General features: G+C 37.5%; 2 protein-coding genes across 2 annotated transcripts; one reads left to right on the forward strand and one right to left on the reverse strand.

The window, feature by feature from the left end:
* Positions 1 to 7625: 7625 nt before the first annotated feature.
* Positions 7626 to 10179, reverse strand: LOC126368286 (uncharacterized). The gene is made up of 3 exons (XM_050012182.1): positions 10092 to 10179; positions 8977 to 9086; positions 7626 to 7865 (listed from the first exon to the last, which is right to left on the reverse strand). The coding sequence occupies exons 1-3, from the start codon at positions 10177 to 10179 to the stop codon at positions 7626 to 7628; spliced, it is 438 nt and encodes a 145-aa protein (XP_049868139.1).
* An 11058-nt stretch (positions 10180 to 21237) lies between these two features.
* Positions 21238 to 47825, forward strand: LOC126368287 (thyrostimulin beta-5 subunit-like). Its single transcript, XM_050012183.1, has 4 exons — positions 21238 to 21318; positions 22329 to 22516; positions 26540 to 26698; positions 47736 to 47825. The coding sequence occupies exons 2-4, from the start codon at positions 22337 to 22339 to the stop codon at positions 47823 to 47825; spliced, it is 429 nt and encodes a 142-aa protein (XP_049868140.1). The 5' UTR covers positions 21238 to 21318; positions 22329 to 22336.
* The last annotated feature ends 13123 nt before the right edge of the window (positions 47826 to 60948 follow it).

Raw genomic sequence — 60948 nt, forward strand, 5'->3', positions numbered from 1 at the left:
CTTTCGGATAACCGGGTGATCAGTCTGCAATGTTCTAGCCACCATGTTCTGTCCCCCCTGGATTCGAACCCGGTACGCTGAACCACTGGACCGCGGAGGCCGTTCCTTTCTCTGCTACATTGGACGTTGGTTTCACGCCATTTACGTCTGCAGCCCATCTTAAAATAAGTCAAAGGGAAATTTGGTTGTTTACAAGTTAGTTAATTTAATCTCAATTACGCATAATAATAAATTTTACCCTTATATTATACCCTTTGAAAACAATTCTTGTTTTGTTCACAAGAACTTACTTTTCCATTGTTTTTCACCCTTACGTGCCTTTCGAAGCATGGTTCATCTTAACAAAGGACAGTCTCACAAAGTGGTTTCGCCAATGTCTCCATCGGGAATCGATCCCGGACCTCCAGATTGTGAGCCTTCCGCCTGTAATGTCCTAGCCAAACTATCACAAAGTGATTTTTGTGATTTGTCCCAACCGGGATTTGAATCCGGGCCCTCCGGATCGTGAGCCCAACGCTCAAACCACTGGACCACGGAGGCCCAATAAATAGATGGATATTTATTACAACTTTTGTTTATTCTTCTTCTTCTGTTTACCAGATAGACAATTATCAGCTAGATCATTTTCTTTTTACCAGAATCAGAGAGCATATGAAGCATACTCCACGCTGATGGCCTGTGGGTTGGTGGAGAAACATCTGCACTGACCTACTTCGTTTTCTGAAGTGAATCGAACCCGGGACCTCTGGTTGGTAATCAAGGTCTCTAGCCACTACACTACTGATTCTGTTCAACCTTAAAATGACACACTTTACTTCTGTTGGTTTCAGATTTTGTAAAATTCGGATCAGCAAGTTTACATTCGCGCTTATCTCATATTTGTCTGATTAAGTCTACCGGCAAGGCAGCGTATATAGGTGATATTGGCATACACTTTATGTCAATATCGTTCAGAGATCGTCTTGATATACTCCCAGCTCCGAGCAGACGCCACCAGCAAACTCATATGTAGCACATACGATTCTAGATCGTAATGCACAGCGGATATTAGACCTTGCATGTCATGCATAATATGCAATTTTATTTGAAGTAGCATAAGAGGTCTTATCTCTCTACGGTTTACTTACATTATGAATTATTATGGCACTAGTAACTCGGCCGGGCTTCGTTTGTTCACAGTAAAATGAATAACAATGACACTTTATAATCCCATACATTTTTCTCACTGTCACCTTATGTAAATCCCATACATTTTTCTCACTGTCACCTTATGTTAACCACATACATTTTTCTCACTGTCACCTTATGTCAATCACATACATTTTTCTCACTGTCACGTTATGTCAACCACATACATTTTTCTCACTGTCATATTATGAAAATTCCATACATTTTTCATATACTGTGACTGTCACCACATAGTACATAATGATTTGCAACTTGACTAAGCCTTATACATTAATTTTTGCAGGTTCAGACATAATGATTGTAATTAGCATGTCAGAAAGTAAGGATTTCCCCTGAGAACACTTAGAAAGTTTAATAAGGTTACTTCGATGATCAAAGGTAAGTTACCAACCTCAGCATTGAATAATAATTTAATAGTTTACAGGAAAGCTGCTTTGAAGGTTTTCGGATTAAAATAATAATCATTACAGCGGCTTTTAGGTACTTTGTAAATACCCCTCAGTTATTTGTTATAAGTAATTATCATCATTATTATGGACTGATCAACTGATTTCGTATTAAAAGTTGCCGCAAGTTGTCTTTGGTTATACAGATGAAAAAAAAAAATACAAGTACATTTACAATTCTCAAGTGGGAAGTAAGTCTTCGTTGCATGATTTATATTCCTCAATTAACAGATATAAGAACTCACTGTATTCAAGTAGTCGCATTAGATAGATTATTTTATATACTTACTCTTAATTAAATCTTGATTAGGGTTGATGAGGTTGGTACCTCATAACCCACACGATAGAAGTAGAAACTTAATTAAAAAAAAACTAGATTAGACACACTTCAAAATAACTAAGGCGTCCATTTAAGAATAATATTTTTTTTGCACACAACACTACATACCCATAGGACAGTTACAAAAAAAAAATGTTTTTCAAACTTTATCGGGTTGAATCACAAATTACTACCGAATGTCACAAACGAATGGTCACAAGTTACTAAATAAAGTCACGAATTAATAAGTTTACTAGTCCATTGATTATAATTATAGACTTAGTCCATCGTGTTAGAGATTGTAATCCGTTAGTTGACGCTGCGTTTGTTGCGTTTCATTCACTCCCAAGTCCAGCAGTTATGAATAAAAGAATTGTAAGAGAATATTTAGGCAGTAGACAATACAGCTTGTTGACTAACTTACGAAATTCAGCGAGACATGGATCTTGGGAAACTTTGCGAGCTATACGGGCGGATCCGAATCAATTAAGAATTGTAAGAAGTTTCTCGAATACAGAATGTTTGAGTTTGATGAACTTGTAGCTTAGTTCAACAAAAGCTTGTATCTTGCTGGAGAAACGTACGGCAGAGTGATTTTTACATGTTAATACTTACTTATTTTTGTAATGTTATTTTAAGAAATACTTACTTAATGTTTAATAAGTTTGGAAAAATTAAAGTATGAATAATTTGGTTTGACTTATTCTAGTTATCCCGGTTGGCATTGTAGCCACTATTTAGATGAGATAAATGAGGGTTTGAGGCAGGGTCTTCATCCTTTAAACCCTTATTTTTGATAGTTTAAATGTCTTATTTTTTTATACTTAATTAAGACAAAGTATACTTGCTTTCTCAAGACATAAAAATTTAATGAAAGAAGATTATCATCAAGTAGGTAGGAACGTAATAAAAGCAAAGTCATTTTGGACCAGATCATTTTATTATGCTAGTAATTTATTATAACGACCTTTGTAAAGAAGAAAAGTTTAATTTAGTCCAGCCAGGAGAAAGAAGTACCGAAATAAAAACAAGGTTAAAGCCAATTTGCTTTGGCAATTATCTTAAAGGACGTCTGTTGCCCTCGGCCGAATATAGGAGGAAAGTATGTAATTAAAATGTTTTTACACATGACTGTATCAGGAAGTTACAGAGAGAGGTAGGGGGAAAAATAATTTTAGTAAAGCTTGGTTTTGGTAAAAATTTAAACGAAGATAAATAAGTAAAAGTGTTTTTTGTCAAGCTTATATCGGTAGGGGCGAAGACTATCCCTTCCATACCTACGTAGTTAGTCTTTATGCTATGCCAATGTTCGGATCTTGTTTTTTGGACTGTAAGGTGTAATAGATGGTGAGAAGTCGAGGGTTCTACTTCCAAATGCAAATACCAGCTTGTTCCTTGTCACTATTTATTTATACATTTTATACAATTGTTACACTTTCGCGGGAGGCGTCGGCCATTTAATTCGGTATAATATTGCCATATAAAAATATTCTTAATTATAGGTATAATGGATTCTGGTAGGGCTCTAGCTAGAACATCACCGATTGAGAAATTGGTCGGTGTACGGAACGGAAGTCGATTGGGGCAACCACCGTTCTACACGCCCTATCTATGGAGTAGTGAAAATGGAGGCGATTACTCCACCGACAAGAACACAGCTCTTTTATTATAAAAATTGTCATTCTATGTGTGTGAGAACATATAACGCCATTCCGTCCTATATTAAAGAGCTACCCCATCTAAAGTTTAAAACCCAACCCAAAAAGTGGTTAAAGGGGAAGCAGTTTTATAGCATAAGTGAGTTTTTCAGTTTATAAATAGGTATTTTTTCTTTTCTTTCTTTTTTTTTATATAGATAAGTGTTTTTGTAATATTTTTTAGTAGTTATTATTGTATGTCACAACATGACTAAATGTGCTGAGAGCACTTCCATCGATATATTTACCACATTTATGACAATAAATTTCATTTCATTTCATTTCGAGAGAGAGAGATAGGTATAATATTTTCATAAGTACTTGTGTTGCCAGCAACAGCTAGAAGGTCAGTATTATCCGAATTAAAATAAACCCATTAAAGTATTTCGTTAAAAACCTGTGTATTGAGTGAAACGCGGCTAATTGCCGGTGGCTATCGCTTTAGCCCGACACTACTCGGTCGAGCACGCGATCTAGTGATCATTCTCCACTTACATTACTACACGCAACGCGCTGTTTTGCTTACTCTTTATTTATATTAGTAAGTAGTTTACAAGAAGGGAAGTGTTTGTTTGAATGACTTTAGACGAAGGCATAGCTTTGCGTTTGCATCCCTGGGGGCAGGCAGAGGTGTAGGTATAGTACAGTCATGAGCAATATAATGTAACCACTTTAGGACTCTGTCGCACAAACATATTTGACATTTAGTGAGACTTAGGTACAGTTCAAGTTGTCAAAAAAGTTACTGTGACATGGTACTAAAGTGTATACATATTAATTCTCGTGACCGTCCTTATTATGGTACTGTAAATGCCTAAAGTACGGTAAAGTCGATAAATCAATTAAGGCAAATCTTAAAATTTCCCGGTGATTAATGAATGAGTTTACGCTAAATAGTTTTGAGAATACTTGACATGGTTTTCAGTAATTCCTTCTTACGTTGAATTGCAAAAGCAAAAAGAAAACGCGTCGGGGCTGAGAACGTTAGTGCAAAGTGCTGCTAAATGATTTCGTATATTCTTTCTGGGTAAAGTACCTAAGTAGCTGGGAAAAAAAAACATTCAGTTATGGAAACTATAACATGCAAAAAAATAATTAAAATGTCATTTTATCATTTCGGCAGCTAAGTCTAATAAAATAAAGCAAAATAAAAAATTTTGAAAAAACCCACGACGGTAAAAATTTCATCGAAAAAGAATAAATAAACTCAAAACCCCCGACTTAACCCAATTATTATGTAACGAAATATTATATTAGACTTAAAAATACTTTCTAAAAAAGAGTTGATATCTCGAGACATCGGTAATAGATATACTTAAGTACCTAAACAATGAATATGGATGTTTACAGTTTTTTCCTAACGTGTCTGTTTCTCGAAGATATACTTAAATGTAGCGATAATAATTTTACCATAATACATAACCGAGGAATATCCGTCGGGGGCTCACCTCAAGATCATGTCAATGTGACAGTTCTCATATAAAAACAGACTAGAGCATGATCTTGAGGGCAGTCTCAGCTGAGATTCGTTTATTAATACCACCCTAAGACTTAATGGCAATTCTTGTTTGCTACTTGGGTATAGCTTCTTGTATTAAATTCGTGACCAGTACCATGTTTATCACGTGTTTATTACGTTATTAAAAAAAATAGAGGGATTGTAAAATATACTTGTGAAATAAATATACACACACACTACACACATATGTATAGTGTGTGTGTGTGTGTGTGTGTACAGTGTGTATATATACACATTTGTAACACGTAAATGAAAATTTTTACAAGAAATTTTCTTGTAAACAGGGCTTGTAAGTTTTGATAAACAGGACATTGCACTCAAACTACGCTGCTTCTGACTTGCTTTTCGCGTCGTCAAATCCGATTGGTCGCCTCTATACCGATACAAAAGTAAAAATATACAGACAGATTTACAGCATCGTAATATACATACATGCGTGCATGAAATTGGTACATTCAAACACGACTAATGGAGTCCCGTAATGGATTGTGCTAAGAGCGTTTATGTCGGTTGATAGCATCTACACTTGAACTAAGGAACGCCATACCGATTACATCAAACCTTCATTGCAGGTGCTAAATTATTGTTAAAATACCCAACTTTATGTTTACAAGGTACTAATTATGAGAGTCATGAAAATAACTGGTATTAAAGTTGGACTATTGCTAATTTAACAGCCTCGATGGTCTAGTGGTTAGAGCGTTAGGCTTACGATTTGGAGGTCCGGGTTCGATTTCCGATGGGGACATTGTCGAAATCACTTTGTGATACTTTTTTTGGTAAGGACATTGCCGCCTTAAATTACCAGATTTTCCGAAAAACTAAACTGATTCCGTGCTTCGGAGGGCACGTCAAGTCATTGGTCCCGGCTATTAGCCGTAAAACACCTCTACCGACCCGCAGTGGAGCAGCGTGGTAGAGTATGCTTCATACCCCCTCTGGTTGATTGACGGGAGGCCTGTGCCCAGCAATGGGACGTATATAGGATGTTTATGTTATGTTATTGCTAATTAGGAAGTATATATTTTCTTCATGAGTGCGCTAAACGCGAATACTATGTATTCAAACGACCATTGCTAAGTTTGCGTGTTAAAGTAGGTAATTGTTTCAATTTAATATTATTTTGCGACTTTCCTTTTGTAGAGGTGAAATGTAAAACGCTATTTTGAATTTTATTTGAATTGTACTACAAATAATTTACTTTTGTTTACATTATACTTCCGGGCTCGATACCCTTTAATAATTAAAGTCTTTTTTTTTTGAGTGTTGGAGGGGAAAATTTTAATAACGAGTTCTTGATAGGCATAGGCGATAGTTGACTCGGCTGTCACATCCTTGATAACTTCGAAACATAAATAATGATAGGTCGTCAAAGAATAAATAAGTAGAATTCGTGTTCACCCTATTTGGGAAACGCATGACACTAAAAGCCTAACACTAAAAGCCTTTAACCTGTAACACCAAGATTGGGAGCACAGGTTGAGCAAGTTGCTCGATTTGACAGCTGTCAGACACATCACAAACGAAGGCATGATGGAAAATTGAACCCTATATCTATGAGGTTAAACACGTCGAATCAGGCTTCTTTTGGAGGCTTTATTACGTATAAAGAAGCATTGTAATAGAATCCTGGCTGCATTTTCAAGTACATATGACAGTCCTTTCATCTTTGACCTAATAAAGCCCTCTACGTTATAACAAATTGTAAGTTAGGTGAATTGTACACTATTAAATAATAAATGGATTTGAGTTGACTTTATTTACTTACAAATAAAGATTATTGTTATGATGCTATTGTGGCTTTGTATCGATTACTAATGTAACTGTGACCAACCAACCGACTAAATAAAGATATCTTTAAGTTAATATTTACAGTTTGAGTTATGACGAAATGAAAAAAAACCCTGATTTTTAACATTTTTATGGGGTGAAATTTTATACATCTTTGTTCCAAATTCAAACCCGCATTTATAACTGAACTGTGTGTGTGTCTTATTGGATGCAAGTACTTCCATTTAGGCCATCATCAGACAGACTGTACCAAAGCAACTCCGCGCAGTTGGATAAAAAAAATGTTTTATTGGCAACAAACAAAATACAATCAGCTAGAGGCTGACTTCTTTTAAGCTTATAGGGCCTGTGTTAGAAGGCACCGCTCTTCCAAAGTAGGTAAGAATAACATTTTATGCTTTTTTATTTTTATTGTTTCTACCGTGCTTACACATTATTACTTAAAATGTAATTTACATACATGCAAAGGAGAAATGTGCCAGTGTGTGTGTGTGTGTGTGTGTGTCTGTGTGTGGGTGGGCAACAACATCTCTCTGAGAAATTGCCGGATGCACCGCGTTTACGTCCCCAAACTTATCACAGTGCTTATATCTAACTGTACATAAGAATAATGCACATCTATACAAATAATAAATACATACAATATAATCTACCTGTATATAACATTACATATAATATAGCTTTTCAGGTCCAAAGAAGAATATGTCCCAATTCATACCGCCTTCCATAAACTCAGGGATGTACCATTCATAATAATAGAAAGCAAACTTTATCTGTTGATGACAATATGTGATGCGGGGTACGCACATTTGGAAGGGATAGGCGGTGGATCGAAATGTATCCTCCTCATATGCCAGAGCTCTAAGTCTGATGCAAGTTGGTATTTGCGGGACTTGGATCCAACCCTGAAAATTATAATGCATAATCATTATACATATACACATAAACTCACGCCTATTTCCGCCGGGGTAAGCAGAGACAATGGAAACAATTATTATTGGTACCAAAATACACAAGTTATGTCGTGTGGGTCGTACGGTAATTGACCTAACTTATTAAGCTCAATGCACATTGAGATTATTACGCGAGCATAGGATAGAATAACACTAAGTACTGCGAAGATGTTTTTTTTTTGTCGTGACTTATCGTATCGTGTCGTCTTATCGTGCCGTGATTCTATCTGACAGTCAGCCGGCGACGAGCACGTCACAGTGGAAACTCGCACTACCCTCTTATTTCACTTATTATTCTGACTATTGTTGATGTGTATGACTATTCAATGTTTGCTAATGCTCGCACTGATGCGACTCAGGTGATACGCAAAAAGTCTGCGTCGTTGCTATTAAGGGTACGGGATAGCAGCAACTCTGTTTTGAGGGCTATTAGTGATAGTTGCCATCTCTAAATTTTACTTTAAGTAGTTTAGTTTTACTTTTAAGTGAATGCTAACAACAAACGGATCTATAGTTATCTTAAATAAGTAATCACAATAAAGTGTTACTGTCACACTACATTTAGATTAAATGATCTTAATTCTTTGTGTTGACTTCGACCCCACGCACGCTTTTCAAAAGTCCGGGACTCCATAGGTCCGAGATATGGAAACGAAATACATAATAATAATAATACGAGTTTGTATTATTCCCCTCCCTCCTTCCCATTTCTCCGGTCCAGTAGTTAATGGCAAACCAACGATCGTTTCGTTTCGTATGATCTGTGAAAAAAAATGACAAGCACTGTGCCCTGCGGCGGACTTCTGCGTGAACGCGTACATACAAATCCTGGCCCAGACCCGGGTGAGAGCCCTCAGCGTTCCTCATTTGTCCAGCCGGCTCATTTGCGGCCAATCTACAATAAGTCATCAGAGCCCATAACGCTCCTGGTGCTGCCTCTGTGTGCATTGAGCAATATTAAATTGTTATTTACATTCTTCTAAAATGAGAAATATCCCTATTTTAAAGATACTTAAAAATACTGAAAATATGACGAATAAATAGTTATGTCACACAAACTTACCCTTACTATGGGTTTGCCTATGATGTCTATGTGATTTAATTCGACATGAGTGTAGAATTTTAAATCAGTGCTGTTGCACCAGCCATATATGTATTCACTGTGAACGATTTCTGAAAAATAAAGCGTTATTTTTGATTATTGTGATCTTGCAATCGTGTTTGTACTTAAATTATATTTGCTGCCTGAACGACAGAGCGTCCATTGATACGCGTAGGTTGAAAAGGCCACATTCATCTAAAAAAAGCAGATGTCAAATGCTTTTTAAAATGAATTGCAATAATGTGGCTTTTTTAGACCGTGTATCTACCACAAATATGGATATGGCGCTTCAACACTCGCGCTACCGAAAACGCATTCCTTTTCAGATACGCGCTTCCCACACGCAACTTATGATAAACAGCTCTCGTGGCACTGCAACCGACGCGAATTGAGGGCTTTGACCAATAGCCGTTCGACATCTATCTACGTAGATGACATTCGCTACGTTTATTTGTCGAAACCCTCGATTATAAACGTGCGCGCCGCGGTTGCAGACCCTTCAGACTCTCATCCGGTACATCATTAAGGACAATAGGCTTGAGGGTGCCCAGTTGGGTTCGAATCTCAGTTCAGGGCGTCATCTGAAAGGATAATATTTGAAAGAATCGATAGCGATAAACGCTGAATGACGGAAATCTTCGACTACACTGGCGGGGTCGATATCGGGTTTCTGAAGTGTTTTTGCGAGCTGATTGGCCGCCTCTATGGCAAGAGTGATCGGGTCGTGGGGATCGTATACTTATTACGTCTTTCTGACGCCGATACTTTTCAGTGCCGTCCCTAAGCGGAATGTATTCGGAAGCCGCAACTACTAGGGGGGATTTGCGTGGTGCGGAGTAGAATCGAAAAAAGTTTTGAAGCTAATTTAAGCCATTGGGCAATGTCGTAAGAACACTTATCATTTATTATACGGTTTATCATTATGGATATGTATTGACGCATTCGTATCAAAAGTGACTGCAAGATTTGCTTTTTGTGCCTATAAGAGATGTTTTTTGATAACTTTGGTCCTCGTTTAGGAATAACATGCATGTGTTTATGTAGAATTTTTGCAATTATGTATGAGCGTTACTTACGGTCCATAGGCGGAGAATTCGACAACTTTAAATCTTCCATAGTAGTAAAGTATTGCCAGCAGGAGGATAAACTAACTGAAACAGTCATGTTCAAAAGAATTAGTTAATATGTTATTATAGATACTAAAAAAATAACCAATCGAGGTGTCGGCTAAATGACCATGGATGGCATCGATAGTCCTAGCCTGTACCAAGGCGCGCCACAAAGCCCCTGAGCCTTACGTATCCAGGCGCTTCCAGCGACCTTCTGCATGTATCCCGCCAGCTTGCCAGGGTCGACCTACACTGCGTTTCCCTAGATGCAGTCTCTACTCCAGAGCACGCTTGCATCAGCAGTTGTCGGTTCTGCGACAAATGTGGCCAACCCACTGCCATTTCAGTTTGCTATCTTTTAGTGCTATTTCGGTAACTTTGGTTCTCTGTCGGATCACTTCATTTCGGATTCCATCTCTAAGAGAAACTCCAAGCATAGCTCTTTCCCGAGCTGAGCAACTTTTAGCTTGCTCTTGTTAATTTTGTCGAATGAGTTTATATATTTTTTTAAAATAATGATGCTAATGATGAGAGAGAATCGAGGACTTTGAAATGTGGTGTTTGAGGAGGATGGAAAGAATAAGTTGGACAGAAAGGGTTACAAATTAGGAAGTGCTAGTAAGAATAAGGGAAAAGAGACAAATACTGAGAATTATTGAGGACAGAAGAGGCAAGATGATTGGACACCTGACACGACGAATTTATTAAAAACATTATAGAAGGAAAGCTAGAAGGAAAAAGAGGAAGGGGAAGACCAAGAACAGCTAACATGGAACAGATTAAAGAAAAGGTTAACATCGTGTCTTATAGGGAAGTCAAGGAATTGGCCTGTGATAGACTAGAATGGAAAATGTTACACCGACAAGAGCGTGGCTCTTAAATTGATGATGATGAATGATGCTAATATAAATTAACACAATCCTTACCTAAAGCTAATGTTGTAATCAAGCAAAACCCTACGTTCGATTTCATTGTGATGAAACAGAATGTCAATGATCTTATAACTTATTACGAGTAAGAAATTTGTTTGACAATGCGAGTTACTGATTTTCGGTACAGATATTTATATCGTTGTACATTCATATAGTCGTTTTAATTGTTTGTAAACATTTTCATCTTGCGTTAGATATTGTATTTACAATACATAACTCATAGCACAAATTACAAATCAAATGTGTCGTCATGGTAGTGAGCAATGTTTCCGGAATGAAATATTATGATTATTACGAGATATATAAAGTCGTAATAGTAATATGCCTATAGATAAGTATACTGTACTTATGTGTATGTCTGTTCCACACTTCAGCACTGCCTGGAGAATGTCACAGGCTATTGAAGATCTTTTATTGACTTCGTTCCAAAAGTGGCTAGTTGTTTTCTGATTACTTGTGATCTGTGCAACCTATAAGAAATTACGGGCGTGAGTTTATGTTAGTGTACGTATGTACAATTTACTTTTATTTATAAATTGAAATTAATGATTGATATTGATATTATACTATTCTGCATGACATTTAGGAATTATTATTATTGAGTTTAAATTTCTCCGTGGCCTAACAGCCTCCGTGGTCTAGTGGTAAGAGCGTTAGGCTCACGATCTGGAGGTCCGGGTTCGATTCCCGATGGGGACATTGTCGAAATCACTGTGTGAGACTGTCCTTTGTTTGGTAAGGACTTTTCAGGCTTGAGTCACCTGATTGTCCGAAAAAGTAAGATGATTCCGTGCTTCGGAGGGCACGTTAAGCCGTTGGTCCCGGCTATTGGCCGTAAAAACACCTCCACCAAACCGCACTGGAGCAGCGTGGTGGAGTATGCTCCATACCCCCTCCGGTTGATTGAGGGGAGGCCTGTGCCCAGCAGTGGGACGTATATAGGCAGTTTATGAGTTTAAATTTGAATTATATTATTGAATTATTGTCAAGTTCATATTATTATGTTGATTTCTTAGGTTGATTTAGTTTGTTTTAGGTATGACAATTTTAAATTCGTATGCCAATTCTTGACTGAATGTGCTGAGACCGATGACAACACTGTAATAACTTGTAACACGCAACATTCACGAATAAATATTTTTGTAAGTATTTGTATTTATACAATTCAGAACATTTTTTTATGCTAATTTCCCTCATCTCAATTATAATCATCATCATAATCGTTAATTTAAGAGCCACGCTCTTGTCGGTGTTAGCATTCTCCATTTTGGACAATCAAAGGCCAATTCTTTGACTTCCTCATACAACACCACGTTCAAGTTCTCTTTAAATTGTTCTACTTATGATAAAAAAAAAAATTACGTATGTGAATAAAATGACTAGAGAGTGCGTGAGTGCTTGTTTGTAAATAACCTGCTAAATCTTTACGCAAGAGTTGCGAGTTTCGCATTTTTATTCTGGTAAATAAACGTAGCAGAATACTAAACGACATATTCTTTGAACTGCATTTAGTGGTGTGTACATCGTCAACGTTACATAACGTACTTGACTTCATTTGGCCATAAAATTATTGTACAGGTATATGTTACTGAATGGCTGCACCTTTCAATTCGGGTTTAATGTTCCCTTGTATCATATTAATTGTTATATTTGGTAAGTCATTATGTTATCAATTTTTCATTGCAACATTATCAGTTTATCGAGTTGTGGAGTCAATAAAACAGGGAAATGTAAAATAACCTAACCTAACTTCTTAGTTCACAGGGAGAAGTCCCATTATTTTTTGTGTGAGGCGTGTTATTTTATTATTTAAAATCAGACACATTAGGGGGCAGGAGCTCGGTGGCGCAGCGGTAAACGCGCTCGGTCTGCGATTGTTGAAGTTAAGCAATTTTCGCAAAGGCCGGTCATAGGATGGGTGACCACAAAAAAAAGTTTTCATCTCGAGCTCCTCCGTGCTTCGTGAGGCACGTTAAGCCGTTGGTTCCGGCTGCATTAGCAGTCGTTAATAACCACCAATCCGCACTGGGCCCGCGTGATGGTTTAAGGCCCGATCTCCCTATCCATCCATAGGGAAGGCCCGTGCCCCAGCAGTGGGGACGTTAATGGGCTGATAATGATGACACTTAATAAAAAAAAGAAACAATTGTTGTTTTTATTTGAAGGGAGATATTTTATGAGTCTCTACAGGGTTAATCAAATTTTGTGTCCATCCCTTCGTCTGTCAGATAGTCTATCGATGTCTATCGATAACTATATCGATGTGTCACTGCAGTATATAACAATTCTTCTTCTTCTCTCGTATGGGTTGTAGACCGCTGACGGATCACACCTACCCTGGTTTAAGGATTAAGTACTTATTGGTGCTAATTCCTGTAAACACCATCTAATTTTATTTTAAGTTATATCAGTCATTTCCTTATCCACCGAAAAATAAAAGGACGGATAATCGACAAGCATAAAATTTATGGAACACACGGCAATTTTAAGCACAAATCTAAAACAACCCTATAAAAAATTGCATTGGCTAATAACCCGACAGAATTAAGTTGACAGCAAACGTCAAACGGTTTGCATACCAGCGAGATAGATTCACCCGAGTTATTCATTAATTTACGCATTCTTCCTAAAATTAAGAGCTGCCAATCATTCGTCCCTTTCCTTTTCGGCGGATAAGAAAATGACAGGTATAACTTAAAGTAAAATTAGGAGGTGTCTGCAGGAATAGAAGCCATTATCGAGTCGCCAGAGGTCCCTGTTATAGCTACGTCTTTACTGGCGTAAATAGAAAATGAGACTAACGGTTTAACGTGCGTTCCAATGCAGAGAATCGTCTTAATTTCGGGAAATGAGGTGGCTAAGCATGCAATATGTCCTAACCAAACAAAGGTCAGTCTCATAAAGTGTAGTGTGACATGTCCTTCTCCGGCGAAAATCGAACCCAGGACTTATCCGGATCATGAGCCGAATGTTCTAGCCACTAGATAACCTAACCACAGAGGGTTGCAGTAATAATGTCGTATCTAATGAACTTTCGAGAACACGATCCTCAAAAAAAAAAATAGATAGCGCTGCATAACTTTGGCTTCGTTTAACCTTATAATTTCATGGATAACAGACATATATTAAGCATCTTTTATGTTTGTTTTTTGGTATAAATAAATAACCCTTGTTATGACATCCAGGCATAAGACATCTTCCACCCATTATTATTCTGTTCAAAATAAAGAGAAGCAATATAGGTAGTAACGTAATTATATACATATTTTATCCAAATATCAAGTAACAATTATTTTTTATACTGTAAGTCAGTACTTACAGTAGAAAAAGTAATTATTTTTTATACTGTAAGTCAGTACTTACAGTATAAAAGATAATTGTTGCTTGATAATTAGTAATTACCTATTTTCTCATTGCTACTGAGCAATGAGAAAATAGGTATAGGTAAAGGTATACAGCGCCATCTATATTTTTCTTTGGGGAATGTGGCCTGGAAAGTTCTTTATTATAAACCTGTCACTAAGTAAGAACGGAGGAAGTAATTCGTTTAGAATCCACTTAATATAAAATTTGCTTTATATTTAAGTCAATAATGGCAATGGATGGAAGGCGATTCCTGCGAACGCTGCCAAGCAAGCTCTGCGAGGCCCATTTGACGTCCATTGGAATAAAGGAGATGACAAGATGGCAAGAAGTACGTACTTCTGAAATCATTGTTTCACGAATTCGTGATTACCTACCTACCTACCCACCTACCTATCTAACCACCTACCTACACACCTACCTACCTACCTACCCACCTTCCCACCCACCTACCTACCTACCCACCCACCTACCTACCTACCTACCCACCTACCTACCTAACCACCTACCTACCTAACCACCTACCTACCTAACCACCTACCTACCCGCCTACCTACCTAACCACCTACCTACCCACCTACCCACCTATCTACCCACCTACCTACCCACCTATCCACCTACCCACCTATCTACCTACCTACCCACCTACCTACCCACCTACCCACCTACCTTCCTACCCACCTACTTACCAACCTACTTACCTGACCTAGTTTGTCTAAAGATCTAAATGATGCTTCTGACAATCGTGCGATCGAGTGTAGTTTGCGGACGCCGTATTAGACAGAGACGTCGCGGCTAGAGTGGAACGGAGCGAGGCAGCGCTACTAAAGCGAGACGGTACTACAATAATTAGGATAGTACAACGAAACTTTTTAATGAAAGCACATCCCGCTAGTTGCGGATACAAAAATAGTACCTAAGCAAGGCGATCGCGTTTAATAAACACAGTTGAAATTCGATACAAGTTCTTTTAATTGAAATTGACCCCAATCCTGATCATACTGCCCATAACAGTAGTATTATTAAATATCTTTACTGTCTGTACACACACATACACACCTGTGAAATTTGGCACTCGTACTTAGAAGCTCACATATTATACTAAAACATATACCAATATTGTGCAGTTACATGACGGGTAATAAAATTCATAACCTTCTCTTTTGAGTCGTTAAAAGATTACCTTTATTAAATATATAAATTAAGATTTAAATTATAACATTGTTATTATGTAGATAGGTTTTAAATTAAGTACGGCAAAAATTATGCCATAATATATTTTTTATTTTTCAGAATATCTCCACAGCGTCTACAAATTCGGTCTATGTTCACCAATATCAATTAAAAGGCAATTCCTTAGAACAACTGTTAATTTAACGTTTGTATCTTTCGCTGAGACTGAAATCCGCTATTTGTATGTAAGTTCACACACTATCACACTTTTCCAAACTTTGCCTTACAACAAGTACAAGGGACAAAACAAATAGATTACAAATTCACAATAATGTAAGCTCACCTCCATATTCCTAATTGGAGTAGTCAGATCCTGGTTCCCCTGGCCGCAAACTAAAATTTTATCAGGTTAGATTGCGGCTACATCAAATTCAAACCGGGTGGCCGTAAACAACATTTTTAAAAGATTTAAATATGTAAATTTCGGTGGCTAAGGGGTGCCTCTTTGAGGTCTTGCACCTACTAAATATTTTGCTAGGGCCACCACTGGTCAAATCGCATGATGAACTAAAAAGTACAGCCATGAGCAATGTAATGTACCCACTTTAGGACTCTGTCGCACTAACATATTTGACATTTAGTGAGACCTGCAGTTCAATTTGTCAAAAAAGTTGATGTGACATGGTACCAAAGTGTATACATATTAATGCTCGTGACCGAACCCACGTCACACACGGCGACATCCTACCAAGCTTCCTGTTAGACGAACGTGATAAGTAGGGCGCCGTTTCGCCATCTATAATGGTCAAGTCAACTCTATTAGGAAATAAACAACTGCTGAAAATAAATAAAAAAGCAATTGTAGGTGTAAAATCTTCATTTTGTGTAAGTTATACTTATGATTTTTTTATCCGCCGAAAAAGATAAGGCTGAATGAATGATAGCTGTTTATTTTAAAATAAGTATAAGTAGTAAGTAAAAATATTGTAATCTCGCGCTTAAGCAATACATTGAAAATGTGTCAACTTAATTCTGTCGGGTTATAATATGCCAACGTTCTTTCCTTTCCGGCGCATAAGAAACAATAGTAGGTGTATGCTGGAAACAGGATTGGGGCGTAAAAAGACCACACATTGAAACAATTTACCTATAAAAACAATATTGCTACTTATATTTCTTGACACTGCCCACTTTTATATCATCATCATTGGCCTTATACATCTGTTTCAGACGATTTATGACGTCACTTTTATATGCGCAAATGTCAAATTGCAATATTTGATTTTTAGGTGAATTGCTTCAATGTGGTCTTTTTACATCCCTAGTGGCTTATCTAAAAAAAAATGATTTCAGCTCATTGCAGGAAGACACACACAAGATGTAAGGACGCAATGCGTTGTGATGAAATTTTACGTAGCTTGGAAGTTTCTCTTCGTGAAAAGTCGATTGCCTGTGTATTATTGCCAAGGACAAGTTAACATTATCATGTTGAACTCGTACAACACAATGGCTATCCACGAGTTCTATATAAACACTTTGTTCCGGTTGCCGGTTACTATAGTATTCCAATTTTATGTTCCACCCATGTATTGAAATAAAGTATCGACAGGTAACAATCTGCTTTTGGATATATAGTAAGTGCGATATTAGGGAATCAATAAAATTATTTTTTTATAATGGCCCCGATTCCTGTAGACACATCCTAATTTTAATTGAAGTTATACCTGTCATTTTCTTATTCGCCGAAAAGGAAAGGGACGGATAATTGACAACTGTTAATTTTGAAATGAATTAATAACCCGGGCGAATAAAATAGGCATGTCGCTCACATGTAACACGTTCGACGTGTGCTGTCAATTTAATTCTGCCGCGTTATTGAAATTTCTGCTTAAAATTGGCGTGTGTTCCATAAATTTTATGCCTGTCGATTACCCGTCGTCCCTTTCTTTGTCAGCGGATAAGAAAATGGCAGGTATAACTTAAAATAAAATTAGATGGTGCTTAGAGGAATCAGTACCAATATCTTTAAAGACAACTCTAAAATGTCTTGTTGAGCAGGCACTTTATAGTTTCACTGAACTTAGGTTGTACATAATTTTTAACTTTATTATTGTACAGTGTAATAATTATTTTAAATGACGTGTAATTTATATTACCAAAACATGTTGTCGATGTCTATAAAAAAGAAATCATAGGTCTGTGAGTCCTCAGTTCTGGTGAGCCCGCATACCTACAATGTGCGCGTCTCTTGCGATGTTGCATTGTCGCAACATAATATCCACAACGAATGGTGTGGCCTCGCTCTAACATTTAGTAATATTTAGATTTTATTTGGCATCTCGTGGGTAACACTGTGCAAAATTATGGTTGTGTCATAAAATGAATATTAAGTAAAATAAATAAATATTATTTAACGTGGAGTTTTAATTAATATAAAACATGTTTCAAAAACATAGAATGGGTTCAGCAGATTATGTTGTTTGTCGTAAAACTTACAAAGGGACAGTGTCCTATCGAATAAAATGAACATAACATAGTACTAAGCCTGTATCCTCGAAGGGAAAGGCACAGGTGTATAGGACATACACCCACCCTTCGCCAGCTATATTTAAGTCCCAGTTAGGAGCCATTACTCGGGCAAAAATCCTGGAAATCAAAAATCAGAATCATTGATTCAACGTAATTATCATGGATAAACTTGTTGAAGGTCAATGTAACATTTTTGAATTTACGTCATTTCGCAAAGTGTTATGGCTGAGGAGAAGAAATGATAAGAAACTGCAATAACAACACATCTTTTAAAAACCTATGAGGGTATACATTATAAGTTATTTAATAACTATAGGAACACATCCAATACCAGATATTTTTATTATTTAGGTAGTCATTTATCAATTCAAGTAGTTAATTATCCAGTGCATTAGAACCCGAGCCGGGATTCAAACCCGTAACACTACGATTTAAGGCACGCATTCTCCGAACACTGCTATAACATTATGGACCACCCATATAATACCGAAACTATATATGTAGATACTCAGTCTGTACATTGTTTTACGTTTACGGGGGTTTCATATCCCCGATTTAAACGCGGTAAGAACCCGTTATTGGTGCTAACTCCTGTAAATACCATCTAATTTTATTTTAACTTATATCTGTTATTTTCTTATCCTCCGAAAAGGAAAGGGACGGGTAATCGACATGCATAAAATTTTGTGTAGTTCATTTACTCATTCTTCCTAAAATTAAGAGCTGTCAATCATCCGTCCCTTTCCTTTTCGGCGGATAAGAAAATGAAAGGTGTAACTTAAAGTAAAAATAGGAGGTGTCTGTAGGAATCGGGGCCATTATGTGTTTTAATTATGATACTCAGTCTGGCCCGGCAATGTTAATCGCGAATAAAAGACCGATTCATTTTTTAAATGAAGTACTTAGTTTTATTTATTTATTGAGCGAGCCGTGGTAGCCCAGTTGCTAGAACACTTGCCGCTCTCTTTGAAGTCGCAGGTTCGAATCCAGCACAGGCCGAATTTGTTTTCGACTTCATGTTTAGACCACAAATAATTATTATGTGCTCAGCGGTGAAGGAAAAGATCGTTAGAAAACCCACATTCTCGAGAAATGTAATTTTCGGAGGTTGTTGACCTAACCTGTAATAAGATGGTTTCAGTTGGAAGGTCAGACAGGCAGTCGCTTCTGTAAAAACCTGTCAAATTTTCAAGTTAGGTAAGTCGGACTCTGTGCAAATCAGGATAATAAATTATTTATCGCAATAATTTTATCAATAGCGAATGAGTGATGCCATTTTGACCTATCCTGTTTAGAAACTGAGCAAAACCGACGTTACTAACATATCGAATAGCGAAATCCGGTTAGAATTGAATAAAACGACACATCTTCTAAAAGAAAGGTGTAGTATAGCCACAACCCGGACACTTCAAGTAAACACCCTCGTTTTATAGACATTGGCTCCGATTCCTGCAGACACCGCCTAATTTTATTTTAGGTTATATCCGTCATTTTCGTATCCGTCGAAAAGGAAAGGGACGGATGATTCACAGCTCTTAATTTTAGGAAGAATGAGTAAATTAATGTGTCGGGTTATTGACTGACGTAAAATTTTTAGACGGTTGGTTTAGATTTGTGCTTAAAATTGACGTGTGTTCCATAAATTTTATGCTTGTCGATTACCCGTCCCTTTCCTTTTCGGCGGATAAGAAAAGGACAGATATAACTTAAAATAAAATTAGATGGTATTTACAGGAATTAGCACCAGTATCGTACACCCGCATCTGTGTGTGTGACGTCTGATGCCACACGGAAGACTAAACTATGTCCGACGGGGGTGAGGTAAACCTAGCTCAGACGCTGGTGGGGAGCGGAGAGTTGCCGTTCTATACGTAGTATTATTCCTTATTCTATGGTAACAGCCTCGGTGGTCTAGAGGTTAGAGCGTTAGGCTCACGATCTGGAGGTCTGGGTTCGATTCCCGATGGGGACATTGTCGAAATCACTTTGTGGGACTGTCCTTTGTTTGGTAAGGACTTTTCAGGCTTGAATCACCTGACTGTCCGAAAAATTAAGATAATTCCGTGCTTCGGAGGGCACGTTAAGCCGTTGGTCCCAGCAATAGCCAATAATAAGCCGTAAAAATACCTCCACCAACCCGCATTGGAGCAGCGTGGTGGAGTATGCTCCATACCCCCTAAGGTTGATTGAGGGGAGGCCTGTGCACAGCAGTGGGACTTATATAGGCTGTTTATGCTATATGGTATAGCAAAGTTATAATACACAAAATCTCATTATGCTGCCAAGCTTAATGCACCGTGGAGTACCTACGGTTAGGTAATTACGAATAAAAAGTGTTATCTATGAGGAAACTGTTCTACCTTACAAAATCCCTTATGTAGAGTTCCATCGCTGCCGGGTAAAGCGAAATTTGCATGTAAACGAGTATAAATGGACGTTAAATCTTTATTTCCTTGCTATTTTATTTGCTTTTTATTGGTCTTGCTGGGCGTCCCGGATTAAACGACCGAGAAGAAACATCGTAATGTTAAGCGGTGGGGAAAATCTGCTTCCCTACTACGAGTGACATGTGTCATTGAAGAGTGACTGAATAAGCCATTATAAATACTTCGTACGGTCACGAGCATTAATATGTATATACTTTGGTACCATGTCACATTAACTTTTTTGACAAATTGAACTGTAAGTCTCACTAAATGTCAAATATGTTAGTGCGACAGAGTCCTAAAGTGCTCATGATGTACATAACACAAAATCCGTGATAACCCTGTTCGGAGAACGAGTGCTTACGTCTTAGTAACTCTTGTTCGAATTCCGGCTTGGGCCTAAATCACTGAATACAACTTTATCAGTTTGAATTCATGTTTTGATCATTAATTATTGATATCAGGGCGCTCGAACAAATGGTCCATCATGTTGGGAGGTGCACAATATCGTAGTGGAATGATGACCATGTATGTTTTTTATTTAGCAATTTAAAATTAACCAACCGTCTACAACCTAATAATAAACTGTTAGTAATAACACAAAATTACTTTAAACCTTAGGTAGGTATATTAGATAAACTCGAAATCGTGTCGAAAGTTTGTGATAAGGGATCCTTTAGTAGGGGTTCTTCCCACTGACAAACGACGTACACTGTCCAGTATCTGTACCCCTTTCAGCCTGGGCTTACGCATCGTGCACCCAGTGACACGGTGAGTATAATTCATATTTAAGGAAAAACACATTAAAGTTAATCTTCCACCGAATAGGCTGCTTTATTTTTAAGTCGGAACATTTTATTTTCTTTATAATATAACATTTTATATTAGAATCCAAAGATTAATATACTACTTAAGAAATAAAATATTAAGTTTATTAATACAGGACGTCACAGAAACAATACAATAACAAAAAAAAAAAAAACAATATGCCATAAAAATAGCATAATATATAAAAATAAAAAAACCCTTTGAACTCCCCGAAGGGCTATGCAGAGGTATATGGCATACACCCACACCTCGCAAGCTACATTAGGGGCGAGCATATAGCCACGTGATTTGCAGGATTTGTGAAATCAATTAATTACCCATGATTCAAACTCAAAAAGTTGAATTCAGTGGTATAGTTAGACCCTGAGCCGGGATTCAAACCCGTGACTCTACGACCTAAGTCACGTGCTCTCCAAACAACTAATTAACACGGATTTTTCGTTGAATCACTGTTTGATAGATATGTTATATTGAAGGTATAAAAAAGCCAGCTTAAATTTATTATAAAAAGACTTATAGCCAGCAATTTGTATCGGGATTTTTGGTCAAGTTATTTCTAATATTCTTTACGTAAAAATCGTTTTTAGGTCAAATTATTTTCTACCACACTTGTATACAGGGTGTTAGTGACACCTTAACAAATAGTGAGGGGGATGATTCTGATGTGATATCAAATGGGATTTCCTGTCGGAAAATTCACGAAAATTCTAGTGTTTCTTTAATTATTTTCAGTTCCATACTTACAAAATAGATACATACAAAAAAATCCACTTCATAACTGTCACTAACAAAGTCAAGTTTCCGTTACGATGTCACTAATATCCTGTATTTATCTTCCTCTTTTGCATGCGGTGCTCACCTATAAATTAGACCGCAACTATACTAAATCATTTAAATGTATTATTATGCGTTAGTATGTTGTAGTAACTGTTGGTGTGCTTAATACATTTCAGAAGACAATATGGCGAATCTTCGCTGGATGATCCTTCTGGAGTTATGGACTGTTGCCTTCTCAAGGGACCTCACTTCATGCACTAAACGAATCTATCTGGCTCGAGCTGAACAAATTGACCCGAACGGTCTCAGGTGCTGGGATACAGTCAAGGTCCCTTCTTGTGGAGGCAGATGTGACTCTAGAGAAGTAAGTTTGACTTACGACACTTGTCTCAAACACTCATCACATTGTTGTTGTTGCGTATGGCAGACAAATATCCTGCTTGGATCAAATATCCAGCTTAAGCTCCCTTAACCAAGTCTCTGCTGCATCCGTCACACAATGCAGCTCGGCTATACCACCTGGGAACCGGTGCAGAGGGCACTCGTTCACTATGTGAGTTATGGTTTGGTCCGGGTGACCACATTCACAGTATGGTGACTCCTTTAAGTCCCATTTACATAGGTGATGGTTTGACTTTCCATAATCGGTCCTACACCGGTTCAGTCGTGTCCAGAGTTTTCGCTTGATTCATCACATTAAGTGTATGAGATTGAAACGTGAAATGTCAATCCTATACATTTTAATCATTGCCGCTGTCGTAATTCGTAATTGTTTGCAACTTGGCTAACCCCCAGTCGATATCCCTGATACGTCTTTCGCATTGGGTTAGGTTTACACTTCAGTATTAAATCGCATCTTGATACTTAGGTATATTCTTCTTCTATCGTGTGGCACAACCCACACGTGGATTACCAACCCCATCAACCCTGGTGTCAGGTTTATTATTGAGCCGCCATAGGCCTCTGACATGATCCATGTAACGAATACTTACTTACATCAGTAAGTAGTAACTGGGACCAACGGCTTAACGTGCCTTCCGAATCACGGATCATCTTACTTTTTGACAATCAGGTTATCAACCTGTAATGTCCTAACCAAACTAGGGATTACAGAGTGATTTTTGTGATTTGTCCCCACCGGGATTTGAACCCGGTACCTCCGGATTATGAGCACAAAGCTCTACCACTAGACCACGGAGGTTGTTAGGTACATAACATTTCGTTTAAAAAAATAATTTCAAGCGTGTTCCGAGCGAAATCGAAATTCTCCTTTAAAGAAAAAAATTGGGATTCTAGCTAACAATAGATTGTGCAGCCAGAGGTCAACTGACAAACGGTAGGTGTTGAGATTCGATTCGTGCCCGATTGCCACTCCGTTGTTCGCCGATTGAGATTAACAGAGAAACAGTCATAAAACAAGCGACTTTAGACAACTTTGTAACGGTATCCGAAAAGTTGCTCAAATTTTGCTTGCGCCCTCCTTTTGCCTGTATAAATAACTACTAAATTTAAAATTTGAGGAGCTCGGTGGCGCAGCGGTTAACGCGCTCGGTCTGCGATTGTTGAAGTAAAGCAACTTTCGCAAAAGTCGGTTATTGGATGGGTGACCACAAAAAAAAAAGTTTTCATCTCGAGCTCCTCCGTGCTTCGGAAGGCACGTTAAGTCGTTGGTCCCGGCTGCATTAGCAGTCGTTAATAATCATTAATCCGCACTGGGCCCGCGTGATGGTTTAAGGCCCGATCTCCCTACCCATCCATAGGGAAGGCCCGTGCCCCAGCAGTGGGGACGTTAATGGGCTGATGATGAAATTTAAAATTTATCATGTTTCAGTGTTACGTTTACCTAATAACACGATCAAATAAAATTATATTGGCAAAATATTCGCTGCGGTAATGTGACCTAACATGTAATTGAGCTGGTTTTTCTCTTTAGGTCGGGAGGACAAACAAGCAGCCGCTTCTGTAAAAAAACCAGATCTGTTAAATCTTCAGGTTAGATAACGTAAGCTGACCCTGTGGTAAACGGGATTACAGACTAGAGAGACAATGATTTATAGGTATTAATTATTTACTTTATTTCAACGTGTAGGAATAAATTATATTGAATTAGGTACTTTTTCATAGAGATATCACACAAGAAAACTATTGAAATCCAGTGCGGATTCCAATAGTTTTCTTCCGTGATATCTCTATGAAAACTTGTCATACGAAGTTATGTCAGCCAATCTATAGTTTCAGTTTTCGTGGCCCAAACATGTTTATTGGACATACCAGCTTTGTTGTCGCTGGCACCTCGTCACCTGAATATCAAACGGTTCGCAAACAATTCAATCACTCACTTCAACTGTTCGTTGTTTATTTGAATAATCGTCAGCCTCATTCGGGTGAATAAATTGAGATATCCACGGAAATTCTCGGATCCAATTTTAGAGCTCTATAGTCAGCTAGGAACTCTTATAATCGGTAACGACAAATAGCTAAATGTATTTTTGTGTTTTATTTACTGCCTTTCTAGCAGACAATAAAATATCTATATTTTACTGGTAATGATATAATTATAAAATGGCCACGAAGCAGTTTCGTAGGTATCTTGACGTAACGTTTCAATTTGAGACTTGAATGTTCTTTACTATTTAGCGAGAAATAAAACGTCGAATTCAATCAAGATAGGGCAGAGATGCCACCTTGTCACAGTAGCTCGAGACACTTTCTAAATTAAATGCAACAAGTTGTATCTGATGAAATTGAAACGACAAGGTTTTATTATATTTATTCAGTAGTAATCGAATCAATGCTGTGGTAGACGTATATCAAGTAGAAACACATTAGACCATTGATGTATAAATGTTACTATAGATAGTCATCAGGCAGTCATAAAGTACTCTGAGGTACTTCTGTGTAATATGTTTCTGGTTGATATACATTTACTTTACTAATGAGAGTTTTCCTACTGTTAGTTTCTATATGACCATTACTACTTTCATCATATTAATCGATTAATTAAGATACGAATACCATTTCGATAAGTTTTGGCCTTCTAATAAGATGTATAGGCGTGAATTTTTTATAGGTATATAGCTTAGAGCCGAAAATGTCGATTGATTACCTTATGGTAATTACGCTTCTGGTATCGACTATATTTCCGATTGGCGTATTAGAGAATGTCATGGTAAACTAAGTACCCACGCTCACTGAGTTTTCTGTTCTGAGGTTTTATCTTGTTATGTGAAAATTATTATATCACGGCTGCTGTTGAAAAATCAAACCGATTGAATTGTTGCGCTAAGTAACTTAATTCAGCAGTCAATTAATGTTATCTCGCTATATCGCGCGATCCAAATAATCGTAGCGAGTGTGCCAAGGAAGCGACCTGTGAGGTCTGAACTATATTGTATTTTTTAGTTTTCGAAGGGTTAAGACAGAGCATGCTAGACATCTTGTATAAAAACCTTCTTCTTCTTCTACCGTGTGGATTGAGAGGTGGATTACCAACCCCATCAACCTTGACGTAACGACTACGTACTTACGTAAGTAAAAACCGGGACCAACGGCTTAACGTGCCTTCCGAAGCAGGTATCATCTTACTTTTTGGACAATCAGGTGATCAGCCCGTAATGTCCTAACCAAACAACAACAATAATCTTTAGTCGTGTCGTTGTCGTGGTCGTTCGTTCTATTGCTGGGCATAAAAGTACAAAATATAAGAATATTTTTATATGGCAATATAGTACCGAATTGAATGGGCGACGCCCCCCGCGAAAGTGTAACAAATATATAAATATAAATAAACAGTGACAAGGAACAAACTGGTGTTCGCACTTGAAAGTAGAACCCTCGACCTCTCACCGTCTACTACACTTACAGTCCACACAACAAAAACCGAACAGTCGTTTTTTTTTTAAATAGACATACTTAGTAATGGTTAAATGGTTAAGCGTAACTCTGAACATAATGATGATCGTATCTTATCTATCCTATCTACTGGGCCTCCCATTGTTTCTTCCACTCTTCTTGATTTTGCGCAATCTCCGGGCAATCCTATTGATAAAAAAAATGACGTTGAGGTTGTTACACTAGTTTAAAGGGTCTACGTTCACTTTTGTACCCGATTGAGGCACCCAGTGAGTAACGATCCGTGCCTATCACTCCAGATCTACTCGACAAACGTGTGATACACTTCCATTTTCAAATAGTGATAGATAATAAAATGTACTTATTCCACATTTAACCTGTTGAACGCTTCTCCTGCAGAGAGTGCGGTAGAACTTGCCACTCCAAAGTTGGCTTGCACAGTTATGAAAAAAGTGCATCGCTTTACGACAACGATAGCCATGAATCGTCTGAAAGAGACGTATGAAGTCTATGATTATAATACTTATAATTTCAGATCTCCGACTGGCAGTTCCCGTTTAAGCTGTCACGGCATCCGGTGTGCGGATTTGGTGCTCGCAAGCCGCTGATCGTGCGCTTGCGTCACTGCGACCCGGGAGTGGCTGCGGGCACCGAGGTCTTCCATTACGTCGCCGCTGACGACTGCCGTTGTAAGGTGACGTATCAAATTGAATTCAAAATACCGTTACGGTCTGCGATCGGCTTTAATGTGCCAAGCCTAATCGACATTAGAGCCATTGCTAATGAGTCTTATTGCTTGTCGCTCAGAGACGAAAGCAGCCAACTGACGGAAATCAAATTTGTTTTTTTTTAACTAAAGAGTTATCTTTTAATTTGTTATTTACCCTCCTCAAAGGTCTTAAGAAGACGATGACAAAGTTATAATACTTAGTCTTTTTTGTCAAGACCCCAAAAAATAATAGTAAACTTGTAATATACCTAGTTACTTCTCAAATAAGTTTTGTTCTCGTTATTTGGGCGTGTAATAAAAGGTATTACTTGGTTTTGTATCTACTCAGCAAATTAGTTCATTTACGCCGGAGATAGTCACGAATAGGCGAAATTTTCTCAGCAGAATTGCATGTGGATATAGTAAAGTTAATTAGGATTATGTTCCACACAGCGTTCATACTTTATCTGCTAACTAAGATACGTTGGAGTTACTAAACTGGCTTATGTGGGTACCTTTAAGAGTGTGCAATGTGTATTGCATAAGCGAGTGTGAAATTAAGTTTTAAATAGTAGGTATCTATTAGAAGGTTTACATTACATGCATGGTTGCTTGTGGCTCTGCTTACTTATTAGGGATGTATTATGTGTATCTAAATGACATATACATAAATAAACTCACAATTACAAATAAACAAGAAACTATTTGCAGCCACTTTTGATACATAGTCCTAAGGTGGATAATGATAAACCGTATGATGATAGGGGATCAGCCTATCGCTCTTACAGATGATCCATCATGTTCGACAGGACGCTGTCCCTTTGTCGCCTTTACGACATGCACGAGAAGATAGACAGCTGAACGCATGCTATGTCTTTTCTTTACTCCCAGTCCAGCAAAGAAGTCTCTAAATGAACATAATGCCATATGGCACAGAAAAGATAAAGTTTAGTGCACACAAAGCCGGCACCGGCAATGTTCTATATTGGGATTGTTTTGTAGATAATATTCGCGTTTGTATTCTCGCGTCCATATAAGAATCATCGTACTTAACAATACTCATTATATTTCTCTTTTGTTTTGTATTTTGATTTTTCTCTCGCGGTACCTTGGTGGCGCCAGCTTGAGATAGGGCAATTAAGACTCCGATACAAAGCTTCTTCTTCTTCAATCGTGTGGGTTGTGAGGTGGATTATCAAGCCCATCAACCCTGGTGTCAGGGTTATTATTGAGCCGCCAAACGCCCCTGACATGACTCATGTAACGACTACTTTACTTACATCGGTAAATAGTAGCCGGGACCAACGGCTTAACGTGTCTTCCGAAGCACGGATCATGTTACTTTCGGACAATCAGGTGATCAGCCTGTAATGTCCTAACCAAACTAGGAATCACAAAGTGATTTTCGTGATGTGTCCCCACCGGAATTTGAACCCGGGACCTCCGGATCGTGAGCCCAACGCACAAACCACTGGACCACAGAGGCCGGATACAAAGCTCATAGTCTTATTTAATCCATACATACTTATGGTATGGGCAGAGCGAAAGTAACGTTCTTAAAAAAAAGTTGTAATACAATTTTGATTCTACCTTACTTCATTAATCACAAAATACTCTCAAGAAATATCAAATAGTGGATGCGCGTTAGGCTCACGATCCGGTGGCCCCGGGTTCGAATCCCGGTGGGGACATATCACAAAAATCAGTGTGTAAGTATGTAGTCGTTACATGAGCCATGTGAGCCTTTGGCGGCTCAGTAATAACCTTGACACCAGGGTTGATGAGGTTGGTACTCCACCTTACAACCCACACGGTAAGAAGAAGAAGACAGAAGATGTCGTAGGTAACGTACTTTGGTAGATCGATAGTCGTTACTCAGATTTCCAAACTCTTCGAGTAACTTTTCCATTTTGTAATCGTCAGGAAACATGATAAATAGCTGTTGCCAACTAATTTCGTATAAGAGCAGGTATGTCGGAGGGATATATGCAGCGATATATGTCGGAATTAGCATCTACCTGTTTACAAATGGTTTTATGGTTTGCAGTAACGGATCAACCTCCGTGGTCCAGCGGTTGAGCGTTGAGCTTACGATATGGAGGTCCCGAGTTCGATTCCCAGTGGGAACATACTACAAAAAATACTTTGTGATCCCTACTTTGGTTAGGACATACAGGCTGATCACCTGATTGTTCACATGAACTGTAATACCATTTTTATTGCGAGATGATCAGTGCATCGGAAGGTACGTTAAGCTGTTGGTCCCAGTTACTACTTACTGATGTAAGTAGTCGTTACATGAGTTATGTCAGGGGCCTTTGGCGGCTCAATAGTAACCCTGACACCAGGGTTGATGGGTTGATGAGGTTGGTAATCCACCTCCACAACCCATACGATAGAAGAAGAAGTGACGGGTCCAGGGATTGAGGGGGACGACGACGACGACAATAGAATATAATCCACTTTACTATGGAGATCGGAGTGGATGGATATCAAGAAACACAGAGTAACTAAATATTCAATACATATATTCAATATTCTAAACAACAAACAATAATACAATATAGAAAGCATCGACTGTAACGGCGCGAGTTAAAACGATTGATGTATGTTGAGGAAGCAAGAGAAATAGGTATATAAAGTCTGAAGCAAATGGAGAGCTATAGTATCTGCTTACCTTGGCGGGAAAGTGGCGTGAGTTTATGTACATACAGTTAGCCATACAAGTAGGTATGGGAGTTAGTGACATCGTAACGAATACTGAGGGGGATGATTCAGACCATTATTCAAGTAGAATTTCCTGTTGGAAAATTCACGAAATTTTTTGTGTTTATTTTTATTAGGTATTTTCAGTTCCATACTTTTGCGACGAAAAATTCCACTTGATATCAACTTAGAATCATAGTCTGAATCATCCCATAAAGATTTCGTTACGATGTCACTAACACCTAGTATGTATGTAGAAGGAGAAAGCCATTTTTCTTAAACCAATCTATTCCAGACAACAATGAGATGTGGAAAGTTTAAAAAATATAGAAAATATTAAATTTCATTTAAGATTTGTCACGGGTGGATTTCGATTTATTTAGATGCTTTAGGCGGGCCTGGAGCCCGTAAGCATTCCCTTCTAGAATTCGGCTCATATTACATGTATTATGGTCCGTAATTTCGCTACACCTATGCATCATCATCCGGCTAAGAGCCTTCAGTAATAGCGTAACAAAACTACAATAATTCAAGGCAACAAAAAATATGAGCACTACTTCTAATTTCTTTTTTTGAGAGTGGTGTTCGTTATATGAAAAAGTCCTTTGGAATACTTTTTGTAGGAGAGGGATAGAATACGCCAACGATTGTCAGACATTTCACGCGTAAGTAAGAACGAGACAGACAGTCGGCTCGCTCTCCCTTACCTTACTTAAGGCCATTTAAGACTAAAGTAAGACCCAAACAAAAGGTGTGAGATCGGCACCCAATACGAACTGGTGCTGGGCGGACAGTTCCCGTTGTATTCGTAATATATTATTATCCTTTACTCTATGCTCACGAGTATACTACAAACAACTAGGTATGTACTTCGGAAAGCTATGTAAGTACATCACTTTCACTTACCCAAAACAAACAAGTGTCTAAACGCTCCACAAGACGGGCTAGCTACGTCATTCTACCTAAAATCCGGACAAACTATGGCAAACGGATGATAACTTACGAGGGCGCACAACTTTTTAACAACTTACCTTCACATTAATATAAAAAATATCGAATCTTTAAATTATATTAAACGTAAATTAGCTCAATATATTATAATTAAATATCAACCATAACTTGTTTTTGGAGGGATCGTGATGGGAATGTAATTTAATGTGAAATAAATTAAGTGTGGTGAGTTGTGAAGTTAACTGTGAATTTTGTGTACGAGCGAACATTAGTATTTATTTTATTGTAATCTGTTCTCTTGTAAGTGACTTATTTCATGTCTTAATGAGAATAAAGAATCTTTGAACCTAAAGCTCCCATAGTAAGTACTTATGCGCATACTAACTGAGCTAATTAGTCACTTACACCTTAAAACTGCTTCTCAAGAGTTTAGACGTCCCCTTAAAAGTTTCCGTCACTAGAAAAGTAGAAGTAGATAAATCGTTCTCGAGTTTCAAAGAACTCATTAGTACCAGTCTGAAAAAGTCAAATATATACTACGAACTAGTTTTGTGTAAGTTCTGCTTTGAATAACACTTAACTTTATTTAACTGTTTTTAAATGAAGCTATCGTTCAGTATTAATACAGTGGTCTGTGGCAGAAAATGACAGCCCTATTTTAGTTTTTACAATTCATCACTGTTTTTACAGAATTTGTATTTGACTAAAATCTACATTGACAGTTCGAAGATTGTATTTTTTACCGACTTCAAAAAAAGGAGGAGGTTCTCAATTCGACCGTATATTTTTTTTTTTTTTTTTTTTTTTTTTTATGTTTGTTCGGGCATATCTTCGTCGTATATGAACCGATTTTGATAATTCTTTTTTTGTTTGAAAGGAGATATACCCAAGGGGGTCCCATGTCAAGGAAGTCAGGATCTGATGATGGAAGACCAGAGAAATCGAGGGGAATTTTCAAAAATCGTAGGAGCGACTAGTGCGTTTGTAAAGTTTTATTGATCGGATCGATCTTTAGGCTTCGGGAAAACTTCCCGGCCTTCGAAAACTGGTCAGCATCAGGGAGATACCCTATGGCCTGGCAAAACTATACAACCTGGAGCAATTTTTCTTTCACGAAACGTATTTAAATCTTGATCAAATCCAATCGCCGGTGCAAAAAAACAAAATGGCGGAAAAAAAAGATGGCCGCCATACAAAATTTTGTCGATTTTGGAAGAAGCCCGTTTGGGTAAAAATAATGTATGGGGCGCTTACTCAAAACGTCATGTAGAGTACGGAAATACTTTCTGATCACCAAAAACTGCTCCGCATCAGAGAGATACTCTACGGCCTGGCAAAACTATCGCACGTGAACCAATATTTCTTTCAGAGCACTTATTTAAATCTTGGTCAAATTCCATAGCGCGTAAAAAAAAACAAAATGGCGGAAAAACAAGATGGCCGCCATACACAATTTTGTTTTTTCAGAAAATGTCTCGGGATATAAAATATATATATCGGGGTTGTGGTCGGATCGTCATGTTAAGTATGGAAATACTTCCCGATTTTCGAAAACTGCTCCGCATCAGGGTGACACCCTACGGCCTGGCGAAACTATCACACCTGAACCAATTTTTCTTTCACGAAACCTATTTAAATCTTGGTCGAATTTAATGGCCGGTGAAAAAAATACAAAATGGCGAAAAAACAAGATGGCCGCCATACAAAATTTTGTTTTTCCAGAAAATGTCTTGGGGGTAAAAATGATGTATAGGCGTGTGATCGGAACGTTATCTTTGAAAACTGCTCCCAATCAGGGAGACATCCTACGGCCTGGCAAACCTATTGCACCTGGATTTTGTTTGTTTCCACGACACCCATTTAAATCTTGGTCAAATTCTGTCGCCGGTGAAAAAGAACAAAGTGGCGGAAAAACAAGATGGCCGCCATACGAAGAGGGACAGTTTCGAATAAACAGGACACGCGAGCTGCTTTAGCAGCGAGCGAACCACGCGAAATCTACTGTATCTATATGTATGCGTGAGTGTGTATGATAGCAGCTTCCACTGACAACCACATGTGTGTATGTACACATACACATGTGTGTGTGTGTGCGTGTGTGTGCGCGCGTGTGTGTGTGTGTGTGTGTGTGTGTGTGCGAGCGAACCACGCGAAATCTACTGTATCTATATGTATGCGTGAGTGTGTATGATAGCAGCTTCCACTGACAACCACATGTGTGTATGTACACATACACATGTGTGTGTGTGTGCGTGTGTGTGCGCGCGCGCGTGTGTGTGTGTGTGTGTGTGCGTGTGTCTGTGTGTGTGCGTGTATCTGTGTGTGTGCGTGTGTACGTGCGCGTGTGCTCGTGTGCGTTAGCGCGTGTGTGAGTGTGTGTGTGTAAACATGTTCATCAATAATAATTGTGATCACTACTAATAATATATTATATTAATATATATGAATATAAATCAGAAAATCTGTCTGTCTGCATCCTTGCTCGGTCTAACCATCACTTAAAATCGTAAAATAAAATAAAATTTTTAACAAAAAAAAACCGACTTCAAACGCAAAACTAAAAAGCAATAAATAAATTTACTTCGCACAAAGTAATTAGTACGTATTTTCAATTAGTTAATTATTTTATAATTCTGAAGTCGGTGCCAAGTAAATGCTACAACAACCCTACTACAATATCAAATTACTATGTACACACAATATTGTTTAATACCTATATCAAAGCAATTACAAAACAATGTCAAACAAAAAATTACAAAACAATCAGTATTGAAAAATATATGAATCGGTACTTCGTTGTAGCATTTCCTTGGCACCGGCTTCAGATTTATAAAATAATTAACTAATTGAAAATACGTACTAATTACTTTGTGCGAAGTAAATTTATTTATTGCTTTTTAGTTTTGCGTTTGAAGTCGGTTTTTTTTTTGTTAAAAATTTTTAGCGAATCATTTCTGAAATCAAATCGACTAGGTATAAAATATAATGATCCTCTGTTGGAACTAAACGGGTCTTTATGAAATAAAAAATAAAGCTAAACAATAAAATCAAAGCTAAGCTAGCCAGGTGACACTTTATAGCCTTAAAAAAAAATTCAAAAATATTTATTTTTCAAAATTGGCTTACAAAGTTAGCGCTTTTTGAACGTCAAACATAATTAAATTACATATTATGTAACTAGCTGTAAAACTACTACCACATCGGAATCTGTAACGCTGAGGGAAAGACGTGGCCAGAAAACCTCCCAGCACAGGGCCCTAGTCCTACTGTTTCATGTTTTCCTTTCTTTTCTTTTAATCCAGTTTGTATTACATAATTTATAGACTTAAATACAATGGTATTCCAATTACAGTCGGTGGAAGGAAAGTGAAACATAAAGAGTTTATGTGACTTTATCACAGAAACAGTGTTTTATGAGCTCCCTGACAGAAGCAGGCCTGTCCACATACGCAGCACCCGATCACGAGTTGACGCGAAAGCCAGCCATCGCTCCCTTCGCACATTTTTGAGGGAAAGGTGCGACCCGACTTCCGGACGCCACCGCGTACACGAACATTTCGAGGCGAGCATGCACCACTTATATAAAGAAGCTCAAAAATCCTCCGCCTGGATATAAAAAAAAAGTACTCTACTGTTCAAATATCATCAAGTGTTTCACAATCCTTTTTAATCCACTTACAAAGTTATTTCAAATTCAGTATTTTAGGGCCAAGTTTTTATTGCAAACATTCTTGCCTTTATTGCCTTTATTGCCTTTATTGCCTTTATTGACAATTCGGACTAGTATATTATAGTACATTATAACAAGAATAATTTAATTTATATTTCAACACAAAGTCCACAACAGTTTCGTGATTGTCCAACGTTAGAACGCATAACAAAGTCGCACTTAATGCTAAAATGTTATAGATTATTATCATTATTAGCTGTATCAGATGACCTAGTCGTGACCTGATTCTTTGAGTGACTGAGGCGCTATTTCATTTTCAATTTCAACATTAAGTTTCTGATGACTTCTGGATCTACTTAATAGAAAAGTGAAGTAGGTTTGTATAATATTTTATAAGAACAAATGCCTTTTCATACTTCCTTTCTTCATTGATAAATGTTGTTTCTTCGGCGTTGCGGTGCAGTACTCCAATTACGGCCACATAAAATACCTGTGGAGACGTTACCTCGCTAGATCGCAAGTTTGATTACCTTTTTATTTTTCTCTGGAGTTCTAGTTTGCTATTTGTCTTTCTTAAAGTTTACGGTCCGATTGCGAGTCCATTTGTTATCATTGTTTACGCCAGCTCCGCTGAGGATCGGGTCAGTTACAAAACAAATAGCTCCATTTATACACTATAATCGACTTCTGTAAATCTGTAGTGGGCTGGTCTATTGTTCTTGGTGATATAGGCACGGTTATCTGGGACAAAAATGGCCTTTTCTCCTAATACAAATAATACCCATAAGGACATGTGAATTTTTCCCTTTTCATAATTCTCTTCCCTAAAATAATGTGGTTTCAGTCACTTATTAAATAAATTTGTACTAAATAAGTAAGGATGGTGGATCAGAATCGTAGTAAGTAAGTGAAATCCGTGATAACTGTCCCGATGCGACGGGAAGTAGGCGCGATCCTACACACATTATACAGGATGTTAGTGACATCGTAACGAAAACTTTTAGGGATTCAGACAATGATTCTGAGTTGATATCAAGTGGAATTTTCCATCGCAAAAGTATACAATTGATAATAATAATAATAAAAAAAATTTATAAAACATTTTTTTTTATTTTTTTTTTTATTTTTAGTTCTGTGCAATAAAGTATATTTGATTTGATTTGATTTGATTTATTTCTGCGACGGAAAATTCCACTTGATATTAACTCAGTACTCGATACGATGTCACTAACACCCTGTATAGTTAAGTGATGGGTTTTTGTTTAATAAAATATATTATTTAAGATCTTTTGTATCACTCTAGAGCGAATAAATTTTCAATAAATTTATTTCATTTCCCATGTATGTAATGTATGTCGTTTTACAGGTTACAAACTTATTATTTTAATTCGACATTTGTACGAGTATTGTTAACATTCTAAATGTATACCGCGTCGGTTTTAACGACATAGCCGCAACATACGGGTACTAACTACGTTATAACAGCTATATTCTATACTGTTATGTGCGGCTTATGCTTACACGTCCATAATGGCTACTAAACTATTATTGACATCAGTATTATGGACACAGCAGATATTTTGGCAAACAACTAGGTTGCTAGATTTTACCCATAACCACATATAGGTTATTATTCTTCATAGCCATACCTATTCAAGCAAGGGCCACGCTCTTGTCGGTGCAGCATTTTCCATGCTACCTTTCACATATAGGTACGTAACATAAAATAGCCTAAGTATTATACGTCTCACTGCTGGGCTGGCTTTCCCTTCGCGGGAGGGTCAGATGGTGGCTTCTGTAAAAAACCGGTCCTGTCAAATCTTCAGGTTAGGTAAGTGGACCTTGTGAAAAACGTGATAATGCTAGGGAGATGATGATGACTGCTAGGCACAGCTTTCTCTCAATCAATCGGAAGAGTATACTCTACTAAGCCGTTCCACTGTAGATTGGTGAAGGTGTTGCAAATAGGACTGGGAATAAAATTCAGTAGTTACCGAAGTGTTGTGATATTATACTTCACAGACAACTATGAGTGTATTCGTGGCAATTTTTACTTGCATAAAATTACCATTTAATTCCCTAGTCGCATACACAGTTATTATTCACTACGCGAATAAATATTGAATTGAATTTTGATTTATAGTACGGTTTTAATTAAAATAAAATATGAGTGATTTTTATTTTTATTGTATGTATCATTGGTTAAAAAATACAAGTTTAAAAACTAAAACCTGGCTACTGAAAAATCACGCTATAAAAAGTATAAAACAAGAAAATATTTCTCCGACATTCTTCCGAATAGTGATGTTTAGGAGATAGCAGTGGTCGTATGCCGTGGTTAACTCTTGGACAGATTGGCATGCGACAAAGCTATCACCTACTTCACCATAACTATTCGGAAGAATTTCAGGGAAATATTTTCTTATTTCACAGTGGTTTAAAATTTAGATGGGAACAGACGTGCATACACACATACATACATAGCGGTTAAATACATAACCCTTTTTTAATCCGTCGTAGTCGGGTAAAACAGAAACAGACGAGCGTCAAACGTTATGCAGTCAATGAAAGGGCCTGCCACATTCGAGTGTTGTTATCTTCTTCTTCTATCGTGTGGGTTGTGAGTGTTGTTATAATCTAAGTATTTGCAGCAGTGACTAAATATAATAAGCAGTGGAGCACCTTGGTGGAGTATGTTTCATACCCCTGTGATAGATCGTCGGGAGGCCTGTGCCCAACAGTGGAACGTATTAAATATGCTGTTTATGTTTATTTTATGCAACTTGGGTATACCCGAGGCATAAATTACGGAACTCGGAACGGTACGATAAATTCCGTAGCAATACCGGAAATCCCGGATATCCCGTGCGTCTGTTATCCGTAGGTACTGATGACATATATTAGCATCAATTAACTTGCTAGGTGTTAATTGGTTTTAGTTGTACAATGGTCCCGATTCGTGCAGACACCTCCTAACTTTATTTTAATTTATACCCGTCATTTTCTTATCCGCCAAAAAGGAAAGGGACGAATGTTTGACAACTGTTCATTTTAAAATGAATAAATGAATGAATGAATTACGCGGGTGAATAAAATAACCGTTTCGCTCATATGAAATCCGTTTGATGGTCTGCTGTCAACTTAATTCTGACTGATTATTGGCCAATATAACATTTTGGAAGGGTATTTTTTTTTAATTACTGCCTAAAATCTACTCGTGTTCCATAAATTTTATGCCTGTCGATAACCCATCCCTTTCCTTTTCGGCGGATAAAAAAACTACGGGTACAACTGAAAATAAAATTAAATGGTGTGTCACGAGCATTAATATGTATACACTTTGGTACCATGTCACATTAACTTTTTTGACAAATTGAACTGTAAGTCTCACTAAATGTCAAATATGTTAGTGCGACAGAGTCCTAAAGTGGATACATTATATTGCTCATGACTGTACTGGAATCAGCATCAATAAATGTGTCTAAGCGCTAAATTGCACGCCATATTGTGACAGCTTATCGAGGGATTACAACGAAAGCTTATTAGTTTAGTATACTAATATTGTTGAATATAGTTCAACATTGCTGTACTTGAACACATGCTGTGTTTCTTCTGCTGTAAAAACTCTTTACTAATAAGGTCACTGGCTGTTTTTTGATATAACGTTCTGTCTACTTGTTTTTTAAAATATGCCTAAAAGCTAGGTAATAAAGCTCTCTTTCACTTAAATTTTGCGACTTTTTACTCCAATTTCATCTTGAGCAAGTTATAAATAATCGACTAAGGCATTGTGGCCACTACAACATGGCTGACCATTAGTACCCTATCTCACTAGAACACCATGGTGGCGTAACCGCAGCCGTATAAAGGGTGCCTCACCTAGTTACGCAACTAATTTGCTGTCGGCAACCGAATCTCGAATAATTTCCCGCTGGTGGCGCATCCATGGTGTAATAGTGATTAGAGCTTTTAATAATCGAAATGGGATGATCACCTGTCACCATTGTTCCAACATACCTATCTATCTTAGGACTTCAACTCGCAGGTTGCATGTTATCTTGTGATAAGTTGCGGCTCCAAAATATCATTAGACGGGGGAAAGTTTATGTATGTCTCTATGAATCGAACCGAAAGTCGATGAATCAAAAATCTGAAGGTGATGAATGTGGTGGAAGCAAGATAAGTGTGTAAAGATCGAAGCAAATGGAATTCCATAGTCTCTGCTTACCACGGTAATAGGCATGAGTTTATGTATATATGAATATAGGTACTTTGTGTTATGGTAGAATTATGTTTCTGCCATTTTCCCCGCAATTTTAAATTCTTTGAACAGCTTGCGGGACCGACCCCGTCGCTTAACCGATTGACATATACATACTTTTCGTTTTATATAAAACGAAACATAAATCCCTGTTCTTTAGATTGGAACGTAATCTAACGGTATTATTCAGACTTTAGGAGCCAAGGTTTTTTCATGAAAATGTACAACAGAACGACGTCTGCGAGATGGATTATCGTCAAGTATTTGTCTGGTTTATAATAGGGAAAAAGTACTTATCGTACATTTTATCCCGAGTCCCGACGCCACATTTCACAGGTAGCCATTAAGCAAAATGTCCAGACGAAGCCACGGGCGGTCTTGAGCTTAACTGTAAAACACATTGCTGTAAATAATGCAACATTCCATTAGGACAGATGAAAAGAAAACGTGAAAAGAAAAATATTTACGACCAAAAAAAAATATCGCTTCAACGTGATAAGCATGTAACGAATTTTTTTTATAATGAGCCTGTTTGAACTGACGAGAATAAATGTGTGTTTCGAGTTATATTTGGAAAGGAAAGGTGCTTACCCACGCCGCGACCGAGCTTATTTATCTGTTCCCGTTATTTGCCGAGTCAATGGCTAAAAAAAAGGTGTATGGGTAACTTTAGTGGGTGATCTTGCGTGTGAAATGGAAAATAAATAAATGGAAGTAAGTACTCAAAAATATGACCACCTCAAATATCAAGAATGTTTTTACTCAATTCGAAATAAGTATTGTAGATAATTATATTGATATGTGGTAGGTAACCCCGCTAACAAACGTGAAGATTTATATTGTTTCATGGCTTTATTGTACCTACGTATTGTATTTATTAAGATTTTCCCATAAAATTATTATAGGGTACTATGACTTTGACTACATATACGTATTTGATATTATGTCCCAAAAGTTAAAGAAGGATCATATCCTTATTTTAGAATTATAATTACGTATAATAAAGAATGCCCAATGTATCAAAACATAAGCAGCCTATATACGTCCCACTGCTTGGCACAGGCCTGCCTTCATTCAACCGGAGGGGTTGGTGGGGGTGTTTTTCATGATCACAATCAATATTAACAGCCGGGACCAACGGCTTAACGTGCGCTCCGAAACAATGAATCATTTTACTTTTTCGGACAATCAGGTGGGATCAGCGAACGTATCAGTGGTGTTTATTATGTTATGTTTTATTGTTGGTTGTATGTTTTTGGAGTTTATGTGTATGTTATGTATGTATACTTTTTTGTAATGAGTTCTACAATTTGATTTACTATTGGCATATATTTACGCCTCGAGATGTCTGTTCTTGCCCATTTCACAATCACCTACAAAATACATAAATAAAAGAAATGGCGCCGGCGCCGAGACACGATGCGACGACAGAACAAAATAATGGTAGCGTAGTGAGAAACCAATACAGATATAAATTGTGATCATATTTTCACCGCGTGTAGGCGTTGTGTTGAACAATGTTACCTATTTGAAACTGAATCCTCTTTTGTTCTTTTATATTACCTTTCAAGGTTCACCACACTCCGGACACTCTACACGAAAAAAAAATCTAACCGTTAGGCGATTCTCACACTGCCCCGCATCATGCTGCATGTTGCTTGTCGACGCACCTACGCGCATACCTGCGGGAGTGCAGATCTGCATCATCGTGCGGGTTTTTTTCGCACTCACGCGCGTAAGGGCGTTTTGTAGATTAACGCACAGCGGCTCTCATTTCATTCAAAGCCGTTCCAAAATCACGCGCGGAACTGCGGGATTCTTTGTACTTTTTCCTAAACGTCAAAACACAAAAATACTGTGGAATTTGTATGAAAAAGCGCACTGTGACGTCAAAGAAAAACGTGATAAAATGTCGGATTGATTATTACTTTTTTATTGATTAAAATTCATAAATAAGTTAAATAGGATAAAGAAAACGTTTTTCGTTAGTTCCAGATCTGTCTTGGTTTTGTAATCAGAATTTAATAACCTATCTTGTACCTAGTACACGACCCAATTGTTGCAGGGTGGAAAGTTAACTTTAAATATTCTTTATTCTATGACTAATGCAAGGCCCAGAGGGGTGAGATCGGCGCCCAATTCGAATTGGTGCGGAGTGAAAATGAATCTTTCTACGTATACGTATTATCCTTTATTCCATGATTGAATACACAACAAACTTACCTATAGAAAAACATGCCGATGCGATCAGACGACAACTTGTAACTTTGATACTAAGTCCGAAGATGACGATAAACAGTATCAAATACTGACACAGGTAACAGGTGACAGGTAACCATATCGTGGAGTCGACACAACCCTGTCAGTTTTGGCCATACGCCTTCTATGTTTTCTCTTCTTTGCGAGTCGATGGCGATCGAAGCTACATTTGATGTTCTATGTTTTTATTGACTTCACTACCAGTTTAATAATAGGATTGACGTGACAAGAGTAGGATTCTCTAAATGGAAAATAATTCCTTTATTTCTCCGGAGGTATTCTAACACTCGCTACCTAACTGTGAAGAGGCGTCCACTCTGTGACATTTATCGCCCACTAATCAGGTTGCAGTCAATTTATTGCTATCATATATCCTCTTACAGAGGTGCAAACACGGTAAAGTGCATACCTGCTCTACGTTCCACTGTCTCTTTGGTACGGTATCAGTCTATATCTGGTCTGGTTGATACCGAACACTTTAGATTACTAGAAAGAGACAGTGATCATTTGGTACCGGCTGACACCTCAACGCTTCCCATTTGTCCGGCAAAGTAATGAAAAAAATCTAATCTTGAAAGATGTATCTGAATCAACCTTTTTGTAGCTAAGACCTGCTGCCAGTTAGGTCGTTGTCCTTACTCAAATCCATGACTCAGGCTTTCTGATAGGAATTGTGTTACTTTCGTGACGTGGCAATTTGGTCAACACAAGATTCTAAAAGGGTAGAGTTTTTAAAGGTTTTATGAGTGCTGCAAATTCGAAAAGGATTGTCGAAGTCAATGGGCACTGCTTTGCAAGAATATGCAAACAGGTTCATTTATTACGTCTAGTTTATATGTGCCTATATAATTTTAATACGTTACTGAAAAAGTAGTGGACGTAATTTTTAGTGACAAATAAAATGTTAGCAAGTTAAACCCGAACAATGCTTAAATAGGATAAGATTTCTTTATTTTCCATAAATGCAATGCATAGGATGTTACAAAAAAATAAAATATTAAAAATATTAAAAATAATGCAATTACTACAATGTGAATTTACTTAAAAATAAAACAATAGACAAACAATAATATAGGTAGGTAAGAAAACATAGACTTAAAAAAAATGTCTAGGCATGTCATGATATAACATGTGTATTGTTACATGCATATTCGCCATTTTCCAAAACTTGAGCGTCTTTTTTGATAGGACGTTACCCAAGACACGACAAGTTAACGAGATCAGTAGGAAGATTTTTGCCTCCTTGAGGTCCCTTGGGCGCTTGCGTATCTTCCTGCCCGTTAAAACGAAAATTGCTCTGTCTGAGTCCCATCTACTTTCTATCCTTGATTATGCCGATGTTTGTTATTTGGATCTCACTGAAGAGCTGCTCAACAAACTCGAGAGGAACGTAGCCTTCTGCTTCGCGTTTGGGTTGCGAACGTTCGACCACGTGTCGGCGTACCATGCGCAGCTCAAGTGGCTCCCTATACGACTTCGGCGAATTTCCCAAACCCTCTCACTCCTTTTCAATATCCTCCATAATTCCAATATTCCCTTCCTTTACCTCAAAGAGCGTTTTAGTTTGAGGACGGTAGTTCACGAAGGGCTGCCTCGATCGTGCATTAGGATGCTATTCGTAGCTCCCACCCATCGAACTGCTTCCGCCGGAGTCGCTAACTCTCTTCAGAGCGTCAAAAATCAGTTACGAGCTCATTTTGAATCTTTATGTGGATATTCTTAGTATATTAATTTAATATTATGTATGATGTATTTTATTTATTTAAATATTTGTTTTGTTTGTGCGTTTAGACTTTTATATATTATTATAGTTTCTTTAGATTATGGTTAGGTATATTTATAATTATAGTGAGTATTTATTTTTAATTTAATATTTGTATGTATATGGTGTTTATTATATTAACATTAGTTTACTTTTATTTACTTGTTGCACCATCCCGCATCCAAGTTTAGTAAATGTTTGTTTCCTGATAGTGGTTGTCTGGAAGAAAATCTTCTAGAGCAATAAGGCTGTTTAAATTATAGGATATTCATGTGTTATGTCTGATTGTTTAAATTAAACTTTGTGCAATAAAGTGTATTTGATTGGGTATTCTATGGAGATTTCGTCTCGAAATAACTATATAGGTATGTTTTTGAATGTAGGTACTTAACTAATTATTCAATTTTATTTATTTATTTCTCAGACATCTTGTTGTCTGTATAATCCTTCATCTCCCTAATATAATAAATATTTACATGGCATAGTTATTGCTTGACGACAGACATGATTTCAAGGCGTCTAGACGAAGAAATCATAACAGAAATATAATTTATAAGGCAGTGTGAATGAGTCTACCTAAAAGTATCATAATTTATGTAGAAACTCTATAGCGGCTCTACACGTCAAGTTTTTTTTACCAGGAGCCCAGATTGACTATTGGAAGGTGTTTGTACCGTATTATTTCTTTGAACATTCAAACCACGGACTCGAACGCTTTTCAACAGTAGCATCAAGCTTTGGGTTCGAAAAATTGGATGTGTGTAATACACTAGACGTCAAATAATCTCTCATATCTGCAGCTCGTAGAATTGATTCTCCTACTTATATAATATGCGTTACGCTTTAGTTGTTAAAGTACGTTTTTATGACATAACATAAGCTTACGACTATATCCCAATTGGGGTAGTCAGAGGTACATCCATTGCAAGATGAATTAAGTACCCATGCCTCACCGAGCTATCTGTTAGACCAACGTGGTAGGTAATGAGCTGTACGACTTTATGAACCTATGTTTATTGGAATACTCAAACTGAATTAGTTTATCTGAGTAGGAATATATTATTATTACTAAAATATGACTTTTGTTTTGCGCCATTAATATTCTAGTGAAACAAGCTTGTGAATTTGTTTTTTGCTCATCATAAAGTGCTCTACGTTTCACTGAGTTTGACATTGACAAGTCATTTATTAGTTTTAAGTTATAAAATGTACAAGGTTGCTTTTTAATACTTTCAAGCGTAAATGTGCCAATAATTCTATAGATGGGGTGAGAGTGGTATTATTAAAGTACCTAGGCTTGTCATTTGACTTCATTTTATGTTATTTCGTAATAGTTTAATAAGAGCAGCATGGTGGAGTATGTTTCATATCCACTTCCGGTTGATAGAGGGGAGGCCTGTGCTCAGCAGTGGGACAGATATAGGCTGTTTATGATGAAGTATTCGTCACATGAAAACTATGCCAGATGCCTTTGGCGACTCAGTTTTCTTTCTTCTTCACACACTTCATAGACATTTTTGCTTCGGTATTAAGCATAATAAAGAGCATAAACCCCTGTTTCCTATCCAGTAATCCGATTTCTCCAGCATTTTGACAGCCAGCTACATGAAATTCTCGGTTTGAAAATCTTGTTAGGAATCACGTCTAGACTATAGACAGAGTAAGCCAGATCTTTCGTTTAATAATGAAAAACTACTATCAAAAACATATTGCTTAAACATAAAATATAGTATCCTATGAAGTTGACGAAATTATGTGTTACGTTATACAAAGCAAGATACGACTGATGCACACCATAGATACATAATGTGTAATATCAATTCAGATCTAATAGAACTACTTGCTTACTTAGATATTGTACGTTTGAAGAGACATTCGCCCCGATTCCTGTAGACACCTCGTAATTATATTTTAAGTTATACCCACCATTTTCTTATCCGCCGCAAAAGGAAAGGGACGGAAGATCAACAATTGTTAATTTTAAAATGAATGTGCGGCCGAATAAAATAGGTAGATGTCGCTCAAATGCAACTTGTTTGATTTGTGCTGTCAACTTCTATCGGGCCAATATAAATTATTAGGATTTTTAAATTTCTGCCTAAACTTGACGTGTGTTCCATAAATTTTATGCTTATCGATTACTCGTCTCTTTCCTTTTCGGCGGATAAGAAAATGACAGGTATGACTTAAAATAAAATTAGATGGCGTCTATAAGAATTAGCACCATGAAGTACATCAATTAAGTCAAATTACAATAGTAAACACAACAGAGGTTACTATGTTATTGTGCAGGGACGATTTTTTTCCTTTTGATGTCTGTTTTTTATATTATTTAAAACCAGACATAATTTGAATGGCGCGCTTAAATATTTTGCTTATATAAAAGCTTTAAATATACAGGGTGTTAGTGACATCGTAACAAATACTGAGGGGAATGATTCTGAGTTGATTTTCCTGTCGGAAAATTCATGAAAATATTTGTTTCTTTTAATTATTTTCCGTTCCATACTTTTGCGAAAAAATTCCACTTGATATCAACTCAGAATCATGGCCTGAATCATGCCTTAAAGTTTTCGTTACGATGTCACTAACACCCGTATAACTATGAATGTAATCACAACCCGGACACTTCATATAAAATCCTCGTTCTTACTTAGTCTAGTAACTACACAGATGCCGTATGTACGGTTCCGGCCAAATAGTTAATGCCATCTGCGGCAAATCTACAATAAGTCAGGTCAAAAAAAAATGTATGTGCTGCCTTAAACAGTGCGCGCGAGCGAGACAGAAGACCGTCCACGGGCGCTTCTTTACTCCTTGGCGGCTTACGGTTTAAATAGAGACTAAATTCGTGGTGATGTAAATCAAGCTCGCTTCAAGCTCGTATTGGCGCTGAGCGGAGAGCATCCCTTCTGTGCGTAGTTCTGTTCTATTGTTGCTTATTCTATGGCATAGTCAACAAACTTTGTTCATAATACAGAATTGTGTTTGTATGTACATGGTGTCTACTATTGCCACAGTAATGTCACGCAATTTCTTGATTTGTATTAAATTATGTAGTTTCTCGTGGTTGTTGATTGTCACGTCGTATCAGACTAATCCATTCGTAACGCTCCGTAGCGCCTAATGTATTTTATTAAAGCTGTATTTACTAACAAAACGAAATGCATTATAATAATAATCTGTTGATGGTATTATGATTATGGTTTGTCATTGTGAATTATTAGTACTTAACACTGAATAAACACTGAATGTGAAAATGTGTATTGAATGATTAACTTAACGACTCCTTTTATATTTTTGTCTTTACTGACAGAGAAAAATGTACCTGTTATCTTTATTGTTTGAAACGATTTCTTCCAAACAGCCGTGACTTTAGTCTTTCCCATGTGACGGACTACCTATGCTGGTAATCTGACATCACAAGCTTTGTGTTTAAAACTTCAATATACTAAAAGTGGCATAAAGTTGTGTTCTTGTGGTTTGTGGTTTCGCTAGCACCAGACAGACATGACTTGTTTTCAGGATAAAGAAGTTTCTTGCGATGTCGTTTTTTTTTCTCAGTCATAATTAGTCATAAAACAAATTGGCTGTTGGCTCGACCATCATGGACGGCGATACAGCTCATCACCTATGGTTTTAACAGAAAACTCAGGTGAATATGGATTATAATTATATTGAGTATTTATTAATATATGCGCGTATAGTATAGAGTATTTATTATATTAACTTTAGTTTTACTTTTAGGTATTTATTTTTTGTCGCATCCAAGTTTTTTGTAGAATTTGTTTCCTTTTGGTGGTTCCTGGAAGAAATTGCTCTAGAGCAATAAGGACGCCCAAATTGTACTGTATTCATGTGTTATGTCTGATTGTTGAAATTTAGTTCTGTGCAATAAAGTATATTTGATTTGATTTGATTTGAAGCGTGGGTTCTCAGTTCTTTTGGCGTTGGATGTACCTCTAACTAGCCTAATTGAGAATATAAACGTGAGTTTATGTTATGTTATAAGTTAAACTTTTTACTAAATGTGTTCTCTCCATGATCGTGAAGCTAACCGATTTTTTACGAGCTGCCTAACGACTATGTTTTTCTAAAAAATGAAAAAAAATATATATGCTCCGTAATCCGATTAACACGTTCTGGAACTGGGCGCGACTGTCGAGAGACGAGCATGGAAACCGAATTTGATGTGAAACAACAACTCGACGCTATCGACAGGTTTGGGCTTGATTATGTGGCATGCGGTTAAATAGCAAGTAATCCTAATACGGAAAATATGGAAGCATAATGTACTAAGTAGTATCATATTGTCAGATAATGGAGCCGAGTAGTGTCGTTGAGTTTAACAGGAAAAGTGAAAAACGTATGGGAAAATTCATGTGTCATTTTTAAAGTGATTTTAGCTTTCCGCCGTTCGACCCTGCTCCGTCTCGGAACAAATGTTAATAATAATTCATTTTATGCTGGACTTAAAGCGAATAAATACGTGTTCAGCTGTTTATATTTCTAGCTATCTCGTAAAATCAGACTGAGAGATTGTGTCCTTTTCTAAATAGGTAATTATTTAGTTAGTGATCATTTACAAGATTTGAATTCATGGGATTATCTGTCTGGGAACTGATATTAGGCAGTCAAATCACTAAATTGTATAACAATATTTTAGGTTCTTTATAAAAGACGTTTATGGCCCTGTGACGAGGTTTTTCTTGGAGCTTCTTTTCCCCAGCTATACAGGTTGTGAGAAGCTGTTGTAGTTTTAGAAAATTTTGACGATTCAAAGTGTAACTATGTTAATTTTGAATTTGAATTATGGACTAATGTGTGGGCGATGGCTCATTACCTGTCATCGTGATCCATTTTAAACAATAATGTCAACGACTTCAACTGCATATCAAATATGTTTGCAAATTGCCTTTTGATTATTTGTGGCTCTGCCCATCCTGTAATTCTTAATGAGGCGGGCAGAGTACACGCAATTAGAAAACATTTTGATGTAATTTAAGCCTGTTTTTTATTGGTGTGGCATACAAATCGTAATGACCTTGTACGGTGCACGTGTCTTTTCCGGAATTTTATCCTGTCCACGTTTCCACGTCACGGCGGCGTGACGTCATAGAATAGGGAATAATACTACGTATAGAACGACAACTCTCCGCTCCTCACCAGCTGGGCTAGATTTAGGTACCTCACCCCCCTCGGTCTTACTCTAGTCTTGAATCGTATGGGCGTCAGATGTCACACACACAGATGCGCGTGTACGATTACGTTAATGTGTAGTGGACACTACACAGGTAAAACTAGTTTTTTTTTTTGTATGTAGTGTCCGGGGTGTGGTAACGTATCGGTAAGTCCACGCGGACGGTCGCATAGTGTTTCGAACATGATCTAATAAATATTTTATTATTTGCAGGTCTGTTCCTCTCAACACACGAGCTGTGAATGGCTACCACCAAATTCTACACTACTGGACGCCTTGGTTGATGACGGTGACTCTGAATAAGATATTTATTATACGAAACTATTATAAACGATATTAAACACGTTTGAACTACGCAAAGAACTACATTTATTAATGTATTAATTTAAAATATTATCAAGGCTGAAAGTTCTTAGCCACATCCGATATTTATATCCGAAAGTGTCTAGATAGGAATGATTTGCATCTATAATATTTAACATTTTTTTTTATTGAATTTCGGCGGAAAAGTTTGGTCAATATTCTATTGCGTTTAAGCCCACGTTATATTATATTCGTTAGTTATAAACAGTCTACCCTCTTCCTGTTACGCAAATACCCTTCCCCATCAACCGAAGATAATTTGCATTTGACGTGACTACGTTCTCGTCAAGTTGCCTTGTTCTTGAGGACTTATAATTAACAATAGGCAACTAATATCCTGCCTAATCAAATTCAGTGAAATTAAGTCATATAATAATGAGTGACCTATATTTTTAGGGCCTTATATTTGACTAGGACACCATAGTTGAACCACTTGAGCCGTGGTAGTCCAGTTGATAGAGCGCTTGCCTCTCGTTTTGAGGTTGCAGGTTCGAATTCAGCACAGGCCTAAACCAATAGTAGCCAAATTTGTTTTCGAATTCATGTTCGGATCATGAATGATTATCACATGCTCAGCGGTGAAGGAAAACATCGTAAGGTAACCCATATTCCCGAGAAATGCATTTTTGGAGGCATGTGACCTAACCTGTATTGGGCTGGTTTTCCCTTCGCGGGTTGGAAGGTCAGACAGGCAGTCGCTTCTGTTAAAACCGGACCTGTCAAATCTTCAGGTTAGGTAAGTGGAGCCTGGGAGAAACGGGATAATACTAGGGGGATGATCATAGTTGAACAACTTGCCCAACGAAGTAGTTATCAGGTGGGTACCATTTATACCTCCAACTACATTTATTAGTGGCACGTCCGCGATGGTGGTACCACTCTGGTGTCCTAGTGAGATAGGTTGGGCCCTAAACCATTATGGGGCCCCCATATACGCCGTAACTTAGTTGAATTTCATAACACGATATTCATTATTATTAATTTAAGGAAATCGTATCTTCTTATTATTATATGTATTATCTAATGCTCGTAATTACTATTATAATTATACTATTACGAAGAGAAGCAATATTACAGGATTAAATTAACAGATATACATAGGAGGAACAGATGAATAATGTAATAAACATTAATTGATTGTCTATATATTTTTAATGTTGGTATGTCATTAGATTTGTACATTTATCCCAATAAAAACATTTTCATGTAAAATGTTACCGAGACGGGATCATATCGATCGCAATATCAGAAAGTTATCAGATTTCATGTAGAGCCAAGCTTCTAACTCTACACGTGCTAACTATACAGACCCTAAGTTTACAAAATCTACACGTTAAGCAAAATATGGGGGCTTGTTCGCTTCGTTCTTATAAGAACTTAACAGAATGGCAATGACCAGTCAATACATTTGTTGCTCATGGTCTTCTTATATCGTGTGAGTTGTGAGGTGAATTGCCAACCTCGTCAACCCTGGTGCCAGGGTTATTATTGAGCCGCCAAAGGCCCCTGACATGGCTCACGTAACGACTACTTACTTACATCAGTAAGTCGAAACCGGTACATCACTTCCGAAGCACGGATCATCTTACTTTTAGACCATCAGGTGATCAGCCTGTAATGTCCTAATCAAACTAGGGATTATAAAGTGATTTTTGTGATATGTCCCCACCAGGACTGGAGCCTGGGTCCTCCGGATCGTGAGCCGAACGGTCAACCACCAGACCACTGAAATAGTTTTTTCACCTTATGTGATGGTAGCGAAACTTTTAGTCTAGGCCACCAACACCAATCGCCTACTTAAATGTCATCTTAAAAGTCTTTTGGTGTAAAATAATTGTGTTAAAGTACACATCTGTGTCTTTGTACATCTAAGCACATAATCCGTAAGTACTATTTTTCTGAATAAATTCATTATATATGCGATACTACATTTATAAGCGTTCCTGGCGCTCAGTGGTTTTTCCTTTTTTCCTTTTTGTAGCCTGTAGGCGCAAGATTTCGTATTTCACACTCTTTTAACGTGACGGTGAATTGCGTAAATACTTTTTCTCGGACTTTCGGTACGGATTGATCAAAATATTCAGAGGTTTTCAGTAAGAAAACATGTCAGGCTTTCTTTGCTTGCTTGAGTACCTAGTATTTAATACCTGCTATTTATACCGGTAACATTAATATAAATATCGAACGTCGATCAACTGTCGTCGGCATAAGTATTGACTAGCATTCAATATTTAAGGTTCCAAATGATTGTGGAAATCAAAGAACAGATAAGACCGATTTTTCTGTGAAATCACACAATACATAATATATGTGTAAGTACTTACCTATGTTTATTGAAACTACACGAACATTATTGTAGTGTACGTTATCGGTACAATTCATTTATTTTATCGGGCTTCAAATAACAACATAAACAGCCTATATACGTCCCACTGCAAATAACAGCATGTAATTCCAAAATTAATTCCACAATACAATTATTACATTGGTTGTAATTAAACTGTTGGTTGACTGGTTCTGCTATTATTATGTGCTCTATTTATAAACCTCTATATATAACTACCTACGTATTTACATTCTCTGTAAGCTTGGGAGCATAGGGAATTATATAGAATGCTTCCAGCCTCAGACTTTAAGCTGTTTATCATAAAAAAAAACAAGGAATACGTATACGTTCATTTGCTTATCATTCCGGACCGTAAAACCCATAGGCCTCCGGCGAACCGGGAAGTTGGTGTTACAAAGTTCCGGACATGTCGTACAGTCGACTAAGATATAGCAACCTCTTCAACACGAAGGACTGGTTATGTGGTTGTTAGGCTGGTAACCTGTCATCATGGAATAAAGAATAATGCTAAGCAAAGAACGGACACTCTCCGCCCCGCGTCAATACGTATCGATGCCGGGATAGATTCACCTCACCCCCCGCTGTAATCAAATTACTCTGTGGTATGAAAACGCGAGTAAATTGCGCCTTCTGATCAAGGTTTAAGCACACGGGGCGATCGTGAAACGCGCGTCTACTGCGCGTAGGCGCGCAGATACAGCGATACTGACGCGCTGTAGTCACTCGTAGCACTACTCCGCTTCTTTGTACGCGCGTTTGTATCGCTTTAAAAGCGCGTATACGCGCTTCAAACACGTGAATACGCTTGCATCATCAATGTAAACGCAGCAATCAGCACCTACGGTGCCGAAGACGCGCGTACATGAAACGTGCGTCTTCTGCGCGTTAAAAATACGCCGTGTACTATGGGGCTAGAGGAGCGCGCGCGGACTGTCTGACTTGCTCACACTTACGTGTTAGGCGGCACACGGTAGAAACAAGATTTTTGTATGGTGTATCCGGGTTGTGCCTGTCACTGCAGTTCAATATCATCTTGGACTTCAATATCAAGTTATCCTCTGTTGACTTGTAGCTTTGTGCAACCTGACGGGCATTGCGGTCGCGAGATGTATCTCTGTAATTACGTGTATGTGGTCAATCTGCATGTCAATTATTCATTCAAAACTGGAGTGGCGGCAGCAGATGACGTATGAATTATGGTGGTGTGTTGTAATTTCCTTTGGGAACCGCCGCAACGTTCATTTTACAGCTGAAGTGGGTAGGTCCTTCCTAAGAAGTTGGCTCGCTTGCTGTCAGACAACTTGAAGACCGGACAACGGAAAACTTGACTTGATCTCTAATGTCTACATTCCAATATCAACACTCCAATCATTTTTTTTTTGCTATTCATAAATAAGTAGATATTAAATGTGCCACGGCTCTTAAAAACACGGCCCAGTTAGTAGAACGCTTGCCTCTTATTTTTAGGTCGAATCCAGCATAAACCAAACCCATTGACATTTAGAATTTGCCTTTCAACTGTTTTAAGACAGTTAAACAAAAACTTCACAAAAAAGGTTATTATAAAGTTAGTGATTATTTAGAAGATATGAATGCATGGGATTAACTGTCTGAGAACTGATATTAGGCAGTTAAATTACTCAATTGTATAAAAATATTTTTTTTTTAAAAGAACGTCTAGGGCAAAGAGGTTTTTCTTGCAGCTTCTTTTCCCCGGCTATACAGGTTGTGAGAAGCTGCAGTAGTTTTAGGCGGATGAGACGTTCGTTATGTAAAAATTGACGATTCAAAGTGTAACTATGTTACCTACTGAATAAAGATATTTTTGAATTTGAATTTGAATTTGAATGATTGTTGAATGTGTTTTCAAATTCATGTTTGGATCATAAATGATTATTACGCGCTCAGCGGTAAAGGAAAACATCGTGAAGAAACCCACATTCCCAAGAAATGTATTTTCGGAGATATGTGTGACCTAACCTGTATTGAGCTGCTTTTCCCTTCGCGGGTTGAAAGGTCAGACAGGCAGTCGCTTCTGTAAAAAACCGGGCCTGTCAAATCTTCAGGTTAGGTAAGCGGCCCTGTGAAAAACGGGATAATGTTAGGGAGATGATGATAAATAAGAAAATGGACGAAATATTCTGCTATATAGACTAGCCTCGTTTCTACGAAATCATGAATAAGCATTACACAGAGAGCTCAGGTGTTAGGTTAGTATAGTACACATGTACTAGTAACGTGATACGTGTAAGTAATTATGCTTAATTTGGAGGCCGTAATTTGTAGGTCATCATCACCAGCCCATGTAACGGGCCTTAAACCACCACGCGGGCCCAGTGCGGATTGGTGGTTATTAACGACTGCTAATGCAGCCGGGACCAACGGCTTAACGTGCCTTCCGAAGCACGGAGGAGCTCGATATGAACTTATTTTTTTTGTGGTCACCCATCCTATGACCGGCCTTTGCGAAAGTAGCTTAACTTCAACAATCGCAGATCGAGCATGTTTACCGCTGCGCCACCGAGCTCCTTGCGCCACCGAGCTCCTTAATAAAGTCTAATTGTCATCAAAGTAAATTCACTAATACCTATAATTAAACAACATAACATAACAAATACTTTATACAGAAAGGAAATAGAAAGAGTACTCTTTTAGTCAAACTCTAAAAGTCATTTAACCGCAAAAAAGCATTTTTAAGCTGATTAATTTATTATTATTAGCCTATATGATCCCACTGCTGAGCAAAGGCCTCCCCCATATTTTTCCAAGTATCCCGGTTCTGTGCGAGCTCTATCCAGTCTTTTCGATAACCGTCGAGATCATCGCGCCATCGTTTCCGGTGTCTACCACGTCTACGGTGTCCGTCCTGTGGTACCCAGTGCGTGATGATCTTTGCCCATCGTTCCGAATGCATGCGGCACACGTGTCCAGCCCAGTCCCACTTTAGCCTGGCGGTCTTCCTGCCAACATCAGCTATACCGGTTTTTGAGCGCAGCACAGTGTTTTTAACTCGATCAATTCGTTTTACACCTAGTATGCTGCGCTCCATTGCTCTTTGACAAACCCTGACCTTGGACTTTTGAGCCTCAGTAAGCGACCACGTTTGGGCACCGTAAGTAAGGATTGGCAGGAGGATGCACACGTCGATAAGTTTGCGTTTCAGTGAAAGAGGAAGATCCCCTTTCAGGAGATGTTTCATCGACCAGAAGCTCTTCCAGGCATTATCTATACGGCGCTCGATTTCTCGTTCTTGCCTGCTATGGAAGGAGACTATCTGGCCCAAGTAGATGTACTCATCAACGTATTCTATCTCCTGCCCATCGACCAATACCTTACGTTTTGTGCCGTTGGTCATTAGCTTGGTTTTGGCTCGGTTCATACTGAGTCCAATCTCAAGGCTTGCTGTGCTCAGGTCTTGAAGCATGCCCTCGAGCTTAGTTGCCGTGTCGGCAAAGAGGACTATGTCATCGGCAAAGCGGAGATTAGTTAATCTACCTTCGCCGATGACTACTCCTTCCGTCTGCCATGAGACGGCCAACTTTTTAAACACTTCCTCCAGGGCACATGTAAATAATTTAGGGGAGAGGGGATCACCCTGTTTCACGCCCTTTTCAATTTTAAACGTTGGTCCCTGGGAGTGGAGTTTAATAGAGGCCGTGCTGCTTCTGTAGACCAATTCTAAAAGCTTTACATATGTCTCTTCGGTATTCTGTCTCCGTAAGGCCGAGAATATCGATTCGTGTGTGAGACTGTCGAAAGCCTTTGAATAGTCCACAAACGCCAAATACAGCGGCTTATTGAACTCGTTGTGTTTTTCTATGGCCTGGTTTAGCGTGTGCAGGTGGTCGGTGGTTGAGAATGAGGGACAGAATCCAGCTTGCTCAGGCGGTTGGTGGGAATCTAATTTGCCTGCTATGCGGTTTTCAACCGTTTTGATGAAGGCTTTATAGAGGTGGGAGATCAGGCTTATGGGTCTGTAATTGTTTATGTCTGACTTTGAACCTTTTTTGTGCAGAAGTATGACATTTGAATGACAAAAATTAGAGGGAAATTTACTTGTATAGAGAATGCTGTTGAAAAGATTAGTTCGGTTTGGTTTGCCAATTCTGAGAGCTTCTGTGCTGATACCGTCCTCGCCAGGACTTTTGCCGTACTTCAGGCTTTTTAAAGCATTATCGACTTCACGGCCAGTGAAAGGAGGAATGGTATCAGAACAGGAGTATTCTATGGGTGAATCCAGTCGCGAGTGGTCTGAATAGAGGTTCTTGTAGAAGTCGGAACATATAGTTGTAACTTTGTCCCTGTTACTATGCCTTACACCATCCTTGTCCTGCACGCTGGTAATCCATGTTTTGCCTGTCTGTAAGCCCTGTTTTGCTATTCTGAGTGAACTGTTATTCTGCAATGCAACTTTAAATTGTTCTGTATTCAGATCTCTAACATCCCTCCTGATACTCCGCTTAACTTCCCGGTCTATATCTCTGTATGTTTCTGTGTGTTTTCGAGTTTGTTGCCTTTTGTCTACAAGAGACAAAGTATACCCTGACAGCTTATTAGTTTTAATGTTGTCTCGTTTAATTTTGAGGCTGGCTGCTTTAATGCTATTTTGGATATTGATGTATTCAATCTGTGGATCTTCTACATCCGTATCCAAACAACTGAAGCTATTTTCTAGTGCTAATATGAACTCTGTTTTATTGTTTATTAAGGCCTGCTTACTAATTTTCCGAATTAATTTATTATCATTTATTAGACTATGAATCAGCCATACGTATTTTGTTAGTAAATAACACCTAATGACAATTTTACAGACTATTGTTAGTAGGAATGGTAATACACATAGAAACATTTTACTTCAATCTAAATCGACCACTAAACGACGGTTTATAATGGACGTTGAATTATTCATCAGTTAATAAAATTATTAATCGCAACCTTAAAAAATAATTTAAACCCAAAAAAATAACATTTAAGCCATATCACTTATTATATTTTATGTAGGAAGGAACTTCTTCGTCTGCTACTAAAACCCCGTCTTTATAATTTACTAGCTTTTGCCCGCGACTTCGTCCGCGTGGCGTGTTATAAAAGAGAGATCTTTGTGTGTGTGGGAGCGCATATCAAATTTCAAGCATCTAACTTATGCAGTTTAGATTTTTTCGTACATTTTTTTTCCCGCTAACTCCCATTTTTCAAAATACAGCCATAACTAAACTTTATATTTACTAAGGTATGCATGCATGCTAGATTGAAAACATCTATCTTACGCGGCTTCGATTTTTTCATACAAATGTTTTTTCCCGCTAACCCCCGTTTCCGTGCGAATTTTGCAATATCCTGTTGCAATTAAGCTTTAAGTTAACTAAGGTACCTGCATGCCAAATTTCAAGCTTCTATCTTAAGCGGTTTAGATTTTTCATACAAAAAGATTTTCCCGCTAATTCCCGTTCCCGTAGGAATTCCGGGAATTCCTTTCTTAGTGTACCTCTACGGTACCTAAGCTACGTCCCTTCCAAATTTCAAGTGCCTACGTTTAGCCGTTTAGGCTGTGCGTTGATATGTCAGTCAGTCAGTTTCTCCTTTTATATATTTAGATAATTCGTCTTTTATTTTTCCACACCAACGCTACACGCCGCACATATCACCATCTTGTCATAATCCCAATTCAAAAGTCGATCCACTTCCGCTTCCTCTTTCCGTCTCTCTCTCTCTCTCATACTTTCTCGCTCCAAACGTTCCCTTTCATGCATCATCTTACATTTCCATTCCCACATTTATGTGACTATACAACCATTATGTATTTTGTTAATGAGAATCTTACGGACTATTGTTAGTAGGAATGGTAAAACACAAAGAATCATTTTACTTCGATCAATATCGGCCATTAATATTTACATTATATCGGTTGAGAGTTGGGCTCACGATCCGGAGGTCCCGGGTTCGAATCCCGGGGAGACATCACAAAAATCACTTTGTGAACCCTAGTTTGGTTAGGTCATTACAGTCTGATCACCTGATTGTCTAAAAGTAAGATGTTCCATTCCTCGGAAGGTGCTTTAAGACGTAGGTCCCGGATATCCTGACGCCAATGCTGATGAGGTTGGTGATCTAATTTATAGCCCACACGATAGAAAATACCCAAGACAAATACAGTTGGAAAGATATTAGGTATATAACATTGGCATGAATAGCAAAACTGTCCTTGCCTTTCTACTGTATCTCTTGAATCGTAATAAATGCACTTACTTCAATTTTCATTTTAAACTCGCTGCAGGTAGGTCTCTGAGGAATTAGCTTAGTTTCTCTCTCATATATGATTTCAAGATTCGGTGTCGTGGGATTTTCGCATAAAAGTGGATTAGATTTGTGATATTTTTATTTTAAATATAGACTTAGATGATAGGAGTAATTATTTATTACCTATAAGTACGTATATATTGCCCAAATAAATATACTTATAGGTAATAAATAATTACAGATCGGTGCGCAATTATTAAACCTTACGAGTTATAAAGTACGTCATGTTGAAGATTCTTTAGTAAAATTAATAATGGATGTACGATGCTGAAACAATATTCAAATTAACGGAGCGATTTATTTATTTATTTATTTAAAAGACGAGCACAACAGTTAACAATCATAATAGAGGATAACATCTAATAGTGTATAAAGTATTATACCAGATTGTGAAACCAGTAAAGTGTCGTACAGCATGATCGACCTTAACAACTGTAAAAGAAAAAGAAAAAAGACAAAAAAATTATAAAAATAGAGGAAAATTTTTAACAATGTGAAGCACAGATAAATATTGATTATGTATGTATAATAATATGTTAGTAATGAACAATGATGATGATCATTATGTAAGTAATAATAATTTACTTAATTACATTTACAATGGAGCGTTTGAAAGCCCAGTGATTGGCATTAAAAATGTCAATGTTTGACATTGTCTTTTTCTTTCGATTCGATTGTCTCAATATGGTTATTGCTGTGAAACCATGATGCATTGCGCCCGTCTCTTTTGTATCGTACAGACACTATTTCATAACATATTGTAATAATTTTAATAAGCTTCGAAATAAGAATATTTTTAATTTACTTGACCTGAGGGATCCACTGATCTTCTTCTGTCATGTTAGTGGAGTCAATGAAAGTTTTCACTTCCAACTTACCAGGGACAGGTCCGATTTTGATGTTTTTCTTTTGTAGGTGTAATTCATACATTGTTATTCACCACCAGTTATTTAACATCATGGTCAAACTTGTGTCTTGTTTCGTATGTATTAAGTTCCTAAATTCAACCATGCTCGACTGGAATATAATGAATTGTGTCTGTCTGTTTTGTTACTTAGTAGTTCTAAGTAACTCTTAAGCTATTGCATATAGAGGAGGTGCCATGAGGGGTCGCCGCCGCGTCGTGAAAATAGGAATCAAATATAAAATAATTTTGTTGAGCACTGGTAGCAAGCTAACCACACAAATAGCTACGTTACGTATAACAGGCCTATAGAAAATAATATATTCTGTCGTGGTCAGATCTTAGAATTGATCATTTCATGATGAAACTCAACTTTCAACTTAAGTTGACCATAACGTTGAAACGTCAACGTTTAATGATATTTCAATCAATGTTTGGCCATATCGTTAATGCAGGCGGTGTTCATGTTATGTGGTGTAATAAAAATGCGAATAGTCGATTAATTTCATAGGTCCAAAATTATTTACCTAATCGATACGGAAAATTGTGCAATACATCGATTATAAAATCAATCAAGTTTTAAATATAATCGACACCAGCGCCACTACCGGTGGATAATGTTACTAATTTTACGATATGATTGCCAACGTTTGACCACATCATGATGTAATCATGCATTTAGTTGCTCATATTGTTAAACGTTTTGTGTTCATTGATCTGGCCAAACCACATCATGATGTGGCCAACGAATGATATTCTATTTCATGAAATGGTCGATTCTACGATCTGGCCACGACATACACACATAACATCACGCCTATTTCCCATTGGAATAGGCAGAGACCACGAAATTTCAGTTACTCCGATCCTAACACACTTTCGCTTCTTCTAATTCCACCAGAGTTCATGCATCCTCGCCGGTTTAGAGTAGGTCTCGCCCAGAAAAAAAATTGAAAAAACGAACAACTACTAATGGTAACAGAAAATTCAATATCGTCAAAAGACTAACCAGATACCTAATATAGTAATATAAAATATTTCATTACCGTCCCATTCTTCAAAACGATTTTTTCTATTAATGAAAGTATAGTATGGCATGCGAAGACATTGATCTCACGTTCTAGATATCTTTATCTGTTTAACTAACGATTTTGAATAGTTTCTAACTTTATTACTACTCGTAATTGTGCTAAGTATACTAATTAAAAAATAGTCTTTCATATTGTTTTACCTCTGATAACATCTATTTTAAATAATATGGTAAATACAGTGAAACTTGGTTAAGTGGGACCTGGATAAGTGAGAAACCTCCATAACTGGAACTCATGCTGAGGTCCCAACATTTTGGCACTGAATTACCTCTGTTAGTGGCACGAGGTAAGCCTCTATATCTGGGATTCGTTCTTTCGATTTATTATCATAGTTACCTCTATAACTGAGACAGCGAGTAAATTTTATATGCATAAACCTCTGTAACTGAGATAACATTGTTTGTTTATTCATTCTTATTCTACCCACAAATTCCACACGTAATTCCAAGTACGTAAGTACAAATTTTGAGCTTCAATTACCTTCATTTTTAGTTTCGCTTTACTATCATACAGATGTTTATTTGGAAAATATATAACACGTTATTTTATTTAATGATCGCACCTGTATAACTGAAATAACCTGTATTCTCACCTCTATTAATGGAACCCTCTGTAAATGAGACAGATATTTATTTATACCTGTATATCTGAGACACTAGGTAAGTGGAATACCTCTATAAGTGAAAACCAGGTTTCACTGTAATTTTGAATTTGAATTTTTTTAATTTTAGAGTTGGTTCATTCATCATTAGTAATTTATGCGTGCAGAACTGTCATACAAAATCGAACATATTCATTTCATTTCTGTATTAAATTTCACGTTAAATATGCAAAGGGAACTTGTATAAAATAAGTCGCTAAACTGCAGAGGAGTTCCTGACCCCGCAACGCTCGCGGTCCTCACCGCCTGTGTGTGCATTGAGGTTAATCGCTACTCGTCGACACCAAGACCCTTGCAAGAGACTCTAAAATGAACATGAATCATAATGAAAAGAGAATGTGTTTTCCAAGATTAAACAGCGTTCTCGAGATTAAATGGCCGTTGAAAACTGTTGTTAAAATCTTTTGGATTGTAATTAACTTCTTATATCTCATCTCATCTCTCTATAATTAAGTTCTTATAAAGAATAAAGAGAATTCTTGCTATCTAAAAAATGTCGATATCATCTAGTCCCGTCGGATGGAAGAAGATAGGTGGTAAAAGTAGTACCCATCAGGAAGTTTATCAGGGAGCTTAAAGTAGATATATGATCCATCCAGGATAGTTTTTGCCATACGCAATAATAATAACAGGATGTGAAAAAACTAGGATGTTGTATCTGAAGAACGTATGCATACGCATTTAACAGCACCCCGATACTGACCTTCCTGGGTGGTTGACGATGTTATAGCTATCGCCCCATTAGGGTCGATTAATTCTTTCAAACATAACGCTCTCAGACGGCGCTCTGAGCTGAGGTTTGCGGTCACCTGGTCACCATCGGGACTGTTGTCTTAAAGAAATATGTATAATAACGAAAATTAAAACTGAAAAATATCTTTATTCATTGGGTAACATAGTTACACTTTGAATCGAAAATAAAATTTTTACATAGGTAAATATAAAAAGAAATATCCAACTATTAATTATATAAAACTACCGCAGTTTCTCACCTGTATAACCAAGGAAAAGTAGCTTCAAGAATAACCTCGACGTCCTTAAAAAAACAAAAAATATAAGTATTGTAAAACAATTTCAGTAATTTGGCTGCCTAATGTTGTATCCCAGACGGTTATTACCGAGAATTGTTATCTTCTAAATAGTTACTTAATTCCAAAATCGACCCGACCGATATTCGGTATAATGTTTGTATTTTCGAAGGGTAACACTCCTCGCCAGCTGTCTTTAAGTCCCAAGTAATACAGGGCGAGCCTAATTCCATTAACCGAGCACGTGATGTCAAATATTACCGATTTTTGAACCCGCATTTTTTCTCTGCTAAATAAAGAAACCAAAAACATGCTTCCTTTTAAATTCAGCACAGTATACTTAAGTATGACGGGAAGATAAAGTTGTCAGCTAGCTTGTACGCGACGTCTTGCACTCAAACTTATATTAAAACCATCAAACAATTTGCGAACAACTTTACAGTGTGCATATAGAATATGTACCAACGGCGACGCGGCCTACTTACTAAGAGTTGAAGTAATCTAATTGTCCAACACAAAGGAATGAAGGAAAGCATTTGCACCGAAAACGAGTGTACATTACGTTATGAAATCTACATAATAATATTATGTGCGTCTTGGGCGCACGAATGATCACACGCTTTCAATTTAATTTCCTACATAATGAAATCCTTCAGAATTAATGTTGGGTTTTGAGTAACTTCCCCTTTATTCTACTTTGGTGACGTGGCGTTAGAACAGGTAATAAGTAAGTAT

Source organism: Pectinophora gossypiella, chromosome 7 (genome assembly GCF_024362695.1).
Source record: "Pectinophora gossypiella chromosome 7, ilPecGoss1.1, whole genome shotgun sequence".
NCBI lineage: Eukaryota > Metazoa > Arthropoda > Insecta > Lepidoptera > Gelechiidae > Pectinophora > Pectinophora gossypiella.

Bases quoted from the DNA above. Each gene is read 5' to 3' on its own strand.
- LOC126368286 (XM_050012182.1), bottom strand. From the start codon at position 10,179: ATGACTGTTTCAGTTAGTTTATCCTCCTGCTGGCAATACTTTACTACT. The intron at 9,087-10,091 runs GTAAGTAACGCT...TTTATTTTTCAG, and splicing joins GAATTCTCCGCCTATGGACC to AAATCGTTCACAGTGAATAC. The intron at 7,866-8,976 runs GTAAGTTTGTGT...TATAATTTTCAG, and splicing joins TAGGCAAACCCATAGTAAGG to GGTTGGATCCAAGTCCCGCA.
- LOC126368287 (XM_050012183.1), top strand. From the start codon at position 22,337: ATGGCGAATCTTCGCTGGATGATCCTTCTGGAGTTATGGACTGTTGCC. The intron at 22,517-26,539 runs GTAAGTTTGACT...TTATAATTTCAG, and splicing joins GCAGATGTGACTCTAGAGAA to ATCTCCGACTGGCAGTTCCC. The intron at 26,699-47,735 runs GTGACGTATCAA...TATTATTTGCAG, and splicing joins CTGACGACTGCCGTTGTAAG to GTCTGTTCCTCTCAACACAC.